The following is a 72,089-nucleotide window of genomic DNA, read 5'->3' on the forward strand; positions in this document are numbered from 1 at the left end:
CCCGGCGTACTGGCTAGGTGGCAGATGGTGAACAGTGTCAGGAGGACACGGGAAGAGGGCTGTCGGAGATCCGAGGTGGACCGGGGCAGGGTTGTAGCCCGCCGGTACCAACACCGAAGAACCGACCCGGAAACCGTGCACAAAGGCGGTACTTGGACCTTGAAGCCAGGACCGGCACCAACGGCCTAGCTAATTAACCAATTGAGGGAAGGATTATAGGTCCTGTCCCAACCTAAGTCCCGAAAAGTAGACAACCACCCACAGAGAGGGATAGGGCATCTGCCAGGGCCTGGTAGATCCCACGGGTCAGCGTCAGATGGGCACGGCTCCCAACCAAAGGACCAGGAGCAGACTCCCGTGTTACACACCGGGAAGTCCATCACAGAAAACACGAAGTGCAGAGGAAAGAGACATTGATCATCAGCCCGGGTGTGGGACCAGAAATACACCCCGGGCAGCGGCAACCAGCCACCATCACCTTGGTTTATCACAGGACTTGTGTGCTTTATTCACCGTGAGTGAATAAGGTGCTCCAGCCCCTGCCGTCACCATCCCCTGCACAGAGACATTAGGCCACGGGGCGTCCATCCCTACCCACGGAGGGGTTAACATCCAGCTGCCAGCCCATCGCCCCCGGGAGTCCCGCAACAGCAGCGGTGGTGCTACACCTCACCACACACCGTGGGTGGCGTCACAGATTGTTTTCAACAACACCCGTACAAATACGTCCCCTTTTATTTGAAGTGTCCGCGTGACCCCTGGGTCCGGTAGAATCCCTCGAGCCACACTGCGGATCCGGATACAAGCAGAACCGGCTGCTGGCGTGGGGGCTGCACACCTCAAAACCTGGTGTCGCGAACAGGATTGTAACCCATCCACCTACGTGGTGACGTACGCCTTGTTCCGGACCGTCAGCGGTGCTCCGCTGCAAAATTTTTGCTGCCATTTTTAGGCGCGAAAAACAACAACCCAGCGTCTTCTTCCCCGAGAAAGGGCACGAAGTTGAAGCCCCGCCCCCTGGGAACAAGGCCACAAGGAGGCCGAAATCGAAACTAGCAAGCCGCATCTAGAGACTACTCCCGAAAAACCAGGGGGGCGGGCGAAAACTGCAGCATATGATCCGAGGAGATAAGAGGCAGGGACACCAGGACTTTGCCATCTTCAGTTCCTGGACACCACCTCGAGAGCATGTCTGACCGGCCTGGCAACCCGAAAATGGAAGAATCTGCTCCCGGGACTGCCGACTGGGTGGAAGCCCAGACAGAATGATTGTGCCGTAGGATCCAGGCCCAGGCCAACTTTCTGCTGAAAAGATGGACGGCCGAGATGAGGGAACTGTCTGCAGCCGTTCGGGCCCGCGAAGTGGAGATGGCCTCAGAGGAGCGGGTAAGCGACCCACGCCCCTATGTCCCACCGGGACCGGCGCACCAGGCTGAGGAGCTCGGTGTGCCACCGTCTGCCACGTCGCCTCCCTCGCTGCCCGCACCTGTAGCTGGCGTCTCGCTCGGTCCGCTGCCACAAGCAACGGCAGCGGTAACCGTTCCATCTGCCTGCGAGGACCCGACAACGGAATCCTCGGGCCATGAGCACGCCACCGCTCCGTCACCCGTACCAGTTCCACGCCAGACCAAAGCCCGGAAAACATCCCCTCCGGCCCCGAGCCCGGCCGCACCAGAGATGACATCACCCCCGGTCCCGGAGAAGGCGGCGTACTTGATGATGTCGGCCCCGGCAATGCGCCCGACCGCAACAGAGGCAACGTCCGACCGGAAGTCGGCACCAGCAAAGACGCCGACCGCTACCTAGTACCTGGTCCCGGCAGAGGCACAGCCGGTATGCACCTGAAGGGCGGCAGAGCAGGCTGTGGATCAGCGGAGACCTCCACTTCACGTGAGGCCGGTCTAAGCCTTTAGCGAGGGCGTCCGGATGATCCAAGCCCCTGAGCAGGAGGAGGCAGAGCACGGAACCAGTGCCCCGTACTGGGAGCGGCAGCAGCAGCAGCTGAAGATCGAGATCGCGGCCTGGGAGAAGCGGAAGGCCGAAGTGTGGAGCCGTACATAACGGAAGAAGGACAACCTCCGGCAGGCAACTTTCCGGGTGCGGGGCCCGACATACCAAGGACAGGTCCGTCATTTCAATCCCCAAAAGGGATGGGGCTTCATTTACGAGCCGGGCCTGGAGGCTGAGATTTTTGTATCCCGGAGGGATGTTGCCCCCCCATTTGCCTACGGGCCACCTGGTTCGAGACCTGGAGCCAGGAGACCTGGTCTCCTACACCCGGCACTGCAGAGAGAGGGGGTGGTTCACCCTCAACGTGAGGAAGTGGGGGAAGATGGATGAAAAGGTGTGCCTCCACCCCTCTCCACCATTTCCAAACAAGGAAGATGATTAAGGTAGCGGTGTCCGGCTACCCCAGTTAAACCACCGTTAAAACAGTTCTTCAGTTTAAAAAAGACCACGGCTTTTGGACTGGAAAAGCCAACCCAAAAACTTTTGGGCTTTATAAATAAATCCCGACGACCCTTCTCGTCCCACCGCAGTCTCTGGAGAGGCTGATTGGAGGAAGAACCTGCGGTAGAGTAGGCTGAGGCCCAGTCACTACTGAAACCGGTGACTACCCTCCAGGCCAGGGGTCCCCGGACTTGGGGCCCGTAACAAAGACTGCCGGGTAAGGAACTTTTTACCCGGCCCGTGTGGGCGTCACTCGGACCCGTTCCTGGACTTGGGCAAAGGGGTGTGCACCAGTGCTTAGCGGTGGCATCAAGGAACAGGTTGTTTTGGGGTGGGGGCGAAGTAAGAAGGTGGTCCGGTCCATCCCGTTCCGTTTGGTTTAGTAACATTCAAGATATGTGCCCTCCCGTAAAGGGAAGAAATTGTAAAAATGTTAGTATACTTGTATTCCTGTTTTCTACTTTTTCTAATTCCGGTTAAAATAAACGGTGGTGGTCGGACAGCCCGCGGACGGTCTTTATTTAACCAAGGGGGAATGTGACGCCCTGGCAAAACCAGGTAGTCACACAGTTTAGGCCCCTGCACAACACCTCTCCCACACAGGGTTAAAGCAGTCGACCTGAAATCCTAGTCACCCCCTCAGGGTAGGACAGACACACCAGTGGGCGGGACCAGGTGGATGGACAACGCCCACCTAGGGGTCTGGAGAACTCGGGGCAGGAGAACAGTTAGTTTAAGCCTAGTTCAAGTGGAGTTAAGTTGAAGTTGAGTTGAAGTCGGGAGTTCAAGCTGACAGGCATCGGGGTTGGAGCCCTGGCGTACTGGCTTGGTGGAAGATGGTGATCAGTGTCAGGAGGAGACGGGAAGACGGCTGCCGGAGATCCAAGGTGGACCGGGGCAGGGTTGTAGCCCGCCGGTACCGACACCGGAGAACCGACTCGGAAACAGTGCACAAAGGGGGTACTTGGACCCGGAAGCCAGGACCGGCACTAACGGCCTAGCTAATTAACCAATTGAGGGCAGGATTATAGGTCCTGTCCCAACCTAAGTCCCGAAAAGTAGACAACCACCCACAGAGAGGGATAGGGCATCCGCCAGGGCCCTGTAGATCCCACGGGTCAGCGTCAGATGGGCACGGCTCCCAACCAAAGGACCGGGATCGGACTCCCGTGTTACACACCGGGAAGTCCATCACAGAAAACACGAAGTGCGGAGGAAAGAGAGATTGATCATCAGCCCGGGTGTGGGACCAGAAATACATCCCGTCCGTGGCAACCGGCCACCATCACTTTGGTTTACCACAGGACTTGTGAGCTTTATTCAACCGTGAGTAACATCCCCGGTCTGACCGGGTGCCCCAGCCCCTGCTGTCAACATCCGCAGCACAGAGACATTGGGCCCCGGGGTGTCCATCCCTACCCACGGAGGGGTTAACATCCAGCTGCCAGCCCATCGCCCCCGGGAGTCCCGCAACAGCAGCGGTGGTGCTATACCTCACCACACACCGTGGGTGGCGTCACAGACAACTTTTTAACAACATCCGTACAAATACGTCCCCTTTTATTTGAAGTGTCCGCGCGACCCCCTGGTCCGGTAGAATCCCTGCGGATCCGGATCCAAGCAGCACCTGCTGCTGGCATGGGGGCGGCACATATACACTTATGCAGGAAAACTCAAGTTCTATATAAGTCTATCTCGCTTAAAGACACACTAGATTTGATTTAGTTCCATTGTAATTAACGTCAACAGTCTAACTTCAGTAATTAGCTATATTTTCTTAGTATCTTACGTCTAGGAAGGAAGTAATGGCCCAACTCTCTCGGACACTGCACTTGAGTGAATGTTTGTTTCATGGACTCTGGTCTTCAGTAATCAATCTTTTGTGTTTGACCATAAAGTCTGGTCATCCTCCAGAGACAGTGCTCGATGTTCTGTCTTCTATGCTTGATGTACATGTGTGATTTGTCTGAAGAAGGTGATCTCTGAAACGTGTAATAAAAATCACAAATTAACTGCTGACTACCTTCTTATGACAGCACGGGAGTCCACTTCTATTATATTGTTTGATGCTAACCTCCTTGTGGTGCCTGCTGCAGCCATAACTTATATGCCTTCAATAGCAGTTGTTACTATTTCACAACTGTATCAGGTGAGCACATCTGATGTTCTTTGCAATGTTCTCTCTCAACGTTAATACTCTATCAGTGCCTTTTGTCTTTTCAGTTTCTTCATTTTGTTCTATGCTTGACCACAAAGTCTCGTCTTCCTCTGGAGAAGGTATTTCTTATTTGGTCTTTGGCTTTCTCTGAAGACAGTAGAACACAAGTATTCTTTGAACTCAGTTCACTCCCGGATACTTAAAGTATATTGAACATGGGCCTGCTCCGCTGTGTACACAACCGTTCCTCTGCTAATTGTGGTGCTCATTTTGTTTCTTTGCTGCCAGCCCAGCCTTTTATATTATTGTAACTGCGCCACAGTTGTCACCTGACTTGGCATTCCCTTCACATTCTTCCCTTGAAGAAACACATTCCTAACACTTCAGTTCTTGTTGATTCTTTCCTACCAGCAGATGGCGGTATTTGTTTACAAGTGCTGTGGGATGTTGAAAACGAGCATTTTCTGCTTGCCAGCCATTTAAACCGGCGCTGGCTCCAGGCTCTCAAGTGGTCTGCCTTCATTAGCGGTATGCCAGCACTCATAATTCTGTATCACCTTGTTGTTTGCACATAACTAAGGGTCTGTGGAATACACAGTGGAGCTGATTTGGACATTACTTCAATCCTCTTATGCTTTCCTCCACACATTTCTTCATTTATCTTTTTCTGTTTTTCTTTCCCCCACTGATATCTTTCAATACAATATCTCTCCACCTTTATCACTCCTCACTACTTTTTTTCTGTCATCCTTTCCTTCAGCCTCCCCCCTTTCCTTCTGTCGCTATCCATACCCAGCTTTGCTCTCACAATATTTACTGAGGCTGTCAGTTCTGGCTCAGCAGGGAACACTTTACATTGCCTAGCTGCCTTTAGGGTAAAGTGTCTTTTCCTTAGAGAACAGAGATGAAACCTATTATCTGTAGTCTGGATGAAGCTTCTGATTATAGAGTTGCCAGCTTCTTACTGCAGGTTTTATAGTGCTGCAACGGCCAAGAAAACACAATCCATTTTTTTTATATCAATTGCTACGTAAAAAAATGCTAATTACTTTGTTGTGAGGTTGTAAGCTTCCAATCTATGGAATTATTTGTTATACAATGTCAACACTAATAATATACAGTCATATGAAAAAGTTTGGGCACCCGTATTAATGTTAACCTTTTTTCTTTATAACAATTTGGGTTTTTCCAACAGCTATTTCAGTTTCAAATATCTAATAACTAACGGACTGAGTAATATTTCTGGATTGAAATGAGGTTTATTGTACTAACAGAAAATGTGCAATCTGCATTTAAACAAAATTTGACCGGTTCAAAAGTAGGGGCACCCTTATCAATTTCTTGATTTGAACACTCCTAACTACTTTTTACTGACTTACTAAACCACTAAATTGGTTTTGTAACCTCATTGAGCTTTGAACTTCATAGGCAGGTGTATCCAATCATGAGAAAAGGTATTTAAGGTGGCCACTTGCAAGTTGTTCTCCTATTTGAATCTCCTATGAAGAGTGGCATCATGGGCTCATCAAAACAACTCTCAAATGATCTGAAAACAAAGATTATTATTCAACATAGTTGTTCAGGGGAAGGATACAAAAAGTTGTCTCAGAGATTTAAACTGTCAGTTTCCACTGTGAGGAACATAGTAAGGAAATGGAAGAACACAGGTACAGTTCTTGTTAAGCCCAGAAGTGGCAGGCCAAGAAAAATATCAGAAAGGCAGAGAAGAAGATTGGTGAGAATAGTCAAGGACAATCCACAGACCACCTCCAAAGACCTGGACCATCATCTTGCTGCAGATGGTGTCACTGTGCATCGGTCAACAATACCGCGCACGTTGCACAAGGAGAAGCTGTATGGGAGAGTGATGCGAAAGAAGCCGTTTCTGCAAGCAAGCCACAGAGTCGCCTGAGGTATGCAAAAGCACATTTGGACAAGCCAGTTACATTTTGGAAGAAGGTCCTGTGGACTGATGAAATAAAGATTGAGTTGTTTTGTCATACAAAAAGGCATTACACATGGAGGCAAAAAACACGGCATTCCAAGAAAAGCACTTGCTACCCACAGTAAAATTTGGGGGAGGTTCCATCATGCTTTGGGGCTGTGTGGCCAATGCCGGCATCGGGAATCTTGTTAAAGTTGAGGGTCGCATGGATTCAACTCAGTATCAGTAGATTCTTGACAATAATGTGCAAGAATCAGTGACGAAGTTGAAGTTACGCAGGGGATGGATATTTCAGCAAGACAATGATCCAAAACACCGCTCCAAATCTACTCAGGCATTCATGCAGAGGAACAATTACAATGTTCTGGAATGGCCATCCCAGTCCCCAGACCTGAATATCATTGAAAATCTGTGGGATGATTTGAAACGGGCTGTCCATGCTCGGCGACCATCAAACTTAACTGAACTGGAATTGTTTTGTAAACAGGAATGGTCAAATATACCTTCATGCAGGATCCAGGAACTCATTAAAAGCTACAGAAAGCGACTAGAAGCTGTTATTTTTGCAAAAGGAGGATCTACAAAATATTGATGTCACTTTTATGTTGAGGTGCCCATACTTTTGCACCGGTCAAATTTTGTTTAAATGTGGATTGCACATTTTCTGTTAATACAATAAACCTCATTTCAATCCAGAAATATTACTGAGTCCATCAGTTATTAGATATATGAAACTGAAATAGCTGTTGCAAAAACCCAAATTGTTATTAAGAAAAAAGGTTAGCATTAATAGGGGTGCCCAAACTTTTTCATATGACTGTATATTGAAAAGAAATGTACCAGTAAAGCCAGCTTTACACCTTACAATTAGGTGTGCGATCGCGTTTGCGATGTGACACGCCCAGGTCGCATATGCGATTTAATGAGATCGCACGTAGGTCATTCATTTGCTGTCACACGTGCGTTAGTAGTCTATGTTAAATTGATCAATTTTGTGTGCGATCCTTTAGATCATGTGTTCTGTGACGTATGCATTGGGTACCCTTTTTTTTTTTTTTTTTTTATTTATTGACTTGCCAAGCGTTTCTAATGTGTAGGGATGCGTTTTTACTATGTCATCTGCCATTCAGCTCTGCTACATGGCCGCTAACAGCAAACACAGACAGCCATGTAGCAGAGCTGAATGGGAGATGACAGCAGACACAGAAAGAGCCGGACGATCAGAATGACCTCGGGTTAACTTCACCCGACTTCATTGTCATGCTGCGGCTCTGTCTGTGTCGCGTCCTGATTAGCGGTCACCCGTGAAGGACTCACCGGTGACCGCTAAATTTCTGAGTAACTGAATTGAGCAGTCCTCTCTCATATACTCACTGATCCCCGATCTCCGGCGCGGCGCTGCACGGCATTCACACTGCTCCAGCGGCTTTTACTATTTTGAAAAAGCCGGCCGCTCATTAAACAATCTCGTATTCCCTGCTTTCCCCGCCCGCCGGTGCCTATGATTGGTTGCAGTGAGACACGCCCCCACGCTGAGTGACAGGTGTCTCACTGCACCCAATCACAGCAGCCGGTGGGCGTGTCTATACTGTGTAGTGAAATAAATAATTAAATAATTTAAAAAAACGGCGTGCGGTCCCCCCCCAAATTTTAAAACCAGCCAGATAAAGCCATACGGCTGAAGGCTGGTATTCTCAGGATGGGAGCTCCACGTTATGTGGGAACCCCCCAGCCTAACAATATAAGCCAGCAGCCACCCAGAATTGCCGCATACATTAGATGCGACAGTTCTGGGACTGTACCCGGCTCTTCCCGATTTGCCCTGGTGTTTTGGCAATCGGGGTAATAAGGAGTTATTGGCAGCCCATAGCTGCCACTAAATCCTAGATTAATCATGTCAGGCGTCTCCCCGGGATACCTTCCATGATTAATCTGTAAGTGACAGTAAATAAACACACACACCCGAAAAAATCCTTTATTAGAAATAAAAAACACAAACATATACCCTTGTTCACCTCTTTAATAAGCCCGAAAAAGCCCTCCATGTCCGGCGTAATCCAGGATGGTCCAGCGTCGCTTCCAGCTCTGCTGCATGGAGGTGACCGGAGCTGCAGAAGACACAGCCGCTCCTGTCAGCTCCACGCAGCAAGTGAAGACAGCCGCGCGATCAGCTGAGCTGTCACTGAGGTTACCCGCGGCCACCGCTGTATCCAGCCACAGCGGGTAACCTCAGTGACAGCTCAGCTGATCGCGCTATTCCCTTCATTAGCTGCATGGAGCTGACAGGAGCGGCGGTGTATTCTGCAGCTCCAGTCACCTTCATGCAGCAGAGATGGAAGCGACGCTGGACCATCCTGGATTACGCCGGACATGGAGGGCTTTTTCGGGCTTATTAAAGTGTTGAACGAGGGTATATGTTTGTGTTTTTTATTTCTACAAGCCTTCAGCCATATGGCTTTATCTGGCTGGTTTTAAAATTGGGGGGGACCGCATGCCGTTTTTTTTAATTATTTAATTATTTATTTCACTGCACAGTATAGACACGCCCACCGGCTGCTGTGATTGCGTGCAGTGAAACACCTGTCATTCAGCATGGGGGCGTGTCTCACTGCAACCAATCATAGACACCAGTGGGCGGGGAAAGCAGGGAATGCGAGATTGTTTAATGAGCGGCCGGCTTTTTCAAAATAGTAAAAGCCGCCGGAGCAGTGTGAATGCCGTGCAGCGCCGCGCCGGTGATCGGGGATAGGTGAGTATGAGAGAGGGGGAAAGAGGGATAGACTGACATGGACAGAGAGAGAGGGACAGAGATAGTAACCAACTGACAGAGATTAGTGAATGACAGAAATTGTGAGGCGCTTCAGAACACAGCTTTTCAGCTGCACTCTGAAGCGGACCTTTTTTAAGCTGCGGTGCAGAGCGCACACCTGCGCACATAGCCTCAGACATCAAAATCGTATGAGGGATGTCACACGTTTCAATTGACTAGGTTCGTACAAAAAAAGTCCAATGTATGAGGAATAAACGACGTGTCTGCGATCACCGTATTTGCGTTCAATCTTGATCGCACGTAGGTGTCACACGCAAATACGTCACGAACGATGCCGGATGTGCGTCACTTACAACTTGACCCCAACGACGGATTGTGAGATATATTGAAGCGTGTAAAGCGGGCTTTAGAAATTAAAGACTTTTAATTAGAAATTAAAGACTTTAAGTTACAAATTAAAGACTTGTCATCTTGTATGTACTCTACTTTGTCCCTATGTTTGTGTGGGCTTCCTCTGAGTACTCCGGTTTCCTTATATACTCCAAAAGAATTACTGAAAGAAAATTCAATGTGGATTCTGAATTTTGACATGGATTTTCAAAGTAATCACACCAGTCTAATCAGGTCTAAGAGATCTGTTTCTGATTTACTCAGTTTGCATTGTGAAGTCTGGTGACATCTGATTTAATGACATTCCTGATCAGTATATGTAGACCAGGGGTGGGGAACCTCCGGCCCACAGGCCGCATGCGGCCCGCCATGACCATTTATGTGGCCCCCGGGCAGATTCCTGGGGGAGGCAGTGCTCGTGCTGTCACTGCGGTCTTGCTGCCGCCGGCCCTTTAAATCCACACATTGCTGTTTGTGCTGCAATGTGTTCTCCCGTCGGCCAGTGCCAATTGTGGGTGGGTCCACAGCAGCCTCACAGCTTCCAGCGTTGTGTGTCCGCCCCCTGCCCTCCGGAGATCAGTGCCTGCCTTCTCCTTCTGATGCTGTGTGTCCGGCTCCTGCACTCCGGTGATGTGAATGCAATGCTGCTGTGAGTCCAGCGCCGACCCTCTGCTGCTATGTGCCTTGCCCAATGCTTTGTGCCTCCCCACCCCAGTTCTATAAACCTTCTCCCCCGGAGTTGCATGAAACTCTCAGCGCAGTGTGCCCCCCAATGTCCTGTGTGCACCCCTCCCCCATTCCTGTGTGCAGCCCCCAATGTCCTGTGTGCACCCCCACACAATCCTATGTGCAGCCCATCACCCAGTCCTGTGTGCACCCCCCCAATCCTGTGTGCACCCCTCCCCCAGTCCTGTGTGAAGCCCCCCCCCAGTCCTGTGTGCAGCCCACCCCCCAGTCCTGTGTGCAGCCCATCCTTCAGTCCTGTGTGCAGCCCATCCCCCAGTCCTGTGTGCAGCCCATCCCCCAGTCCTGTGTGCAGCCCATCCCCCAGTCCTGTGTGCAGCCCATCCCCCAGTCCTGTGAGCATCCTCTCCGTGATGTCTGTGCCTCCCCCCAGTGATGTCTGTGCCCCCAGCCCCTCGTGTGGTGTCTGTGCCCCCAGCCCCTCGTGTGGTGTCTGTGCCCCAGCCCCTCGTGTGGTGTCTGTGCCCCCAGCCCCTCGTGTGGTGTCTGTGCCCCCAGCCCCTCGTGTGGTGTCTGTGCCCCCAGCCCCGCTTGTGGTGTCTGTGCCCCCAGCCCCGCTTGTGGTGTCTGTGCCCCCAGCCCCGCTTGTGGTGTCTGTGCCCCCAGCCCCGCTTGTGGTGTCTGTGCCCCCAGCCCCGCTTGTGGTGTCTGTGCCCCCAGCCCCGCTTGTGGTGTCTGGGCCCCCAGCCCCGCTTGTGGTGTCTGTGCCCCCAGAACCGCTTGTGGTGTCTGTGGCCCCAGAACCGCTTGTGGTGTCTGTGGCCCCAGAACCGCTTGTGGTGTCTGTGGCCCCAGAACCGCTTGTGGTGTCTGTGCCCCCAGAACCGCTTATGGTGTCTGTGCCCCCAAAACCGCTTATGGCGTCTGTGCCCCCAGCCCCATGCCCCCAGTTAATTTATTGCTTCATCCAATATAGCAGGGTCATTTAAACATTGATAATTTTGTGCGGCCCCCGAAGGTTGGTAGAAATTTCCAAATGGCCCCCGACAGAAAAAAGGTTCCCCACCCCTGATGTAGACAATAAGTGATCTGATGTCATTTTAGAATTATGAACCTAGTATAAACCTAGTGCAAGTATTTATGGGCTACATGCCCTTTTCTATAATAGGTAATGATAGGGAGCCAACATTGTTTCAACTATACAATTTCTTTCTCCTCTAATTTACTTAATACTGGCTAAGCTATGCTCTGTTCAAGATTAGAGATGAGCAAACCTCCCGAGCTTGAGTCTGGTTCGTGTTTGCCAACTTCACTAATGTTCGCCGAACAGTTTCAGAAAGGTTCAATGAACATATCCGAACCCATTGAATTGAATGGGAGGTAAAAACAAAGACATAAACAACACCTTTATGGAGGCCCAAAAGCTGCTTAAACAAGTTTACAGTGGAGCCACACTGTTGTGCCACAGCCATTAACTTCCTAAACTATTAACATAAGATATATTTCATGAGTGACAGGAGTAGGCCTGTTGCTCTGAGAACCCATCAATTGACCCACAGTACCCATAGTGTATTAGTACTGCAGTCAGCCATGGGCCATACATGACACATGGTCTGGCCCAGCATTTGATATGAGTGACAGGAGTAAGCCTGTTACTTTGAGAACCCTGCCACCACAGACAAGGTACAACTTGGAGACCCATCATGGAGTCTCCACAGTTTCAAAAATTATAAGCAGACAGCAGGACAGTTGCAAATAAGGAATAACGTTTGGAACACCATTCTAAGTCTGAACTGGGTGCAAAAACCTTAAAAAACATCACTATATGGAGATAAGGCATACCTCCCAACCGTCCCGGATACAGCGGGACAGCCCCGATTTTATAGTCTAGTCCCGTTCTCACGCCCGGGAGCTCCGTAATCCCGCATTGTAGTGAGAGGCAGCTGCCACGCCCCCGCACTCTGCCGACCACGCCCCCTCCGGATGCAGGCCACAATCTCTGGATGCCTTCCATGGCATCTATGCTGTTGGGCACGCCGCTTGCTATTGTCCACACCCCCTCTGAATGCTGGACACATACACTCCTCGGGATGTCTTCCTTGTCCCCTCCTGCTGCTCGCTCTATGCTGGCCACGCCCCCTTTGCCTGCCTCTTCTGCCCAGGATTCTCACATGTGACCGGCTCTCCACAGCGGCTGCTTCGTTTGTTCTGCAACTGAGGTAAAAGCAGCAGCAGAGAGAGAGCAGAGTGAGTGCAGGAGGACAGAGCAGAGTGAGTGCAGGAGGACAGAGCAGAGTGAATGCAGGAGGACAGAGCAGAGTCAGTGCAGGAGGACAGAGCAGAGTCAGTGCAGGAGGACAGAGCAGAGTCAGTGCAGGAGGACAGAGCAGAGTCAGTGCAGGAGGACAGAGCAGAGTCAGTGCAGGAGGACAGAACAGAGTGAGTGCAGGAGGACAGAGCAGAGTGAGTGCAGGAGGACAGAGCAGAGTCAGTGCAGGAGGACAGAGCAGAGTCAGTGCAGGAGGACAGAGCAGAGTCAGTGCAGGAGGACAGAGCAGAGAGTGCAGGAGGACAGAGCAGAGTGAGTGCAGGAGGACAGAGCAGAGTCAGTGCAGGAGGACAGAGCAGAGTCAGTGCAGGAGGACAGTGCAGAGTGAGTGCAGGAGGACAGAGCAGAGTGAGTGCAGGAGGACAGAGCAGAGTGAGTGCAGGAGGACAGAGCAGAGTGAGTGCAGGAGGACAGAGCAGAGTGAGTGCAGGAGGACAGAGCAGAGTCAGTGCAGGAGGACAGAGCAGAGTGAGTGCAGGAGGACAGAGCAGAGTGAGTGCAGGAGGACAGAGCAGAGTCAGTGCAAGAGGACAGAGCAGAGTCAGTGCAAGAGGACAGAGCAGAGTCAGTGCAAGAGGACAGAGCAGAGTCAGTGCAGGAGGAGAGAGCAGAGTCAGTGCAGAGTGAGTGCAGGAGGACAGTGCAGAGGGAGTGCAGGAGGACAGTGCAGAGTGAGTGCAGGAGGACAGTGCAGAGTGAGTGCAGGAGGACAGTGCAAAGTGAGTGCCGGAGGACAGAGCAGAGTCAGTGCAGGAGGACAGAGCAGAGTCAGTGCAGGAGGACAGTGCAGGGTGAGTGCAGGAGGACAGAGCAGAGTGAGTGCAGGAGGACAGAGCAGAGTGAGTGCAGGAGGACAGAGCAGAGTGAGTGCATAGCTCCCAACCGTCCCGGATACAGCGGGACTATCACGCTTTGCATTGTTTGTCCCGTTGCCACGGGCGGGATGGCCATCTCCCGGGCTCCGCCCACCCACTCTCTCCCCGCCTCCCTGCTTTTCCCTCCTACCATCCTAACACGTGACGTGGCATAACAGAGAGGAGCGCGCTGCCCGAAACTAGTCTCTGTCTGCTCTGTGCTGCTGCTAAGGTATGTAGAATTTCCCCAGCGCTGATTCCCCTCCCCTCCCCTCCCGGCCGGAGCCTCTCTGTGCGGTCGGCCGGCTGCCTGTCTGTGCGGCGGCCCAACGCCTGTCTGTGCGGGCGCCCCCCGCCGCCTGTCTGTGCGGCCGTCCGCCTCTCTGTGCGGTCGGCCGGCCGCCTCATTGTGCGGGCGGCCGGCCGCCTCTCTGTGCGGGCGGACGGCCGCCAGTTTCTGCGGTGGATGGCCACCTCTCTGTGCGGGCGGCCCGCCGCCTCTCTGTGCGGGCGGCTGGCCGACTCTCTGTGCGGCGGCCCGCCGCCTGTCTGTGCAGGTGGCCCGCCACCTCACTGTGGCTGCCTGCGTCTCCGTGCTGGAGGCCCGCCGGCTGCCTGCGTCTCCGGGCTGGAGGCCCGCCGGCTGCCTGCGTGTCCGTGCTGGAGGTCCGCCGGCTGCCTGCGTGTCCGTGCTGGAGGCCCGCCGGCTGCCTGCGTGTCCCTGCTGGAGGCCCGCCAGCTGCCTGCGTGTCCGTGCTGGAAGCCCGCCGGCTGCCTGCGTGTCCGTGCTGGAGGCCCGCCGGCTGCCTGCGTGTCCGTGCTGGAGGCCCGCCGGCTGCCTGCGTGTCCGTGCTGGAGGCCCGCCGGCTGCCTGCGTGTCCATGCTGGAGGCCCGCCGGCTGCCTGCGTGTCCATGCTGGAAGCACGCCGGCTGCCTGCGTGTCCATGCTGGAGGCCCGCCGGCTGCCTGCGTGTCCATGCTGAATGGGTGTGGATGGGGAGTGGATATGGGCGTGACTGTGAAATAGGTGTGGTTCGGGGGCGTGGCCTGATGCCTATCTGTTTCCATTGAATGGAAAGAGCAAGCATTGTGTGTATTTCTTTAATTTTGCCCTGTTAAGGCTATAGGATCAAGGGAAGTAGGGAAAGCTGTGCTTCACATGTGCCTTCCATGATCTAGTGGTAAGCTGGTGGCCTTGGATGTGTGAGTTTGCGAGTTCAAATCCCAAGGGATGTTGCTGGATATTTGCTGTGTCATGGTCCATTGGGCTAGTTGACTGGTCTAAGATGTCGTCTATCTGTTTCCACTGAATGGAGAGAGCAGGTGCCGTGTGTATTTCATTAATTTTGCCCTGTTGAGTCTGTTATGGCTATAAGATCAAGGGAAGTAGGAGAACCTTTGTTTCCAATGTCCATTTCATGGTCTGGTGGTAAGTTCATGTCCTTGGATGTGTGAGCTTGGGTGTTTGAATCCCAATGGATGCTCCTGGATATTTGCTGAGTCATGGTCCAATGGGCTATTTGACTGGTCAATGATGATGCATATCTGTTTCCGTTGAATGGAGAGAGCAAGCATCGTGTGTATTTTTTTAATTTTGCCCTGTTGCTTCTGTTATGGCTATAGGATCAAGGGAAGTAGGGAAAGCTGTATTCCCCATGTCCCTTCTATGGTCTAGTGGTAAGCTGGTGGCGTTGGATGTGTGAGCTTGGGAGATTGAATCCCGTTGGACGTTTCTGGATGTTTGCTGTGTTATGACCCAATGGGCTAGTTGACTGGTCTAAGATAACGCCTATCTGTTTCCATTGAATAGAGAGAGCAAGTGTTGTGTGAATTTCATTAATTTTGCCCTATTGCGTATGTTATGGCTATAGGATCAAGGGAAGTAGGGGAAGCTGTATTTCCCATGTCCCTTCTATGGTCTAGTGGTAAGCTGGTGGCCTTGGATGTGTGAGTTTGAATCCCAATTGAGGCTCCTGGATATTTCCTGTATCATAGTCCAATGGTCCTTTTGACTGGTCTATGATGACGTCAATCTGTTTCCATTGAATGGAGAGAGTAGGCGTTTTGAGTATTTCTTTTAAATGTTGCCCTGTTGCGTATGTTATGGCTATAGGATCAAGGGAAGTAGGGGAAGCTGCATTGCTGATGTTTCTTCTATGGTCTAGTGGTAAGCTGGTGGCCTTGGATGTATGAGCTTGGAAGTTTGAATCCCATTGGACACTCCTGGATGTTTGCTGTGTCATGGTCCAATGGGCTAGTTGACTGGTCTATGATGATGCATATCTGTTTCCATCAAATGGAGAGAGCAGGCATCGTGTGTATTTCTTTACTTTGCCCTGTTGAGTCTGTTATGGCTATAAGATCAAGGGAAGTAGGGGTGTGTTTCCCATGTCCCTTTCATGGTCTAGTGGTAAGCTGGTATCCTTGGATATGTGAGTTTGGGAATTCGAATACTAATTGGCACTTCTGGATATTTGCTGTGTCATGGTCAAATGGGCTAGTTTACTGGTCTAAGATGACGCCTATCTGTTTCCATTGAATAGAGAGAGCAGGCGTCATGTGTATTTCTTTAATTTTGCCCTATTGCGTATGTTATGGCTATAGGATCAAGGGAAGTAGGGGAAGCTGTATGGCCCATGTCCCTTCCATGGTCTAGTGGTAAGTTGGTGGCCTTGGATGTGTAAGCTTAGGAGTTCGAATTCCATTGGACGCTCCTGGATATTTGGTATGTCATAGTCCAATGGGCTAGTTGACTTGTCTATAATGACGCCTATCTGTTTCCATTGAATGGAGAAAGTAGGCGTCGTGTGTGTTTCTTTAATTTTGCCCTGTTGAGTCTGTTATGGCTGTAAGATCAAGGAAAGCTGTGTTTCCCATGTCCCTTCCATGGTCTAGTGGTAAGCTGGTGGCCTTAAATGTGTGATTTTGGGAGTTCAAATCCCAATGGACGCTCCAAGATATTTGTTGTGTTACGGTCTAATGGGATAGTTTAATGGTTTAAGATGACACTTATCTGTTTCAATTGAATGGAAAGAGCAGGCATTGTGGGTATTTCTTTAATTTTGCCCTGTTGCATCTGTTATGGCTATAGGATCAAGGGAAGTAGGGGAAGCTGTATTTCCCATGTCCCTTCCATGGTCTGGTGATAAGCTGGTGGCCTTGGATTTGAGAGTTTGAGTCCCAATGGACGTTCCAGGATATTTGCTCTGTCATGGTCTAATGGGCTAGTTCACTGGTCTATGATGACACCTATCTGTTTCCATTGAATGGAGAGAGATGGCGTCATATGTATTTCTTTAATTTTGCACTGTTGAGTCTGTTATGGCTATAAGATCAAGAAAAGTAGGGGAAGCTATGTTTCCTATGTCCTTTTCATGTTCTAGTGGTAAGCTGGTAGTCTTGCATGTGTGAGTTTAGGAGTTCGCATCACAATGGATTCTTCTGGATATTTGCTGCGTCATAGTCTAATGGGCTAGTTGAGTCGTCTGTGATGACACCTATCTGTTTCCATTCTGTAGAGAGAGCAGGCGTCATGTCTATTTCTTTAATTTTGCCCTTTTTCGTCTGTTATGACTATTGGATCAAGGGAAGTACGGAAAGCTGTGTTTCCCATGACCCCTCCATGGTCTAGTGGTGAGCTGGTGGCCTTGCATGTGTGCATTTGGGAGTTCAAATCCCAATGGCCACTCCTAGATGTTTGCTGTGTTAAGGTTCAATGGGCTAGTTGAATTGTCTAAGATGATGCCTATCAATTTCAATTGAATGGAAAGAGCAGGCGTCGTGTGTATTTCTTTAATTTTGGGCTGTTGCGTCTGTTATGGCTGTAGGATCAAGGGAAGTAGGGGAAGCTATAATTCCCATGTCTATTCCATGGTCTAATAGTAAGCTGGTTTCCTAGGATGTGTGAGCTTGAGAGTTTGAATCCCTTTAGATGCTCCTGGATATTTGCTGTGTCATGACCCAATGGGCTTGTTGTCTGGTCTATTATGACACCTATCTGTTTCCATTGAATGGAGAGAGCAGGCATCGTGTGTATTTCTTTAATTTTTCCCTGTTGAGTCTGTTATGGCTATAGGATCAAGGGAAGTAGGGGAAGCTATGTTTCCCATGTCCTTTTCATAGTCTAGTTTTAAGCTGGTATCCTTGGATGTGTGAGTTTGGGAGTTCTAATCTTAATGATCACTTTTGGATATTTGCTGTGTCATGGTCCAATGGGCTAGTTGACTGGTCTATGATGACGCTTATCTGTTTTCATTGAAAGGAGAGAGGAGGCGTCGCGTGTATTTCTTTAATTTTGCCCTAATTCGTCTGTTTTGGCTATAGGATCAAGGGAAGTAGGGAAAGCTGTGTTTCACATGTCCCTCCCGTGGTCTATTGGTAAGCTGGTAGCCTTGCATGTGTGAGTTCAAGAGTTCAAATCCCAATGCATGCTCCTAGTTATTTGCTGTGTTATGGTCCATTGGGCTGGTCGAATGGTTTAAGATGATGCTTATCTGTTTAAATTTAATGGAAAGAGCAAGCGTCGTGTGTATTTCTTTAATTTTGCCCTGTTGCGTCTGTTATGGCTTTAGGATCAAGGGAAGTAGGGGAAGCTGTATTCCCCATGTCCCTTCTATGGTCTAGTGGTAAGCTGGTGGCGTTGGATGTGTGAGCTTGGGAGTTTGAATCCCGTTGGACGTTTCTGGATGTTTGCTGTGTTATGACCCAATGGGCTAGTTGACTGGTCTAAGATAACGCCTATCTGTTTCCATTGAATAGAGAGAGCAAGTGTTGTGTGAATTTCATTAATTTTGCCCTATTGCGTATGTTATGGCTATAGGATCAAGGGAAGTAGGGGAAGCTGTATTTCCCATGTCCCTTCTATGGTCTAGTGGTAAGCTGGTGGCCTTGGATGTGTGAGTTTGAATCCCAATTGAGGCTCCTGGATATTTCCTGTATCATAGTCCAATGGTCCTTTTGACTGGTCTATGATGACGTCAATCTGTTTCCATTGAATGGAGAGAGTAGGCGTTTTGAGTATTTCTTTTAAATGTTGCCCTGTTGCGTATGTTATGGCTATAGGATCAAGGGAAGTAGGGGAAGCTGCATTGCTGATGTTTCTTCTATGGTCTAGTGGTAAGCTGGTGGCCTTGGATGTATGAGCTTGGAAGTTTGAATCCCATTGGACACTCCTGGATGTTTGCTGTGTCATGGTCCAATGGGCTAGTTGACTGGTCTATGATGATGCATATCTGTTTCCATCAAATGGAGAGAGCAGGCATCGTGTGTATTTCTTTACTTTGCCCTGTTGAGTCTGTTATGGCTATAAGATCAAGGGAAGTAGGGGTGTGTTTCCCATGTCCCTTTCATGGTCTAGTGGTAAGCTGGTATCCTTGGATATGTGAGTTTGGGAATTCGAATACTAATTGGCACTTCTGGATATTTGCTGTGTCATGGTCAAATGGGCTAGTTTACTGGTCTAAGATGACGCCTATCTGTTTCCATTGAATAGAGAGAGCAGGCGTCATGTGTATTTCTTTAATTTTGCCCTATTGCGTATGTTATGGCTATAGGATCAAGGGAAGTAGGGGAAGCTGTATGGCCCATGTCCCTTCCATGGTCTAGTGGTAAGTTGGTGGCCTTGGATGTGTAAGCTTAGGAGTTCGAATTCCATTGGACGCTCCTGGATATTTGGTATGTCATAGTCCAATGGGCTAGTTGACTTGTCTATAATGACGCCTATCTGTTTCCATTGAATGGAGAAAGCAGGCGTCGTGTGTGTTTCTTTAATTTTGCCCTGTTGAGTCTGTTATGGCTGTAAGATCAAGGAAAGCTGTGTTTCCCATGTCCCTTCCATGGTCTAGTGGTAAGCTGGTGGCCTTAAATGTGTGATTTTGGGAGTTCAAATCCCAATGGACGCTCCAAGATATTTGTTGTGTTACGGTCTAATGGGATAGTTTAATGGTTTAAGATGACACTTATCTGTTTCAATTGAATGGAAAGAGCAGGCATTGTGGGTATTTCTTTAATTTTGCCCTGTTGCGTCTGTTATGGCTATAGGATCAAGGGAAGTAGGGGAAGCTGTATTTCCCATGTCCCTTCCATGGTCTGGTGATAAGCTGGTGGCCTTGGATTTGAGAGTTTGAGTCCCAATGGACGTTCCAGGATATTTGCTCTGTCATGGTCTAATGGGCTAGTTCACTGGTCTATGATGACACCTATCTGTTTCCATTGAATGGAGAGAGATGGCGTCATATGTATTTCTTTAATTTTGCACTGTTGAGTCTGTTATGGCTATAAGATCAAGAAAAGTAGGGGAAGCTATGTTTCCTATGTCCTTTTCATGTTCTAGTGGTAAGCTGGTAGTCTTGCATGTGTGAGTTTAGGAGTTCGCATCACAATGGATTCTTCTGGATATTTGCTGCATCATAGTCTAATGGGCTAGTTGAGTCGTCTGTGATGACACCTATCTGTTTCCATTGAGTAGAGAGAGCAGGCGTCATGTCTATTTCTTTAATTTTGCCCTTTTTCGTCTGTTATGACTATTGGATCAAGGGAAGTACGGAAAGCTGTGTTTCCCATGACCCCTCCATGGTCTAGTGGTGAGCTGGTGGCCTTGCATGTGTGCATTTGGGAGTTCAAATCCCAATGGCCACTCCTAGATGTTTGCTGTGTTAAGGTTCAATGGGCTAGTTGAATTGTCTAAGATGATGCCTATCAATTTCAATTGAATGGAAAGAGCAGGCGTTGTGTGTATTTCTTTAATTTTGCGCTGTTGCGTCTGTTATGGCTGTAGGATCAAGGGAAGTAGGGGAAGCTATAATTCCCATGTCTATTCCATGGTCTAATAGTAAGCTGGTTTCCTAGGATGTGTGAGCTTGAGAGTTTGAATCCCTTTAGATGCTCCTGGATATTTGCTGTGTCATGGCCCAATGGGCTTGTTGTCTGGTCTATTATGACACCTATCTGTTTCCATTGAATGGAGAGAGCAGGCATCGTGTGTATTTCTTTAATTTTTCCCTGTTGAGTCTGTTATGGCTATAGGATCAAGGGAAGTAGGGGAAGCTATGTTTCCCATGTCCTTTTCATAGTCTAGTTTTAAGCTGGTATCCTTGGATGTGTGAGTTTGGGAGTTCTAATCTTAATGATCACTTTTGGATTTTTGCTGTGTCATGGTCCAATGGGCTAGTTGATTGGTCTATGATGACGCTTATCTGTTTTCATTGAAAGGAGAGAGGAGGCGTCGCGTGTATTTCTTTAATTTTGCCCTAATTCGTCTGTTTTGGCTATAGGATCAAGGGAAGTAGGGAAAGCTGTGTTTCACATGTCCCTCCCATGGTCTATTGGTAAGCTGGTAGCCTTGCATGTGTGAGTTCAAGAGTTCAAATCCCAATGCATGCTCCTAGTTATTTGCTGTGTTATGGTCCATTGGGCTGGTCGAATGGTTTAAGATGATGCTTATCTGTTTAAATTTAATGGAAAGAGCAAGCGTCGTGTGTATTTCTTTAATTTTGCCCTGTTGCGTCTGTTATGGCTTTAGGATTAAGGGAAGTAGGGGAAGCTGTATTCCCCATGTCCTTTCAATATTGTAGTGGTAAGCTAGTGGCCTTGGATATGTGAGCTTCAGAGTTTGAATATTATAGGACGCTCCTGGATAATTGCTGTGACTTAGTCCAATGGGCTAGTTAACTGGTCTATGATGACACTTATCCCTTTCCATTAAATGGAGAGAGCAGGTATCGTGTGTATTTCTTTAATTTTGCCCTGTTGAGTCTGTTATGGCTATAAGATCAAGGGAAGTTGGGGAAACTGTGTTTGCCATGTCCCTTCCATGGTCTAGTGGTAAGCTGGTAGCCTTGGATGTGTGGGTTAGGGAGTTTGGAATCCCAATGGACACTTCCGGTTATTTGCTGTGGCATGGTCCAATAAGCTAGTTGACTGATCTATGATGACACCAATCTGTTTCCATTGAATGTAGAGAACAGGCATCCTGTGTATTTCTTTAATTTGCCCTGTTGTCTGTTATGGCTATAAGATCAAGGGAAGTAGGGGAAGCTGTATTTCCCATGTCCCTTCCATGGTCTAGTGGTAAGCTGGTATCCTTGAATGTGTGAGTTTGGGAGTTCGAATCTCAATTTAGCTCTTATGGATATTTGCTGTGTCATGGTCCAATGGGCTAGTTGACTGTTCTATAATGATGCTTATCTGTTTCCTTTGAAAAGAGAGAGCAGGCGTCGTGTGTATTTCTTTAATTTTGCCCTGTTTTGTCTGTTATGGCTTTCGGATCAAGGGAAGTAGGGAATGCTGTATTTCCCATGTCTCTTCCATGGTCTAGTGGTAAGCTGGGGGCTTTGTATGTGAGAGCTTGGGAGTTCAAATCGCAATGGATGTTCCTGGATATTTGCTGAGTCATAATCCAATGGGCTGGTTGACTGGTCTATTATAATGGTTATCTGTTTTCATTGAAAGGAGAGAGCAGGCGTCGTGTGTATTTCTTTAATTTTGCCCTAATTCGTCTGTTATAGCTACAGGATCAAGGGAAGTAGGGAATGCTGTGCTTCCCATGTCCTTTCCGTGGTCTAGTGGTAAGCTGGTGCCCTTGCATTTGTGATTTTGGGAGTTCAAATCCCAATAGATGCTCCTAGATATTTGCTGCGTTATGGTCCAATGGGCTTGTTGAATGGTCTAAGATGATGCCTATCTGTTTCCATTGAATTGAAAGAGCAGGCATTGTGTGTATTTCTATAATTTTGCCCTGTTGCGTCTGTTATGGCTATAAGATCAAGGGAAGTAGGGGAAGCTGTATTTCCCATGTTCCCTCCATGGTCTGATGGTAAGATGGTGTCCTTAGATGTGTGAGCTTGGGCGTTCGAATCCTAATGGAAACTTCTGGATTATTTCTGTGTCATGGTTCAATGGGCTAGTTGACTGGTCTATGATGATGGTTATCTGTTTCCTTTGAAAGGAGAGAGCAGGCGTCGCGTGTATTTCCTCAATTTTGCCCTGTTTCGTCTGTTATGGCTATAGGATCAATGGAAGTAGAGAAATCTGTTTTTCCCATGTCCCTTCCATGGTCTAGTGGTAAGCTGGTGGCCTTGCATGTGTGAGTTAAGGAGTTCAAATCCCAATGGACGCTCCTAGATATTTGCTGTGTTATGGTTGAATGGCCTAGTTGAATGGTCTAAGATGACGCTTATCTGTTTCCATTGAATGGAAAGCACAGGCATTGTGTCTATTTCTTTAATGTTGCGTCTGTTATTTTTTTAGAGGATCAAGGGATGTAGGGGAAGCTGTATTTCCCATGTCTTTTCCGTGGTCTGGTGGTAAGCTGGTGACCTTGGATGTGTGGAACTTGAGAGTTCAAAACTCAATGGACACTCCTGGATATTTTCTGTGTCATGGTCCAATGGGCTAGTTGTCTGATCTATTATGACGCCTATCTGTTTCCATTGAATGGAAAGAGCATGCGTCGTGTGTATTTCTTTAATTTTGCCCTGTTGCGTCTGTTATGGCTATAGGATCAAGGGAATTAGGGGAAGCTGTATTTCACATGTCCCTTCTATGGTCTAGTGGTAAGCTGGTGGCCTTGTATGTGTGAGTTTAGGAGTTCAAATCCCAATGGACGCTCCTGGATATTTGATGTATCATGGTCCAATGAAGTAGTTGACTGATCTGTTATGACACCTAACTGTTTCCATTGAATGGGAAGATCAGGCGTTGTGTGTATTTCTTTAATGTTACCCTGTTGCGTATGTTATGGCTATAGGATCAATCGAAGAAGGGGAAGCTGTGTTACCCATGTCTATTTCATAGTCTAGTGGTAAGCTGGTGGCCTTGGATTTGTGAGTTTGGAAGTTCGTATCCCTTTGGCTGCTCCTAGATATTTGCTGTGTCATGGTCCAATGGGCTAGTTGACTAGTCTATTATGACACCTATCTGTTTCCATTGAATGGAGAGAGCAGGCATTGTGTGTATTTCTTTAATTTTTCCGTTGAGTCTGTTATGGCTATAAGATCAAGGGAAGTAGGGGAAGCCATGTTTCCCATGTCCCTTACATGGTCTAGTGGTAAGATGGTATCCTTGCATGTGTGAGATTGGGAGTTCAAATCCAAATGGTCACTTCTGGATATTTGTTGTGTCATGGTCCATTGGGCTAGTTGACTAGTCTATTATGGCACCTATCTGTTTCCATTGAATGGAGAGAGCAGGCGTCGTGTGTATTTCTTCAATTTTGCCCTGTTGCGTCTGTTATGACTATAGGTTTAAGGGAAGTAGGGGAAGCTCTATTTCCCATGTCCCTTCTAAGCTGGTATCCTTGGATGTGTGAGTTTGGGAGTTTGAGTCCCAATTAACACTCCTGGTTATTTGCTGTGTCATGGTCCCATGGGCTAGTTGACTGATCTATGATGACACCAATCTGTTTCCATTGAATGGAGAGAACAGGCGTCGTGTTAATTTCTTTCATTTTGCCCTGTTGCATCTGTTGTGGCTATCGGATCAAGGGAAGTAGGGGAAGCTGTTTTTCCCATGTCCCTTCCATGAGCTAGTGGTAAGCTAGTGGCAAGCTAGTGTCCTTGGATGTGTGAGTTTGGAAGTTCAAATCCCAAGAGACACTCCTGGATATTTGCTGTGTCATGGTCCAATGAGCTAGTTGACGGTTTTATGATGACGCTTATCTGTTTTCATTGAAAGGAGAGCGCAGGCGTTGTGTGTGTTTCTTTAATTTTGCCCTGTTTTGTCTGTTATGGCTATAGGATCAAGGGAAGTAGGGAAAGCTGTGTTTCCCATGTCCCTTCCATGGTCTAGTGGTGAGCTGGTGGGCCTTGCATGTGTGAGTTTGGGAGTTCAAATCTCAATAGACTCTTCTGGATATTTCCTATGTCATGGTCCAATGGGCTAGTTGACTCTTCTATGATGACACCAATGTGTTTCCATTGAAAAGAGAGAGCAGGTGTTGTGTGTGTTTCTCTAATTTTGCCCTATTAAGTCTGTTATGGCTATAAGATCAAGAGAAGTAGTGAAAGCTGTGTTTCCCATGTCTCTTCCATGTTCTAGATCTACTTATATCCTCTGACCAAGAATATATGATGCCAAACTTCCTTAAAATACTTTATTAATTTATTTAGCAAAAAATGATAAAAACACATGAACAACCATGAAGGCACAGCAGGGTAGAGAGGTATACAACTGTGACTCCCACAAATTGGGGAGGGTGGGTGCCGAGAAGTAGGTCTTAACACCTTATATAGTACGGTATTACAACAGAATCCTCGGTATGTATACACATATAGTAAATATATGGAGGCTAAATCACTGACACATAACCAACATGTGGAAACTCGGGAGTGGTCTTATATGAGCACACTGATTTAACTAATTACCACAATTATCTATAAAATACCATTATTCCAAAGTGTAAATACATTTATAGCAAAACATCAAAAACAGTCTGCTCACTTAACAGCGATTTTTAATCCCGTATAGCAAAAATGGGTCGAATCATGCTTATAATATAGGAAGCATCCATATTAATTAAACCTCCCGTGGATTATCAACACACCTATGTGCCACAAGGGGAGCCTCTTAGACTAATAGCTGGCCCTCTAGTATTCCCCAAATGGGGCTTGGTCCCTGGGGGCACCCACACCCTCTCGCCTCCAGAACTCTGGGACCGAGTGGTATGTGGCTCCCAGTCCAAGACCTGTGACCCACTGGTTAGATGAGAAATCCACAAGGGAAAGTTGCAACACACATTACAATAGTGTAGTAAGGGTATACAGACCTGACCAGAATGTTAACGGATCCCACCCACCAAGCCTCAACGCGTTTCACCACCTAGGGCTTCGTCAGGAGGCAGATACACACCCTACATGGCTAACATCCTTTATATAGTCACCTAAAAATATCTGCATGCGGTCCGTAATTGCATAATGAGTTCCATGTTTGTCGGCGCGGCATAGTTCTGGCCCGAGGACAGAGCGGAAGTTACCTCACTCTGTTTCCGGCCTGGGGAGGGACACACGCAGGTCCGGCAGTCATGGCAACGCGATGTCACCGCTACCGGGCATGCGCTCGACCCCCACACTACGGCCGTACTGCAGAGCGAGGAGTCCTCCAGCCCAAAACTACCCGCGCTCAGCATGGATAGCTCAGCGGCAATGACAGCACTGGCAGCATGAATCACACACGTCTCTTCCTGAGGATCGAAACCACCCAGTTACCATATGCACCTTTCTATTTTGTTTAATAAATAGCAACAAGTCGATAATACCCACAGATCAAAATACCACTGGCCCGGGCAATATAGTAAAGTAAAACTTGTGTGCTATACCGAACACATAATACATATTAACTAATTGTGGACCATATGGGCTACACATCCCCACAACCCCTACCAATCCCACTTTAAAGGCACAGATGCCATATTTCCCATTTATCTTATACACACTTCCAATAGATTATTATATAAACCCCCTATAACATTAAAGGTAATCTTTCTATACCCAACACCCAGGCCAAGACTAGCAGGACTTTTGAAAAAAAAACCACTACCCGCAAGAGCCAACCACCCCACCCCACCAGAAATCCCCCACACCTATATCAAACCATATACCCATATTTTAACCCTATCATAAATCGAAATTTTACGGGTGGGGAAGGGGGGTGTTTGGGGGGGGAAGAAGGGGGGAGGGAAGGAGGGAGAGGAGGATGAGGAGAGAAGAAGCATGGGAACAGAGAGAAACAAGAATATACTCGTACTCCTGGTCCACAATAACCCCCCACAGCTGTAAAAGAGTAAGCACAAAGTCCAATCAATATAATAGACCGAAGTTATCAGTCCATCTTCATCAGCCGTGGTAAGTACTTCAACCTTCATCCACATGGCATGAGGTCCATCCAATGGTGTTACGGTATCCATCCGGTTCGTTTGCTGGCAGCAAATTATACCACATAGGTAGGTGGCAGGCTGGAAATGGACAGGCCAGTAGTCAAATCTTGCCATTATTTAAGACTCCGGTCACTATTCGTACATACGGTCCAAAAAACTGGGTGACGATAACCTCAAAAGGAGAACAAGGTTACAAATTAGCACTCCAGCAGGGTGTATTGTCCCCTGTACCAGATTATACATATGTGCCAACTGTATAACACATAGACAACAGGTACAACAATTAAAATTAAACATTAAAAGGACATCTCAACCAGTACAGACGAGTTGTTCACAAAAAGGCATTAAAACCAAAATTCTCATTGAGGCCCTCAGGGGCCACAGTACCCAGCCTGTAAATCCATCGGCTTTCCAGACGTGCAAGGGTCCTGCCTATATCCCCCCCTCGTACATCGGTCTTAATCTGATCGATGGCTTTTACAGTCAGGAGTCGAGAATCCGAGTTATGACACCCCTTAAAGTGCCGAGGGATTGTTTTAAGTTTCTCACTACCAGATGTTTCTTTCGAGTTTTTTATGTCCCTGACATGTTCTCCTACTCGGATTTTTAGCTCCCGAGTGGTCATGCCGATGTAAAATAGACCACACGGGCAGGAGGCTTGGTAAATTACGGCTTTAGAAGAACAATTCAGGAACATCCTAATTTCATATTCTCTATTGTCCTTGGCCCCACAGAAGGTTTTTGCCTTACGCATATTACTACAGGCCTTGCACAATCCGCATGGATAGAACCCAATCGTACCTGCATTACGTTGATTAGATGTAGTATTGTAATGGCTTCGCACAAGATGGTCTTTCATATTCCTGGCCAGACGTGCCATAATTAATGGATATTGTGGGATATTGGACCTCAAAGTTGGATCTGTTTTTAAAATACCCCAATGTCTTTTGAGGATCTCCACAATATCATACCAACGGTTATTATACGTTGTAATAAGACGGACCGCATCTTGCTTCTGTTTTTTAGATTGCGCAAAATTGGAATATAGCAAAGACTCTCTTGTGCTCTTTCTTGCTCGATCGTATCCTTTTTTGATTGTTCTTCTGCTGTATCCTCGGTGCAGGAACCTTTGTGTTAGGTCCTCTGCCTGCACCGAGAATGACTCCTCAGAAGAACAGATCCTCTGGGCTCTAAGGAATTGTGCTACAGGGATGCTTTTAATCGTTGCAGGAAGATGCGACAATTGGGCATGTAGAAATGCATTAGTTGCCGTTGGTTTCCTGTATATCTCCGTTGTTAGCCTCCCGTCCTCAGATGTTTGGATTTTAAGATCCAGGAAATCAATTTCCCGGCCAGACCGGTACATAAGGAATATGTTGACAGAATTATTATTAAGTCTGTCAACAAACTCCTTCAACTCTCGGGGGGATCCATCCCACAGGAACCAGACGTCATCTATATATCGCATCCAGTTGTTAACTTTATGGATGCTGACGTCTGGTTCCGTGAGAAATATTTCTCTTTCCCATGCCCCCAAAAAGAGATTGGCATAGGCTGGGGCGCATGCTGCCCTCATGGCAGTTCCCTGCTGCTGGATATACGTGGCCCCCTTAAACGTAAAGACGTTGTGAGTCAGAATGAACTCCAACAATATCAAGAGGAGTTCAACTAACCCGCCCTCCAGATTACTGGTGCTCAGAAAATATTTTACAGCTCTGAGCCCATCATGGTGGCCGATGGACGTATATAAACTTTCCACTTCAGCGGTCACCATGATAGTACCTGGTTCCAGCACAATGTTATCCAATCTTTTAAGTGCTTCAGTGGTGTCCCTAATGTATGATGGGAGAGAGGCAGCCAGTGGCTTCAAATAATAATCCAACATCTGGCATACCCTCTCACATAGCCCTTCCAACCCTGATACTATTGGGCGTCCAGGGGGGCAGCTGTTGTTTTTGTGCAGTTTCGGTATAAAGTACAGGGTTGGCATTTTTGGATGTTTAACTACTAAACTGTCAAATAACTTTTTAGGAATTATGCCTTCCCCGAGAGCATGCTCCAGAATATTCACTAGTTCACTCTGAAACCCTGGCAACGGGTCCATATATAGCCTTCTGTAGCATGCCTTGTTACTTAACTGCCTATTGGCTTCTCTTTCATACATGCTATTAGGCCAGATGACAAGGTTGCCACCCTTGTCAGCTGGCTTAAATTGCACATCGTTCCACCCCTTTATTTCTTCAAGGGCCTGTTTTTCTAACATATTTAAATTTGAATACCTATTGGGTTTACAATTAAGCTGTTCAATGTCACGGGACACCATTTTCACAAAAATATCAACTGCAGGGCACATACTGAGGGGCGGGAATTTTTTAGATTTATTATAGAGGTGTGTAGGAAACGTACTTATTGCGGCACCTTCCGCTTCTTCAGCCAATGCTTCAAGTGCCTCTAGTGCCTCCTCCTCCCTTTCCACCTCTGTTGGCCCCCCTGCAGCAGATTGATGAAACATACGCTTGAATAATAATTTGCGGGCAAATAAATGTACGTCTTTAATGGCCGTAAACGTATCCAGCTGCATAGTAGGGGCAAAAGATAAGACCCTACCAAGCAGCTGGGTCTGAACATCGGACAACACATGATCTGACAGGTTAATTAACTTGTATTGGTCCAGACGTTTGTTCACGGCCTAAGGGGTGTATGTACCAGGTTTCCTCACACCTCCAGATCTCGTATTGATCGTACTGCCAGATGGGAACTCTTCCTCAGATTGTTCAGCTTCACTGGCCGTAGCGACCGAGGACAAAGAGCCTGTTTTATCCCTCTTCCTTTTAATCGGGCCACCCGCAAATTGCCACTTAAATATTCTTTTATTAGCATAATCCGAGACGTCCCTTTGACATTTTCTCGCTTTAACAGTGCTAATTTCTTTTTCCCATTTCTGGGTATCTTTTTCAACTTCTTCCAAGAATTTATTTAGCACTTCCACAGGAAGGTCTTTAAGTAGGGTAGTCTCTAGATCTGCTATTTGACTATCCAAAATTGACAAAGATGTTTTATTTTTGTCCACAATAATTTCCAAAAAGGTCTTGGTGCAGCTTTCTGCTGCTTCTTCCCACCTTCTAACATAATTATCGTCTTCTAGTGGGAAGGATGGATATATTTGTATCCTCAACCCTCTTGGAGTGATATGGTTAGATAGATAATTTTCCAGTTACATATTCGTCCACCATATTTTAATCCTCTTGTGAACACAATCTCTGTATTGGTTACAAGTCTCCTTATTGGTAGAAGATGTCTGATTTAAAATCATAGAGGAATCACATTTGAACAGATCTACCGCCCTGCTGCGCCATGCCTTTTCTTTGGTTGTAAAATCCATAATATACAATTGTGGGATTAACCCTGTAAACATACAGGTAAATATTAACTCATATAACCACATATTCCACATTTTGTACTGACATAATCAGGATTGCATCCTACCAAACAATAGATCCACTTATATCCTCTGACCAAGAATATATGATGCCAAACTTCCTTAAAATACTTTATTAATTTATTTAGCAAAAAATGATAAAAACACATGAACAACCATGAAGGCACAGCAGGGTAGAGAGGTATACAACTGTGACTCCCACGAATTGGGGGAGGGTGGGTGGGGGCCGAGAAGTAGGTGTTAACACCTTATATAGTACGGTATTACAACAGAATCCTTGGTCTGTATACACATATAGTAAATATATGGAGGCTAAATCACTGACACATAACCCACATGTGGAAACTCGGGAGTGGTCTTATATGAGCACACTGATTTAACTAATTACCACAAGTATCTATAAAATACCATTATTCCAAAGTGTAAATACATTTATAGCAAAACATCAAAAACAGTCTGCTCACTTAACAGCGATTTTTAATCCCGTACAGCAAAAATGTGTCGAATCATGCTTATAATATAGGAAGCATCCATATTAATTAAACCCCCCGTGGATTATCAACACACCTATGGGCCACAAGGGGAGCCTCTTAAACTAATAGCTGGCCCTCTAGTATTCCCCAAATGGGGCTTGTTCCCTAGGGGCACCCACACCCTCTCGCTCCAGAACTCTGGGACCGAGTGGTAGTAGTTCTAGCAGTAAGCTGGAAGCCTTGGAGGTGTGAGTTTGGGAATTCAAATCCCAATGGACATTTCTGGATAGTTAATGTGTCATGGTCCAATGGGCTAGTTGACTGATCTATGATAACACCAATCTGTCTACATTGAATAGAGTTTGAATCCCAATAGACGCTTCTGGGTATTTTCTGTGTCATGGTCCAATGGAATAGTATACTTATCTATTATGATGCCTATCTGTTTCCATTGAATGGCAAGAGCAGGCGTTATGTGTATTTCTTTAATTTTTCCCTGTTGCATCTGTTATGGCTATAGGATCAAGAGAAGTAGGGAAAGCTGTTTAGCCCATGTCCCTTCTATAGTCTAGTGGTAAGTTGTTGGTCTTACATGTGTGCGTTTGGGAGTTCAAATCCCAATTGATGTTCCTAGATACTTGCTGTGTTATGGTCCAATAGGCTAGTTCAATGGTCTAAGATGACGCAAATCTGTTTCCATTGAATGGAGAGAACAGGCGTCATGTGTATTTCTTTAATTTTGCCCTGTTGAGTCTGTTATTGCTATAGGATCAAGGAAAGTAGGGGAAGCTGTTTTTTCCATGTCCCTTCCATGATCTAGTGGTAAGATGTTGTCCTTGGATGTGTGAACTTGGGCGTTCGAATTTCAATGGAAACTTCTGGCTTATTGCTGTGTCATGGTCTAATGGGCTAGTTGACTGGTCTATGATGGCAGTCGTTTGTTTCCATTGAAAGGAGAGAGCAGGCGTTGCGAGTATTTCTTAAATTTTGCACTGTTTCATCTGTTATGGCTATAGGATCAAGGGAAGTAGGGAAACATGTGTTTCCCATGTCCGTTCTATGGTCTAGTGGTAAGCTGGTGGCCTTGCATGTGTGAGTTTGGGAATTCAAATCCCAATGGACGCTAATCGATATTTGCTGTGTTATGGTCCAATGGGCTAGTTGAATGGTCTAAGATGACGCTTATCTGTTTCCATTGAATGCAAAGCGCACGCATTGTGTGTATTTCTTTAATGTTGCGTCTTTTATTGCTATAGGATCAAGGGATGTAGGGGAAGCTGTGTTTCCCATGTTCTTTCCATGGTCTAGTGGTAAGCTGGTAACCTTGGATGTGTGAGTTTGGGAGTTCAAATCCATATAGACACTTCTGAATATTTGCTGTGTCATTTTCCAATGGCCAAGTTGACTGGTTTATGATGATGCTTATCTGTTTCCATTAAATGGAGAGAGCAGGCGTCGAATGTATTTCTTTATTTTTGCCCTGTTGCGTCTGTTATGGTTATAGGATCAAGGGAAATAGGGGAAGCTGTATATCCCATGTGCATTCTATGGTCTAGTGGTAAGCTGGTGGCCTTGGATGTGTGAGTTTGGGAGTTTGAATCCCAATTGATGCTTCTGGCTATTTGACTGATCTCTGATAACACCTATCTGTTTCCATTGAATGGAAAGAGCAGGCGTAGTGTGTATTTTCTAAAGCTGGGTTCACACATAGCGACATCGCTGTTACGTCACCATTTTCTGTAACGTAACAGCGACCTTGTAAGTCGCTGTTATGATCGCTGCTTAGCTGTCAAACACAGCGACGCAGCAGCGATCATAACGTCGCTACATGTGCAGAGAGCAGGGAGCCGCGCACACTGCTTAGCGCTGGCTCCTTGCTCTCCTAACTACAGTACACATCGGGTTAATTACCCGATGCGTACTGCAGCTACATGTGCACAGAGCAGGAGCTGGCACTAGCAGCAAGAGCGGCGGAGGCTGGTAATGAAGGTAAATATCGGGTAACCAGGGAAAGGTCTTCCCTTGGTTACCCGATGTTTACAGTGGTTACAGCTTTCCGCAGCTGCCAGACGCCGGCTCCTGCTCCCTGCTCGCTTCATTTCGTCGCTCTCTCGCTGTCACACACAGGGATGTGTGCTTCACAGCGGGAGAGCGACGACGAAAAAATGAAGCAGGACATTCAGCAACGAGCAACGACCTCACAGCAGGGGCCAGCTCGTTGCTGGATGTCACACACAGCGACAGCGACGGGACGTCGCTGCAACGTCACAGAAAATGGTGACGTAGCAGCGACGTCGTTGTCGTCGTCGCTGTGTGTGACACCACCTTTAGTTTGCCCTTTTGAGTCTGTTATGGCTGTAAGATCAAGGGAAGTAGGGGAAACTGTATTTCCCACGTCCCTTCCATGATCTAGTGGTAAGTTGGTGTCCTTGTATGTGTGAGTTTAGGAGTTCAAATCCCAATGGACGCTCATGGATATTTGCTGTGTCATGGTCTAATGAAGTAGTTGACTGATCTATTATGACGCCTAACTGTTTCCATTGAATGGAAAGATCAGGCGTCGTGTGTATTTCTTTAATTTTGCCCTGTTGCGTCTGTTATGGCTATAGGATCAATGGAAGAAGGGGAAGCTGTATTTCCCATGTCCCATTCATAGTCTAGTGGTAAGCTGGTGGCCTTGTATGTGTGAGCTTGGAAGTTAAAATCCCTTTAGATGCTCCTGGGAATTTGCTGTGTCATGGTCCAATGGGCTGGTTGACTGGTCTATGATAATGGTTATCTGTTTTCATTGAAAGGAGAGAGCAGGCATCGTGTGTATTTCTTTAATTTTACCCTAATTCGTCTGTTTTGGCTATAGGATCAAGGGAAGTAGGGAAAGCTGTGTTTCACATGTCTTTTCCATGGTCTATTGGTAAGCTGGTGGCCTTGCATTTTTGAGTTTGGGAGTTTAAATCCCAATGGACGCTCCTAGATATTTGCTGTGTCATGGTCCAATGGGCTAGTTGAATGGTCTAAGATGACACCTATCTATTTCCATTGAATGGAAAGAGCAGGCATTATATGTATTTCTTTAATTTTGCCCTGTTGCATCTGTTATGGCTATAGGATCAAGGGAAATAGGGGAAGCTGTATTCCCCATGTCCTTTCAATATTGTAGTGGTAAGCTAGTGGCCTTGGATGTGTGAGCTTCATAGTTTGAATATTATTGGACGCTCCTGGATAATTGCTGTGACTTAGTCCAATAGGCTAGTTGACTGGTCTGTGATGACACCGATCTCTTTCCATTAAATGGAGAGAGCAGGTGTCGTGTGTATTTCTTTAATTTTGACCTGTTGAGTCTGTTATGGCTATAAGATCAAGGGAAGTTGGGGAAGCTGTGTTTGCTATGTCCCTTCCATGGTCTAGTGGTAAGCTGGTATCCTTGGATGTGTGAGTTTTTCGAGTTCGAATCTCAATTAGCTCTTATGGATATTTGCTGAGTTATAATCCAATGGGCTGGTTGACTGGTCTATCATAATCTGTAATCTGTTATAATTGGTTATCTGTAATCTGTTATAATCGGTTATCTGTTTTCATTGAAAGGAGAGAGCAGGCGTCGTGTGTATTTCTTTAATTTTGCCCTAATTCGTCTGTTATGGCTATAGGATCAAGGGAAGTAGGAAATGCTGTGGTTCCCATGTCCCTTCCATAGTCTAGTGGTAAGCTGGTGTCCTTGGATGTGTGAGTTTGGGAGTTCAAATCCCAATGGACACTCCTAGATATTTGCTGTGTTTTGGTCCAATGGGCTAGTTGAATGGTCTAAGATGAAACCTATCCTGTTTCCATTGAATGGAGAGAGCAGGCATTGTGTGTATTTCTTTAGTTTTGCCCTATTGTGTCTGTTATGGCTATATGATCAAGGCAAGTAGGGGAAGCTGCGTTTCCCATGTCCCTGCCATGGTCTAGTGGTAAGCTGGGGGCCTTGGATGTGTGAGCTTGGGAGTTTGTGTCCCGATGGATGCTCCTGGATATTTGCTGTGTCATGGTCCAATGGGCTAGTTCACTGATCTATTATGATGCCTATCTGTTTCCATTGAATGGAAAGAACAGGTGTCATGTGTATTTCTTTAATTTTGCCCTGTTGCATCTGTTATGGCTATAGGATCAAGGGAAGAAGGGGAAGCTGTATTTACTATGTCCCTTCCATGGTCTAGTGGCAACTGATGGTCTTGGATGTGTGAGTTTGGTAGTTGGTAATCCCATTGATCGCTCTTGGCTATTTTCTGTGTCATGGTCCAATGGGCTAGTTGACTGGTCTATTATGACACCTATTTGTTTCCATTGAATAGAGAGTGCAGGCGTTGTGTGTATTTCTTTAATTTTGCCCTGTTGAGTCTGTTATGGCTATAAGATCAAGGGAAGTAAGGGAAGCTATGTTTTGCATGTCCCTTCCATGGTCTAGTGGTAAGCTGGTAGCCTTGGATGTGTAAGTTTGGGAGTTCAAATCCCAATAGACACTTATGGATGTTTGTCATGGTCCAATGGGCTAGTTGAGTGATCTATGATGACGCCTGTCTGTTTCCATTGAATAGAAAGAGTAGGCGTTGTGTGTTTTTTTTTAATTTTGACCTGTTGCATCTGTTATGGCTATAGGATCAAGGGAAGTAGGGGAAGCTGTATTTCCCATGTCCCTTCCATGGTCTAGTGGTAAGCTGGTGGCCTTGGATGTGTGATTTAAAGGCAGTCAGAGCCATAGCTGCTAGGCAGTTCTGTGAAAACACTGTGTGCAGCTTTAAATATCAGCGTCTGTGTACCTCAGCTCAGGGAATTCCTTGCTGCATTTCATCATTAGGAGGGATAGAAAGTGAGGCTTCCTTTCCTGTCCATTGACCCACAGAACCCGGGCACTGTACCCACTTTTGCCACGCAATTTTATTTGCCCAAAGAGCTGACAATTTTGCTGCCATCCTAAAAGTGTCTAGAATAGTAACTTAGTTTTTTTTTCCTGTCTTGGTACCCACAGAACCTGGACCCTGTACCCACCTGCCCACTTTTGCCACGCAATTTTATTTGCCCAAAGAGCTGACACTTTTGCTGCCATCCTAAAAGTGTCTGGAATACTAAGTTACTTTTCCTTTCCTGTCCACTGACCCACAGAACCCGGGCACTGTACCCACCTGCCCACTTTTGCCACGCAATTTTATTTGCCCAAAGAGCTGACACTTTTGCTGCCATTCTAAAAGTGTCTGAAGTTACTATTTCTAGGCGCACATCACACTTTCCCACGCTGCCAACCTCCATTCACTCCCCCAGCGGGTTGGCATCGCTCCCGCTCTGTTACTTTTTTTCTTTTCTAAATGTTTCCCTCGTAGAGCCGCTTATACTCCTCTGGTATAGCGAGCCCATCTCACTGGTTCCTTACATTTTTGTATCACTCTATATAATTATAATGTTTCTCACGTTGTATCCCTCATTCATTTTTTCTCATTGTGCAGTTCTCATTTTCCTCCCATACCAATTTGGTAATATAAATATTAATCCTAAAAAAAGGAATGATCATCAAAACACGATTTTTTTGTCCATATTCATCATTTTTTCACTTTATTAAGTACACACAATTTTTCATTATACACATTCATATAAATGTATGCATATATCTTTTTGTGTATCCATACGTTTTTACGTTTATTTCCCCTATCGATTTATAGAGATATATATTTTTCCATTTTTGTGCCTTAATCACCACATTTCATTTCATTTTTTTCATTTTTTCCATTTTTTTCACTTTTTTCACTTCTTTCCTTCTTTTCCCCCCTTTTTTCTTCTCTCCTTTATCCCCCTCTCCTCCCACCCCTTTCCTTCTTCTTGTTTCTTCTTTTCCTTTTTTCTTCTTCCTTTTTTCTTTTTTCTTTTCTTTCTTCTCCTTTTTTTTTTTTCTTCCCTTTTTTTTTCCTCTGTCAATACTCTGAACCTTATTCACTCCTCCACGTGCCTATGAGTGACGAGGAGGCTGATGACGCAATCAGTGGATACGTGGCTTTTTTTCCAAGTATATAAAAAAATATATATGTAAAAAATATATCTGTATAAAAAGGGTATAAACACATGTGGATGTGGGGGACTGTGCGAAAGGTATGTATATATGTATATTCATGTATGAATGAACAGAATAGAATAAGATAAAATGCGTGTGCATAAGAGAAAGGTGTGCATTAATTGGGCCAAAAGTACACAACAAGGCATATAAATGACAAATGTATAATAAAAAAATAAATAAATAAAAAAATATATATAAAAATATATATAAAATTACATAATATAAAAACATAAGGAACATAAATGATGATAAAAAATCTATATATATATAATGTTAAAAGTCCGATAAAAAATTTTACAATAAAAACTAGAACGACAAGTCAGTTATCAAATTCAAGCCCATTGGCTTCAAAGTATCCAGTTTATGTATCCAGAAGGATTCTTTTTTGTTGAGAACATCCATTCTGTTAGGACTATTAGGAGGGATTTGCTCAATGGGCGTAATAGTAAAGGCCATGGTCTTGGAGTTCAGACGGTTATGAAGAGCTTGACATGTCCTACCTATGTACTGTTTGCCACATAGGTAGGACATGTCAAGCTCTTCATAACCGTCTGAACTCACACAGGCATAACATTAGGATTGGCTACATGCTCCATGAACTTTCTAAACACTGCACTTTGTCCCACAACAAGACCATGGCCTTTACTATTACGCCCATTGAGAAAATCCCTCCTAATAGTCCTAACAGAATGGATGTTCTCAACAAAAAAGAATCCTTCTGGATACATAAACTGGATACTTTGAAGCCAATGGGCTTGAATTTGATAACTGACTTGTCGTTCTAGTTTTTATTGTAAAAATTTTTATCGGACTTTTAACATTATATATATATATTTTTTATCATCATTTATGTTCCTTATGTTTTTATATTATGTAATTTTATATATATTTTTATATATATTTTTTTCTTTATTTATTTTTTTATTATACATTTGTCATTTATATGCCTTGTTGTGTACTTTTGGCCCAATTAATGCACACCTTTCACTTATGCACACGCATTTTATCTTATTCTATTCTGTTCATTCATACATGAATATACATATATACATCCCTTTCGCACAGTCCCCCACATCCACATGTGTTTATACCCTTTTTATACGGATATATTTTTTACATACCATATTTTTCGCTTTATAAGACGCACCTGATTATAAGACGCACAAAGGTTTTAGAGGAGGAAAATTTAAAAAAAAAATTGAGCCAAATAGTGTGCTAAAACATTTTAATAAAATTAAAAAAAACCATTATTTTAACAATTTAGACTCAACAGGAGGGTCTGTTATGGGGGGATCTGTGCATGATGCACTGCTGTGGGGGACCTGTGGATAACGCACTGCTATGGGGGACCTGTGGATGACACTGCTATGGGGGACCTGTGGATGACACTGCTATGGGGGACCTGTGGATGACACTGCTATGGGGAACCTGTGGATGGCGCACTGTTATGGGGGACCTGAGGATGATGCACTATTATGGGGGACCTGTGGATGATACTGCTGTGGGGGATCTGTGGATAACGCACTGCTATGGGGGACTTGTGGATGACGCACTATTATGGGGGAAATGTGGATGACGCATTGCTATGGGGGACCTGTGGATGATGCACTATTATGGGGACCTGTGGATGATGCACTGTTATGTGGGATCCGTGGATGACACGGCTATGGGGGACCTGCATGATGCACTTTTATGGGGATCTGGGACTACCACCCCCTCATCCTTAGGAATACACCCATGTACTGTATACCATACATGGCTGTATTCTGAAAGATGAGGGGGTGGTAGTCACATTTACACTTTGGCCACTACATTAGTCCCTCCCTGGAGTGATTACACTAAAGGACTACAGCCCCCATCAACCTTCAGAATACACTGATTGATACAGTATATTCTGAAGGCTGATGATGGGGGTTGTGTTCCCCATTGTTCCCCCATGTTCCTGACATTTGTCAGGCTCAGATCACTGATTGGTGGAGGCAGCTCTGCAGAAGTTGTCTCCACCAATCAGCATCCAGCCCTAGCGAGGAGAGGGAGAATCGTTCTTCTCTCTCTCCTCTTTCTTATGATAGTCTCCGTCTGCTGCGGAGATCTAAAATGGAGCCCGCGCATGCGCAGATCGTGATCTTCGAGAGCCGCGATCTCTATCTGCGCCTGCGTAGCCTCCGACGCGATGGACTTCAGGAAAATGGCTACGGAAGGCAGCGCATGCGCAGATGGAGATCTCGCTTCTCTAAGATCTCCATCTGCGCCTGCGTCACCTCCGCAGCCATTTTCCGGAAGTCGCGTTGGAGGCAGCGCAGGCGCAGATAGATTTCGGCTATGGTGACCGCCACCGCAGCCGATTGCCGCGGGATCCATGGAGGCCGCCACTGCAGCCGATTGCCGCGGGATCCATGGCGGCCGCCTCCGCAGCCGATTGCCGGGGGATCCATGGCGGCCGCCACCGCAACCGATTGCCGCGGGATCCATGGCGGCCGCCTCCGCAGCCGATTGCCGGGGGATCCATGGCGGCCGCACCAGCCTCCTGTGACTCACTCCACTGCCGGATTACTGCCCGGTAAGTTACATTCACTTTGTAAGACGCACCCCTTTTTTACCCACAATTTTGGGGGGAAAAAAGTGCGTCTTATAAAGCGAGAATACGGTATATATTTTTTTATATACTTATATATTCTCACTTATATCCTTATGAATTCATAAGGTTACCCTTTGTCTGGAACCCCTTTCACTACTTTTCATACTAGTCTGCCAGCAATATATAATTTCCCTTTCTTTTTGGTTAACCATTACATGTACATATGCGCATATTTACAATTTTCATTATACATTTTTTTATGATTTCCACCACATTGATTAAATTTTAATTCCTTTTCCCTTCTTTTCTTTATAGTAATAAAATTTTTTTTTATATGTTTTATATATCTCACATTTCTCCAGGTCTTTTTGATGCTCCCTCAAACATTTTTGTTCTATACTTTTTGCAGGGATCCCACTAATTTAGCGAACGCATATTTTCCCTCCTGACTCAGAGTCCTGTTCCCATTTATACAATTTCCCTGGTCTCTTCTCCCTTTGGTCCCACATGTATTTTTCTCTCATTTCACATCAATTTTTTTTCTGATGTGAAAACTTCCTCCAAACTATTCTTTATACCTACTCCTGTTTCCTCTCATCATACCACTATCTCAGTCCCTAGCCGCTGATCGCGGTTATCATCTACACGGCTTCTACCCTCTTTTTTTCCTTCTCGCGCAAGCGCAATGCTTTTTTTCCCACGGTATCAACCTTTAGTCACCTTTTCGCGCAGGCGCCCACCGCTTTTTCTTCTCCACACGCTCTCACCTTATTTCACCTTTTGCGCAGGCGCACATCACACTTTCCCACGCTGTCAACCTCCATTCACTCCCCCAGCGGGTTGGCATCGCTCCCGCTCTGTTACTTTTTTTCTTTTCTAAATGTTTCCATTGTAGAGCCGCTTATACTCCTCTGGTATAGCGAGCCCATCTCACTGGTTCCTTACATTTTTGTATCACTCTATATAATTATAATGTTTCTCACGTTGTATCCCTCATTCATTTTTTCTCATTGTGCAGTTCTCATTTTCCTCCCATACCAATTTGGTAATATAAATATTAATCCTAAAAAAAGGAATGATCATCAAAACACGATTTTTTTGTCCATATCCATCATTTTTTCACTTTATTAAGTACACGCAATTTTTCATTATACACATTCATATAAATGTATGCATATATCTTTTTGTGTATCCATACGTTTTTACGTTTATTTCCCCTATCGATTTATAGAGATATATATTTTTCCATTTTTGTGCCTTAATCACCACATTTCATTTCATTTTTTTCATTTTTTCCATTTTTTTCACTTTTTTCACTTCTTTCCTTCTTTTCCCCCCTTTTTTCTTCTCTCCTTTATCCCTCTCTCCTCCCACCCCTTTCCTTCTTCTTGTTTCTTCTTTTCCTTTTTTCTTCTTCCTTTTTTCTTTCCTTTTTTCTTTTTTCTTTTCTTTCTTCTCCTTTTTTTTTCTTCCCTTTTTTTTTCCTCTGTCAATACTCTGAAATTTATTCACTCCTCCACGTGCCTATGAGTCACGAGGAGGCTGATGACGCAATCAGTGGATACGTGGCTTTTTTCCAAGTATATAAAAAAATATATATGTAAAAAATATATCTGTATAAAAAGGGTATAAACACATGTGGTGTCATCCACATCCATCACCCAGAGGACTGCCTGCATGCCTCTCGATAGGAGTCTCATCATGATACGCCAATGTGATTTCTAGAGGAAAGAGTAGAGAAGAAAAAAAAAGCATATTAGTGATTTCATAGGGGTGCTGAATAATCATTGTATCTATTTTGCTTCAAGCAGCGGGAAAACAAAGCCATTAGCAACTTGAACACTACATAAGCAACTAATAAACAGAGTAACACTTGGAACACTGATTGCAGTATCCCCATGAACTATCCTCCTATTCCCTTAAACCAGTTTGCAGGGTTGAACACTGAAAAGGTATTGCTCCACCAAGCATCTGAGCTTCTGGGTACCTCCTCATCATGTTTTTTCCTCAGCTTTTGTATCTCACTTAAACTGGCTTGGGCTTTTAAGGTTCCTTTTGGATCTATGTAGTGACAACATCTGGGGCCTATTATTTGGCACCTCCCCCCTTGGGCCGCAATGAGGTAATCCAGTACCAAAGTATGTTGGTTGGTTACAATGATTAATTGTCTCTGTATGGCAATGGTACTATTTACTGCTTGGAGAACCTCAAGAATTTGATCATCAAGATAGTCGGTGCTGTCCACCAACTTATCATACATCTGCATTATCATGGGATAGAGTAAAAGAGAACTGAAAAATTTGTTGACATGGCTCATTTGAACCACATGGGGTCGGCCACTAGGCCTGTCTTTGTTGTCTGCCGCTCTTTTTACCAGTAGGTGGAGAGGCATTTTCCCTGCCAGTATATCAGTAGTATTGATAATGAAGGTGGCAGGGGTCAAACGGGCCAAGGTGCAGGTGCCATTTACTCCTACTGGTAGCCATTTGTAGGCATTGTAACCACAAACCCAGTAGGTCTGTGGCGGGAGATCCCACATGGCAGAATGTTGTAATATGAGTCTATGTACTATATCTATAAAGGCCGATATGTTTCTGAGCATACACCATCCGGAAAGTTGGCCTAGGGGACTACAATACCCTGCGGACGGTTCACCACAAGTTTCTCGGCCAGGCACATATGGTTCAGAATCATTGCACCATAAATTTCCGGGTTGGGAGTAACAAGTATCATTTGTGCCTTCTGGAAACAATGAATTGTATACCCACCCATGGTCATGCAGATGTCTCTGTAACAGCAAGGGTTTAAATGCATCTGTACTGTCAGAGGTTCGCCCAAAACTTATTTTGATTCCTTCTGTTGGAATCTTACCCATAGTAGGTGTTTTTGTGTAATTACAGGGTACCCAGCTGCTTCCTTCAAAGGCTAAATATTGCTGGGTTCCGGGAAGGCCAGTAGTAAGGTTGCCTTGCCACCAGGGGAAATCTACCCATCCTACTATTGGTATGGGCACACTAGTGTTTCACAGTTTTTGATACTTGGTGTCATTGACTGATAGTCTATTGTAACAGCCTCCCCATTGGAACACTTTGTTTATTGAGACTGGTATGGCTAAGTAAGGCATGGAGGAGGCTGTTACAGGTGCATGTGTACATATCCAGCAGTCTGTGATCTCAAGTTTTTCAGCTAACACTTCATGATGGGTCTCAAATGAATTCTGCCGTGGTGTAGAAGGCCCCAAAAAGGGAGTACACAGAAATACTTATCAGCAGTATTAGGCCTTCTTGCAGTGGCTGGCATGGACCCATGTCAATCTCCCCTCAAGTTTGACGGACGTTGGAGTGGTCAGCTGGACAGTCAAAGGCCCTTCGAATCGTGGCTCAAGGGTCTTTCTCACGTGCTTCTTTAGGTAGACCCGGTCACCAGGCTTTAGGGAGTGGGTTCCTGGAACGGCATCAGGATCAGGTAGAGAAGAGTAGACCCTTTGCTGGGTTTCAGTTAGTCTCTTCTGCAGAGAAACAACATAAGACGTTAGGCTATCACATTGCAGGTGTAACTCCTGCGGGAAGTAGCATCCTAATCTGGGTGCACTACCAAAGAGTATTTCAAAGGGTGAGAGCCTGTGCTTTCCCTGCGGGGTGGTCCTTACAGAGTAAAGAGCTATGGGGAGACATTCTGTCCATGGTCTACCAGTCTCCTACACTGCCTTGGCTAGTTTGAGCTTTAGAGTTCCATTTAACCTTTCCACTTTTCCTGATGACTGTGGGTGGTAAGGCGTGTGTAAGGCTGACTGAATGCCTAACAGGGCACAAGTGTTCTGGAAAACTTGTCCAGTGAAATGAGTACCTTGGTCTGACTCTATGACTTCAGGGAGTCCAAACCGGGGCACCAGCTCACTGGCCAATTTTTTTGCTGTAATTCGGGCCGTGGCTGAGTTTACAAACTCGTAGATGCCATGTTTTGGCAACTGTATATAGTCTATTTGTACTCTTTGAAATGGGGCAAACGTCTTTGGCATGTGTCTTTGCGGGGTTTTAGTTAGCTGGCCTGGATTATGCTGTTGACAGATGTGACAAGCTTTTATTCTCTGGGAGGCATATTGTCTGAAGCTGGGGGCTACCCAATAAGGTTGCATCTGGTTCATGATTGAGTTTGTGCTACCGTGTGTAGGGTAGTGGAGTACTTGGAAAATGTCGGGGAACCAACTGCGTGGCAGGACGGAAAGTCCATTTAGGCGCCAAATCCCCTCCACCTTTTCTGCCCCTTTGGACCACCATCCGGCCTTTTCTTCCTCAGAGGCGTTTTCTTGAGTCTCAAAGAGTTTCAGCATTTCTTCCTCCGTCGTTGACACTGTTTCCGTCTCCTTCAAAGGGAGTAAGGCTGCTTGTTGTGCTGTTTGGTCGGCCAAGCGATTTCCCCTTGCCTCGGGTGTTTGAGCCTTGGTGTGGGCAGCAACCTTTATGATTGCTAGCTGCTTTGGTATCAAAGCTACTTCCATTAGTTTCTTCACTGAGGCTCCATGCCTGATGGGATTTCCTGTCGCTGTGAGGAATCCTCTAGTCTGCCAGATAGTACCAAAATCGTGCACAATGCCGTGTGCATAGGCTGAGTCCGTGTAGATGTTCGCTGTTCGTTCTTCCAGAAACTCAATTGCCCAGATGAGGGCAAGAAGTTATGTTTCTTGAGCAGATTTGCATGGAGGTAGCGGTTGTTTGGCTAAGACTGCATATAGAGTTACTACCGCAAATCCGGTGTGGATCTTGCCTGTGCCATCGGCATATCTGCTTCCATCCACAAAAAGTTCAAAGTCTGGATTTGTAAGCGGTGTTGCCTGAATATTGTGCAGGGGCTTTGCCTCATGTTCGATGAGTTCCTGACAATCATGGTCAAATGGTGCGCTGGTATGTTTGTCACTCTCTTCTTCTGTCCTCTCTTCTGTCCCCCCTTCTAAACTTGTGAAGATCAGCAGATCAGCAAGGTTTAGACTTGTAACTCGAGCAAATTAGATGTTTGGGGGTAGCAACAGCGTGCACTGAAGTCTGACTTGTCTTGCCATGGAGAGGTGTTTCAGCTCTACTTGATTGAGAACAGCATAGATGTCATGGCTTGTAAGGATGGTAGTTGGGAAATCGAGTGAGATTTCAGATGCTTTCTGCAGTATGTTTGAAACTGCTGTAACAGCACAGACACAGGTTGGTGCTGCTTTGGTGACGTTGTCAAGTTGAGAGGAGTAGTACCCGATTATGTGATGTTTGTCCGTCTTCTGGGTGAGTACTCCTACGGCAAATTCTTGAAGCTCTGCTACGAACAGATAGAAGGTGAGATCATAGTTTGGTAGTGCCAGAGCAGGTGCATCAATCACTAGTTCCTTAAGCTTTTGAAAGCTTTGTCGAGCTTCTTCTGTAAGAGAAAAAGGAACATTCTTCGTGCAATCATACAGCGGTTGCATGAGTAGTGACGCATTGGGAATCCATTGTCTGCAGAATGAGATCAATCCTAAAAATCCTCTAAGTTGCTTGAGATTCCTAGGAATGCTTGCTTGTCTGATCACTTCTTGTCGGTCCGGGCTGAGATGTTTTTGTCCCGCAGAAAGGCAATGACCCAGGAAAGTGACCCTCGTTTTGCAGAATTGTAATTTATCTCTGCTTGCTTTGCATCCAGATTCTGCTAGAAAGATAAGAAGGCTTATTGAAGCCGTTTTACATTCTTATTCACTAGGGCAGCACAGTAGTAAATCATCCACGTACTGGAGGAGAACACAGTGGTCTGGGGGCTGCCAGCCTTGAAGGACACTACTCATAGCCTGAGTATATAGTGTAGGGGAATGCTGCATTCCTTGAGGCAGTCTTGTCCATGTATATTGGTTTTGCTTGTGAGTGAATGCAAAGAAATCTTGGCATGCTGGGTCCAGTGGTACTGAGAAAAAAGCATTAGCAAGGTCTATGACTGTGTAATGGGTGGATGTAGCCGGCACCTGTGTGAGCAGTGTATGTGGATTTGGTACAACAAGGGTGAGGGGCTCCAGTATTGAGTTCACTGCCCTCAAATCGTGTACCATCCAGTACGTGACTGGGTCACCCTTTTTCACTTGTCTCTTCTTAACAGGAAACAGCGGAGTGTTGTACGGAGACTTAGTAGTTCTGAGGGCTCCCGACTTCAGCAGTTCTTTTATTTGGTAATCCAGGGCAGCTTCCTGTTGAGCATTGAGAGGATATTGTCTCAGCTGTGGTGGTGTAATTCCAGGCTTGACTGAAACTTTTACGGGGGGCACGGGTAGTGTGCCGAGGTCAGTTTTTGATGTGGACCAGAGTTTTGCAGGAACTTGTAGAAGAATTGGATCCGTGTTTACTTCACAAGTAACATCAGATTCTGGTTGATCTTCGATCAACTGGAGGGTGCACAGGACTTCTTCTGGGATATCTTCTGGAATTTGCAGGATAGCAGATCCATCTTCATTGTAGACTATCTGAGCTTGTAGTCTTGTTAGTACATCTGCTCCCACTAGGGCATCTCCACCCTGGGGGGACACTAAGAATTTGGACACGAACATGTGTGGTCTCAGTTTCACCTTCAGTGGATTGGTTATTGGGATTATCTGGGCTTGTCCATCAAAACCGGATACTATAGTAGCTTCGGATGAGATGGATCCTTCAGGCACCAGGTTCCTGGGGAGCACGGAGCGTGAGGCTCCTGAGTCCACCAAAGCTCTTATTTCCTTGTTGCCAATGTGAAGGGGGACGTGTATAAATGGACCTCTGGCATCCCTATCCCGTGCTGCCGCAAGTCAGGCAGTCTTCTCCTCCTGATTCTCGGGTTGGTTTTGAGTGTCCCTCTTTTTCTTTCTACAGTCTCTGATCACATGTCCTCTGATTCCACAATAGTAGCAGGTCGGTGACTTCTTTCTTGTACCTTCTGGCTGACCGTCCACTGCTGCTATGACAACTTTCTTGTTGCTCCTTTTATCCTTTGCGTCGGTTTCTGAGCCACTTGCTTTGTTGACTAGAAGATCTATGTCTTCCATGTTTCTCCATTCTGGGCAGCATGCTTTCAATCTTTCTGCCAGAGGTGCATGTATTCCATCCATGAAGGATCTTACCATCAGGCGACGTTTTGCGGCTGCTTGTATGTCCAGCCCTTCATCTGCGAATGACTGCATCAATCTGTAGTAAAAATGAGCTGACATTCTCCCCAGGACCTTGATGCACTGGTCCTATTGTGCCCTTAGTTCTTGCTCCTGGGCGCAGAAAAGATTGAGTCTTATCATGAAGTCTTGGCCCGATTCCACATTATGGGTATCGTCTGGAACATGTCCTGTCAGATGGGCAGTGAGTTTGTCATACAGTTCGGGAGACATTTTAACCCTGCACAAACCCTCCATGTCCAACCAAGTGCTTCTGTAGGAGACCTGTATTTGGTTCAGGTAATGTGAAAAACTGACTGGGTTTCTAGTCGGGTCTGGAGCATTTTGCAGGAAAGCCATCTGCTCAGCTGGAGTCCAGGGTATGTAGTCTTCATACGTACGAGGAACTGCATCTCTGGGAGCATTTGGGTTTTGTGGATCAACAGGTGGTCTTATCAGGACTCTTCTTTCCACTACGGGATAAAGAGGCACTGGTGCTGTGGCTTGTAGCTTGTGCTGTGGGGCTCCACAGGCTAGGCATATTTCACTCCAGTCCGGATTTTGTTGGCCACTGTTTGTGAAGGTCCATCCCGGGGGTCCTGCTATTTTTGTAGTTGTTGCAGGAGTAGCTGACAGGTACGGAGGAAGTTGCTGATCCTTATTAGTAGTGATGAGCGAGCATGCTTGTAACTACTCGGTACTCGCACGAGTATCGCTGTACTCGGGCTGCTCGGCGGGGACCGAGTAATCTCGCGATACTCGTGCTGTACTCGTGGTCTTCATTTCTGCATGTTGGCACTCTTTTGAGAGCCAGCCCTCATGCAGGGATTGGCTGGCAGACCACTGCAATGCCACAGCCCTGTTAGTTGTGGAATTGCAGTGATTGGCCGGCCTGCACAGCGTGACCGAGCCTTTATATTGGCCGGCGCGCTGTGCTCTGCTCACAGCTATCCAGACAGTGAGTGCAGGGAGAGTGTCGCTGATTCAGGGAAAGCTTTGCGGCCCTTTATAGCTTTTTCAGTTGCAGGGCTGCAAACAGTGTGACCAAAAGTCCTTCTCAGGACTATTCTAGTTGTATACAGGCAGGCAGGGTATAGCCAGGTCGGAGTACAGTAGCAGAGTCCTTCTCAGGACTATTGTTGCTATATACAGGCAGGGTATAGCCAGGTCTGAATACAGGCTAGTGACCAAAAGAGTCCTTGTCAGGACTATTGTACCAGTATACAGGCAGGCAGGCAGGCAGGCAGGGTAGTGGTGACCGTATACCAGCCTTCATCATATCTGGGGCTGGTGTACACAGTGTAAAACAGTCCAGATAGTGTCTGACTTGTCTGTAATTGTCGCTCCCCAAAAAAACCTGTTAGGTTCTTATTGCGTCCGTGCTTGGTTTTTAAAACCGCACGTGTGTGCCTGTTGGTGGCAGCGTACAGGTGCACTTGTGTGCAATTTCCAGAAACTTTGATATAACGCACAAGTAGTGAATATACACGTCAGCAGTGCACAGCATTGCAAAATGCGCAAGGGCATTGGCAAGGAACAAGGAAGTGGACGTGATGGTGGTGCAGGCAGAGGCCGAGGTCGTGGGCAAGCTCTAATTTTGCCACAACAAAGGGCCACATCTAGTCGCTCGCACGTCCTGTCCCAAATTCTTGGGGACCGCAGCAGTACACCGCTCTTGAACCAAGACCAGTGTCAACAGGTTGTTAGTTGGATAGCAGATAATGCTTCCAGTCAGATTGGCACCACCACAAACACTCTGTCTTCCACACGGTCAAGTGTCAGTAGCCGTGATACTGCACCGCACATTTCTGAACCTGATCCTCCTTCCTACCACCAGGCTGAGTACACGTCCTCCTCGGACATTAATGATCCCACACTTGGACACTCGGAAGAGCTGTTCACGTTTCCATTCACACATTCTGGCCTCTCGCCAGCTCATATTGAAGTGGGTCATGAGGAGATCGTCTGTACAGATGGCCAAATATTTGAGCAGCCACGTTCTCACGAAGTTGGCAACGTGTCTCAACAAGTGGTGGACGATGATGAGACACAATTGTCAGGAAGTCAGGAGGAGGAGCAGGGTGCGGAAGAGGAAGACGACGTGGTGGATGATCCAGTAACTGACCCAACCTGGCAGGAGGATATGCAGAGCGAGGACAGCAGTGCACAGGGGGAGGGAGGCGTAGCATCACAACAGGCAGTAAGAAGCAGGGTGGTGGCCCCAGGCAGAAGTCAGGCAACCGTTCCCCGGAACAACACGACGACACAAGGTGCCTGTACAAATGTTAGGTCTTCCCGAGTCTGGCAGTTTTTTAAGTTGGATCCAGATGATTCAAAAAAGGCCATTTGCAACACCTGCCGTGCCAGCATCAGCAGGGGTACCAAAACTAGCAGCCTGACCACCACCAGCATGATCAGGCACATGTCAGCCAAGCACCCGACTTTGTGGGAAGTACAACAGAGTCGAGGAGCAGTGCTTGCTGATGTCACTGCTACGTCTTCGCTGGTTGTGCATGCGAGCCAATCCCCTTTCCATGCTGCCTGCGAACAAGCCTCCTCCACTCCTGCACCTGCAGTTGCCTACGCAGAAAGAACACCATCATCAAGCACGTCCTTGTCCCAGCGCAGCGTTCAGTTATCCATTCAGCAAACCTTTGAACGCAGGTGCAAATACACTGCCAACACCCCACATGCCACAGTTCTAAATGCTAACATTTCGCGACTGCTTGCGCTGGAAATGTTGCCTTTTAGGCTGGTGGAGACAGAAGCATTCCGTGACCTGATGGCGGCAGCTGTCCCACGTTACTCGGTCCCCAGCCGCCACTATTTCTCCCGGTGTGCCGTCCCCGCGTTGCATAACCACGTGTCACAAAACATCACACGTGCCCTGAACAACGCTGTTTCACCCAAGGTCCACCTAACCACAGACACGTGGACAAGTGCTTGTGGGCAAGGCCGCTACATCTCGTTGACGGCACACTGGGTTAATATTGTGGAAGCTGGGACCCAGTCTGAGCGAGGGACGGAACACGTCCTTCCCACAGCAAGGTTTGCAGGCCCTACCTCAGTCAGTGTTTCACCCACACTCTACAGCTCCGGAATGTCATGCTCTTCAGCCTCCTCCTCCTCCTGCGCATCCTCATCCACTGTACCCTCCACACCAGTCACAAGCTGGAAGCACTACAGCACTGCCTCGGTGAAGCGGCAACAGGCTGTGCTGAAGCTAATCTGCATAGGTGACAAACCCCACAATGCAGAAGAGCTGTGGACAGCTCTGAAACAGCAGGCAGATCACTGGCTCACACCTCTGAACCTAAAGCCAGGAAAGGTCGTGTGTGACAATGGCCGGAACCTGGTGGCGGCTTTGAGGCGAGGCCAGCTGACACATGTTCCATGCGTGGCCCATGTGCTCAACCTCGTGGTTCAGCGGTTTCTAAAGTCATACCCAGAGCTGTCTGATCTGCTGGTAAAAGTTCGCCGCCTGTCTGCACATTTTCGAAAGTCACCTAGTGCTTCAGCCGGCCTTGCCGGCTTTCAGCGCCGTTTGCATCTTCCGGCTCACAGACTGGTGTGTGATGTCCCCACACGTTGGAATTCAACTCTGCACATGTTGGTCAGGATATGTGAGCAGAAGAGGGCAGTTGTTGAGTACCTGCATCACCTAAGCCGTCGGGAAATGGGTCAAACTCCACACATAACACCTGAGGAGTGGAGATGGATGTCAGACCTATGTACCATCCTCCAAAACTTTGAGGACTCCACCAAGATGGTGAGTGGTGATGACGCCATTATTAGCGTCACCATACCGCTACTCTGCCTTCTAAAACGGTCTCTGCTGAAAAACAAACATGATGCATTGCAGGCGGAGCGCGATGAGTTGCAGCAAGAAACAGTAGTGGGTGTGGGTGATAACACACAGCCCAGCTTCGTCTCATCACAACGTGCAGTGGAGGACTATGACGAGGAGGAGGATGAAGACATGGAGCAACTCTCCGGCCAAATTGAGGATATGACATGCACACCAGTCATATCCTCGGTTCAGCGTGGCTGGCCAGAGGACAGGGTAGATGAGGAGGAGGAGGAGGAGGAGGAGGAGGACAGCATGTTCAGTCATCTTGTTGGTCAGGCTACTGAAGTCCTGGCTGTTAAGAGTCTGGCGCACATGGCTGACTTTATGGTAAGCTGCCTGTCTCGTGACCCTCGCGTTAAGAACATCTTGGCCGACAATCATTACTGGTTGGTAACACTGTTAGACCCACGCTACAAGGAGAACTTTTTGTCTCTTATTCCCGTGGAGGAGAGGTCAACCAAAATGCAGCAGTTCCGGAAGGCCATAGTCACGGAAGTAGGCAAAGCATTCCCCTCACAAAACGCTAGCGGCATAGGTCAGGAATCAGTGGACAACCGAGGCATACAGCCGAGAGAGGCACAAGTCCAATCCGCCAGAGGTAGGGGAACAGTCTTTAAGATGTGGGACAGTTTTCTCAGCCCCTCACGTACCACAGCCCCTGAGGTGCGGGGTAGTGCCACAAGAAATCCTAAGTTTGCCCAGATGCTGAAGGAGTACCTTGCAGATCGAACAACTGTACTCCGACATTCCTCTGTGCCTTACAATTATTGGGTATCCAAGCTGGACACGTGGCATGAATTGGCTCTCTACGCCTTGGAAGTCCTGGCCTGCCCTGCTGCTAGCGTTTTGTCAGAGCGTGTTTTTAGTGCCGCAGGTGGAATCATTACAGATAAACGCACCCGCCTGTCAACTGAAAATGCTGACAGGCTGACTCTGATCAAGATGAACAAGGGTTGGATTGGGCCAGACTTCACCACACCACCAGCAAATGAGAGCGGAATTTAAAGTTTGCCATGTACCTCCACTCACCCATGGGTACACACTTCTGGCCTTTGGATAATCGCTGGACTGCTCCTCCTTCTCCTCATGCGCCACCATGATGATGACCGTTACAAATTGCAATACTTAGGCCTTTGTTTCAGGTATACCCCCAGTGGTAAATTTTTTCGCCCATTCTTTGCAGAATGGACATTACAACGACAGGAGACCCGCTCCTTTGCAATGGGAACAATGTTTTGAGGCCCTCATGCACGTCTCTACCCAGGGACAACGTGGAGCCTCCCAATTTTTGGCTGCCCTGCCTAAGGGCTATACTATAATACACCCACTTCCTGACAATGGACACTTAATGTTTTGAGGCCCTCATGCACGTCTCTACCCAGGGACAACGTGGAGCCTCCCAATTTTTGGCTGCCCTGCCTAAGGGCTATACTATAATACACCCACTTCCTGACAATGGACACTTAATGTTTTGAGGCCCTCATGCACCTCTCTACCCAGGGACAATGTGGAGCCTCCCAATTTTTGGCTGCCCTGCCTAAGGGCTATACTATAATACACCCACTTCCTGACAATGGACACTTAATGTTTTGAGGCCCTCATGCACGTCTCTACCCAGGGACAACGTGGAGCCTCCCAATTTTTGGCTGCCCTGCCTAAGGGCTATACTATAATACACCCACTTCCTGACAATGGACACTTAATGTTTTGAGGCCCTCATGCACGTCTCTACCCAGGGACAACGTGGAGCCTCCCAATTTTTGGCTGCCCTGCCTAAGGGCTATACTACAATAGACCCACTTCCTGACAATGGGCACTTCAGGTTTACAGGCCCTCATGCACGTCTCTACCCAGGGACAACGTGGAGCCTCCCAATTTTTGGCTGCCCTGCCTAAGGGCTATACTACAATAGACCCCACTTCCTTACAATGGGCACTTCAGGTTTACAGGCCCTCATGCACGTCTGTATGCAGGGGCATTGGTGAACCTCACAATTTTGGACTGCCCTGGCAAAGGAAAATACTACAAAGACTCACTTCCTCAAAATGGGCACATTAGACTCAAGAGGCCTTCATGTACGTCTCTTCTCAGGGACATCGGAGTGCCACACAATGTTTTCACGTAAAATCTTTCATGTATTAATCTCAAAAAGTAACATACACCAGCTCTATCTCACTATTGGGTATGTGCCCTTAACATTTCTGCCATGAAAAATCATTTTGGGGTCATTTTGGAAGGTTTTCTGGTGAGTCCGTAAAAATGGCGTGAAACGCGGACAAAATTGTTCACAGCTGTGACTTTTGAGTGATAAATGCTTCAAGGGGTCTTCCCCATGCTGTTGCCATGTCATTTGAGCACTCTTCTGAGACTTTTGTGACATTTTTAGGGTTTCTCCATGCTGCCGGGGGGTCATTTCACAAAAATACTCGGGTCTCCCATAGGATAACATTGGGCTCGTTGCTCGGCCCGAGTACACGAGTATCTTGGGAGGCTCGGCCCGAGCTTCGAGCACCCGAGCTTTTTAGTACTCGCTCATCACTACTTATTAGCCTTCTTCCCAGCTTCTTCCCATGTGTCTAATTCTTCATGGTATATCCAACCTTGATCGTGGGCTGTTTTTGCCATGTCAGAAAGAGTTCTGACCAGTTTAGTCCATGATTTATCTGCTATCACTCCTGCTCTAGTAGCTCTTATTGTGTCCCATTTGTTGGGGTCCAATTGATCCTTCCCCTTCAATCCAAATGTCTTAAAAACTTCCTTGGACTACCTGGCTGTTCTTTTACCATGATAACACGTAATGAGATGTTGCAGGGTGCATCCAGCTCTTCTGTCCTTTGATATTCCTTGCCCCATTCTTCGTCTATCATCTTCAGCTTTTAGACCCTTGAACGTCCCTTGGACTAAACCTACCTATCCTGGAAGTACTCAGAGACTAACTCCTTATTTGTATTCCTACCTAAGGTGAGGTCTAGAACCACCTATCCTGGAAGTACCCAGAGACTGACTCTTGATCTGTATTCCTGCTGAAAGGTGGTGTCCTAACTGTTCAGAGGGGACTGAGTATGTTGAATGATGCTGGGTTACCCTTCTTGTACCAAAGGTACACTCTAAATCCGATAGCAATGGCAAACAGGTCTATTCTCACTAACACTAGGGCAGTGAATATCACATCCATTGGACAGAGCAGGCACATATTCCTTTTCAACACTCACTGATGTATGGGATCTATGACAACCAACAAGGACAACTGCACAGAAGCAAAACGCAGGAGAGCAGACACACGGAGACAAGGCACAGAGGGGTAGAGAAACAAACAAGGCACAGAAAAAATCTGCTGGCAAAAGCTCTCTCAGAGTTCAGTAGAAACCCGCCAATAACCCAGTATCTTACTCACAGTGTCCCTCTTGCATGATGAGGAGAGATGAGATCAGATTTGGGGGAAAAAAGAGAAGAATAAGGTTCAACTCTTCCCTGGCCAGGTGTTTCTGGTCCCCATGTCTGGTCCACCCCTCCTCTGGATGGCAAGACAGTTCACTGCGTCCTGGGATTAGACACACGGGTCCCTGCTTTTCGGGCGCCAGATAATGTTAGGTTGACCTAACGGTCACAGCTGTTACCAGCGATGTCCGAATGCGTTACCCCCCCTCTGCTATTTCAGCCTCAATGAAAACAGGCATACGCTGTTATACACATAAGACCTGGAGATGTGCGGCTCCCAAAAAGATCTGTATTGATTTTGTTTACATTACAAAGTTATACAAAGTTGATTAGGGCGTAACTATGCAACATACATATTCATTAATCTACATTCATTAAAGGCGTGGATTACATGTTCCCAGCAAGAGAAATTAACATAATGACTTTTATTCCCATAACAGTCTATAACATTTCTTCTTCCCATAATAAGATGTTTTTCAGTTGTTTCTAAAGACCATGTCACACTAAGCAACATCACTAGCAACATCGCTGATGAGTCACACTTTTTGTGACGTAACAGCGATCTTTCTAGCGACGTTGCTGTGTGTGACATCCAGAAACAACCTGGCCCCTGCTGTGAGGTTGCTGGTTGTTGATGAATGGCCTGGACCATTTTTTGGTTGTTGGTGTCCCGCTGGGCAACATGTCTGACACCATATCAACAACCAGCAACTAGTTGGCGACTCAGAATTCAGCGACGCAGGCGTGGTTTAGCCTTTTCTTTACAACGCCCTCTTCAACTCCGATTGGTGGTCACAACTAGGCAACAAGGTCTCACTTCCGTCCTTTGCTCACAAGCACATACTGCTTTTTGGATCATAGTAGACACCTCCAGGCTTGCGTGCTGGTTTGCGGATCTTATTTAAGCTATCCAGGCTTCTGACTTCCACGTCGATTCATCTTCCACCTTGTACTAGAGACCTCCAGGCTTGCATGCTGGTTTGCGGATCTTATTAACGGCCTCTTCAACTCCGATTGGTGGTCACAACTGCGGCTTTGCTTGATAAAGAAGGCAACGAGGTCGCACTTACGTTCTCTGTTCACGAGCACATACTGCTTTTTGGATCGCACTAGAGACCTCCGTGCTTTCATTTTCCACCTTCTCATAGTTATATTACATTTCCTTGGTAGGTATAATTTGCGTTCTTGTTTGATATCACTGTATTCTGCATTGTGTTCATGCTTTTACACTTGCAAGCCTATACTGCTTGGTGTCAGTTTCCATTTTGTCTTTCTGCTGCATTTTATGTGTGTGTGCAATTATAATAAATTAGTTATTTTTTGGATTGATACTTATCTCATTTATCATTTTATTTTGCAGTTTGCACATCATGAACGACACCGAGCGTGCTGTTTTGGTTTCTGCATTGCTGATTGAGGCAGCTTGGCAAGAAGATGAGGGACAGATGCGTTCCAAACGAAGGCGTCGCGTGTGGACCAGAGAGTGGCTGCTGAAGAGGTCCCAATTCTCCCACATGCGACTAGTAAGAGAGCTGCAGGAGAAGAATCCTCATGATTTTCGAAACTATCTGCGCATGTCAGAGGAATCTTTCAAATTGATACTGGAAAGTGTCAGGCCATATAGTCAACGGCAGAATACACGAATGCATGCTGCTGTCCCGGCCAAGGAAAGATTGGCCGTCACGCTGCGTTTCCTCGCCACTGGACGCTCACTTACATTTTTCTGCAGCCATTTCAAGGCCGCTGCTCAATATAATAATTCCGGAGACATGTAATGCGATTGTCCGCAGTCTCAGGAGCTACATGCAGTTTCCAAAACAAAAGAGGAATGGATAAAGATTGCCTCAGATTTTGACCGTCTTTGGCAGTTCCCTAACTGTGGTTGGGCTTTGGACGGGAAACATGTGTGGATCACCCAACCACGGAACAGCGGATCCTATTTCTTCAATTACAAGGGCTATTTTAGCGTCATTATGATGGCCCTTGTTGACGCCAATTACGAATTTATAACTGTTGAAGTTGGCATGAATGGAAGGGTTTCCGATGGTGGTGTTTTAGAGCACACACGTTTTGGAGAGCGATTGGACAACTGTGAACTGAATTTGCCACCCAACTCTGAGACTAGAGACAACCTTAATTTTGTGTTTGTCAGCGATGAGGCATTCCAGCTTCATGCAAATCTTGTAAAACCATTCCCCCAAAAAGTCTGACGGTCGAAAGACGAATCTTTAATTACCGTTTGTCAAGGGCACGTTGGGTTGTGGAAAACGCTTTTGGGATTATGGCCAACCACTTCAGAGTTTTCCACACACCTATAAACATGAAGCTGGAATCAATAGACTATGTTGTTTTGGCCTCTTGCGTCTTGCACAACTTCCTTCGCTATCGCGATGCAATTGGGTACTGTCCGCCTGACTTTGAGGACTCTGTGGACCTAATAAATGGGAACGTGGAGCTCAGTGAATGGCGTGCAAATGATCCCGCAATTGCAGGCCTTTAATCAGTAGTACATGGCAGAAACAAGGATGATGCGAAGGCCCGCCGAGAAAACTACTGCCAATATTTTAATGGCCCTGGTGCTGTTACTTGGCAGCATCAGAATGTATAGTGGTATACTGATGTAATATAAACAATCCTTTCATTTTGTGTAATCATGTGTAATAAACGTTACGTTTTACTTTTTAAAATACTTGTTGATTTTTTTAAATAAATATCTATATATCTATATACATATATATACACATATATCTCAATATATATAGATATTTATATGTATCTATCTATGTATATATATCTGCTGTTTGGTAGTTGTAATTTCAAAAAGCAAGTAAACATCTATCATCACTCACAATCATTATATTACATGTATACATCTGTATACATGCACCAACCCATCTGCATCCCGCCTTTGGCCTGGTAGTAACCAGCGGTGGCCGGACCCATGCTCGTACGTACTGGGAAGTGAGTTGTCGGTGAGGCCACCCGTGGGTTGCGGTGACTGATGGTGAGACAGTTAGGGGAGGTGTAGTCCCTGGTGTATGGGATAAATGGCTGTGGAAGGTGACATGCAGAGTTGGACCGGCGGTAAATGGTGTACTCACAGTTCTCAAGAATTACACACAGTCCCGTGTAGCAAACAGGGGTCCCTTCCTCTTGCACTCAGTGTTTGTGTATTCACTGGGACAACTACGCTTGGAACGTGCAAGTCCACTCCCATTACTGTGTATGTTGGGAGCTGCGGCCCGCGAAATCTGACCCTCCGGATCTCTGTGGGTTTTGACGGATAACACTTAAGGTGTACCGCGACCGGATCGCCGTCGCCTGTGAGCCTGCTTGCCAGAACCTACCATATGTTATTTGCAAAAAAACACCAGAAAACCATCCTTGTTTTGTGTTGCTTTTTTGCTGTGTTTGTACTGCTGCAGTTTTGCACGCGCACACACAAACATACTTTAACCGGTACGTACATACATACATACACACAGCCACATACATCCATAGTCAACATCCACCGATGCTGCCGATTCATGTCCGGCTCCTGGTGGGAATCTTGTCTTCTTCCCGTAGAATTGTCCTGTGTGCAGAAGCGCAGGTGAAGTGACGTCACCACGTAAAGTGACCGCGCGTGCGTCACAGGTCCTTCAACTCCCTGTATCTATCCGGCGGTAATGCCCACTGGATGTTTGCACGTTGATCGGAGGCTTCCTCAGGACACGGACATGGATTGGCAGCATCAGGGTTTTGGTGGACATGGTGAGTATGGATCTACATGCAAAACTTCAAACAGATCTATTCCTCCAAGCAAAATGCAGTCCTGCTGGAACTCTTCATGGAAACTGCAAAAATGAGGCATGAAAAACTTTTTATTGTCAGTGTTTTCGTGGCTACGGCCAAAAACACAGATGGGCAATAATCACACTAATAACCAAAAAAACATTATTTTAAACAAAGAAAAAATATATTATTGGCTGCCGCCCTGATGTTGGGACGCTACATACTTGGCGAGCAGCACTCCGTGCTGCTTAACTTCTGTGGCCAGTGTGTGCTGTGCCGCTGCCAGTGTGCGCTGTGCTGCTGCCACTGTGCGCTGTGTCGCCAGAATCCTCCTTTTGTGAGGCCTGAAGGTCTTCTACTGTTGGTATTTCTATGGAGGGAATGGTACAACTTAAAAAGGCTAATTATATTTAGACATATAATTTAGAGGTACATGTTTGTTGTTAAAACTTACGGTTTGGGTGTTCCTCCTTGTCCGGTAATGACGGGCTGAGGTTCCACCCGAATCCTCTGCCATCACCATCAGCGGCTAGGGTGAGACAAAACACTTCATAGTACATGATAGCTGGAGAGGCTGCTTTATACATAGAGGCCTGGAGAGCCTGCTTTATACATGGAGGACTGCAGAGGCTGGCTGCATTATTATACATGGAGGACTATGGAGGTATATTCTAATATATGATTGGTTATGTGGGACCCTTTATACTATTTGGAAGGCTATGTGGGGGCCATTATTGTATTTTGTGAACTAAATACAAGGGGGGACAAAGATACAATCAGGGGATGGGAATGTTTTGTGCTGAGGGAAAAAGGCTTTTTCCCTCAGCACCCAGCTTTCCCATGCTCTGCTATACATTTTCTCTCAGCACTCAGCTTTCCCATGCTCTGATATGGGAAAGCTGGGTGCTGAGGGAAAGATGTATAGCAAAGCATGGAGAAGCTGAGTGACGAGGACAAGATGGATATCAGAACATAGGAAAGCTGGGTGCTGATAGAGGGATTTCAGATCATGGGAAATCTGGGTGCTGTGGGTAAGATAGCTCTATCCTGTCAAAGTTATATGCCCCTAGTTTTATCTTCAAAATTTACCGTAAGGCAAGCCTGCTCCCATGACATGGAGTGAGGAGGGAGAGACTGCAGGTGGCTCCTGCTGGTGCTCCGCCTCTGGTGGTGTCTCCTGCTGTGGCTCTGGGTCTGGTGGAGGCTCCAGCTGTGGCTCCGGGTCTGGTGGAGGCTCCCGCTGCGGCTCCGGGTCTGGAGGTGGGTCCTGCTGGGGCTGCGGGTCTGGATAAAATTATACCTTATAGTATTTTCACGTGGGGTTAACTCACAAGAAGTACTCTTGTGGTACTACTCATGTGCTGTGTCTCACGTGGGCGGAATTACTCATGTGGTACCACTCATGTAAAAGAGCCGCCATATACTGTGCAAACCAATGTTAACACTAGTCCTGAGCGGACCCGGACTGTAAACGTCCGGATCCGCACGGTTTCTGCGCTATCCCCGGGCCGGACCACATTGACTTATATGGGCACCGGATACCGGAGCGGATCAGACTCTTTTTTTTAAATCTGTCAGTGATCCGCCGGCTCTGGATTATTGGCCAATCGATCAACTTTAGTTAACACCACTCACCAGGTTGGGGCTGGCTCTGAGAACGGATGCTGGCAATGCGGTTGCTTGACCTGTACCGCAGATCTGCCAGCTTCTTCCTTATTTGTGTTGTTGAACGCTGCACCCCAAATTTTCTGAAAAGTCCCAGACTAATCCTCCTCAGCACTGCCTTCTTGTGGAGGACTTATAGGTGCTAGAGATGGGGAGACAGAAGGCGCAAATAGGGTCTTACCCGATATAACTTTGATTGATGAAAGTTAAAATACACTCACCTGAAATGGTTGTGCCAGTCACAACTCCTGAAATCGCATGTGAGTGTTAGCTTGGTTTAAAAGCAGCGGCCCCGTGGATGGCAAATATATATATATATATATATATATATATATATATATATATATATAGAAAAGGGAAAACGGGTTTTAGCCGCGCTAAAAAACCACTGGTGCAGGATTAATATAGAAGTTTCTTTTTTATTTCAGCATTTCCAACGCGTTTCAGAGACAAGGACCGTCTCCTTCCTCAGGGAAAAAAGAAATCATGCAACTGCCTACAGTCTAGTGTTTTAAAGGAGGATAAAGACTGCCACGTTGACAGCCATGACGTCATCCACCCACTCTATTGCAGGGCAATGACTCATAGACACGTGGAGAAAATACAAAGGAAAAAGATCACATTTAAATACATCAAATATTGTAAAAACACGAATAACAGCATGAAATACAAATAAAAATTGTTAAAAGTGATTAAAAAAATCTTTTTGTGGTTCATTTTCGACATCTAAAATTTTAGGGTTGCAGACATAATCTGGATAAAAAAGTAAAAAGAGATTGGAAAGGTGCGAACCTGTGAGCAATTACTAGTATGCAAAGAGATTAACCACCATACCATTACTCCAAATACGTCTAGTGAACTTGGTAGAAATGGGGATGGGATATTACATAGTGACTCAGGAAGATCAGTTTTTAAGAGCAAATGTCCTCAAAAAAACATGAATATTTAATAAATATCTATATATATATGAAATGTAAATCTGCGTGGGCGCATTGACGTGATTGGTGCTAGTGAAAAATATTAAAATCTATTATGAGTATTAAACTTTTCTGCTAAAAAAATAAAATTTCGGAAATGAAAAGCAAAGTGAACACTTTAAATGAATCAAAAAGGGGCTAGTGTAAAGGAGTCAAACATGAAATAGAAAGGAATCGCATATGTGAAAGAAAGAAGCAAGTGCCAGTGGTAACGGGGTGAAATGAGTTCAGACCGTGGGAAAAAGAAAGACTGCGCAAGCGCACAGAGAAAGTAAAACCCTGCTGGGGTAACGAAAGGTCAGACCGCAGGGAAATGTGTTCAGTGAAACAGAGTAGTGGGTAAATATACATATAAAGGTGCGCTGTGCGGAGATGAAGGGTGTTCGGAGCTAGTGATTATACTAATAAAAATATATCAGGATGATTATTGGATATCTAAAACAAGAGGAGAAAAAACTTATTGTGGATTTACTCTGAAAGGGGCTATTAAACCAAGAATTATTACTATATAAAGGCGGGGTGCACTGTGCGGAGATGAGGAGTGCACGGAACTAGTGATTATACCAACAACATATCTAAAGGGGAAGAAAAAAATGGGGGGGCAAATTATTTGTAAATTTAAAACCACTCTAAAAGAGGTTATTAAACAAAGATGTATTCAATATAAAAACTTAAATAGCAATAAATATGATATGATATATATAATAAGAAAAAAATATATCAATTAATACTTATTATTATTGTTATTATCATTATTATTCTTGGGAAGGGAAAAATGTTTATTAATAATCAATACCATTAAATTAGGATGGAAACACGCTGGATAAAGGTGAAACTAATAAATCATGTAAAAATAATATAAAATCCTAACATATAAAATATTTAAAAACCGTGCCAATGACACTTAAGAAGGTTTTCTACCATTTAACATAAGAAGGGATATTTCTCTCTATTTGTATAAAAACCTACACCATAAAAATCCTACCCATAAAAAATGGGTCGCAAGAATAAAAACACCTTAGGATAACATACGTTGCAAGGACTGTGAAGGGCTTAAGATGAAACATAAAACACTGATTTTTAAATTAGGCTAAAAGAACATTGAAGCCGGACATAAGCATAATAAGACAATAAATAAGCATAGAATTAGGTTAATAAAATAAATCAGAGACTTCATTAAGGCCAAAGGGTTTAAGGGTATTCAATTTATATATCCAGAAAGTCTCTTTCCTGCTGAGGGTTTCAGCCCTATTGTGTGCAATAGGGTCAATCTGTTCAATCGGTGTAATTTTAAAATCTGGATTTTTATTATGCTGTAGAACACAGTGTTTAGAGAGGCCATGTAGAAGGAAGCCCGTTTTTATATTATAGCGATGCAAATTCAATCTGTTATGTAGTGCTTGGCTTGTTCTGCCTACATACTGCTTGCCGCATATACAATCAACCAGATATATGACAAAGTTTGATTGGCATGTCAAACGATTTTTTATCTTGAAATGTTCATTCCCATTGGATGTGCAGAATGTAGTTCTACCATGATAAATAATTTTACAGCACAAACAGTTTCTGGAACCGCACCTGAATACACCCACTGAGGCTGGAAGAAAGTTTTTTGGGGTGGGCATTGTCCTCAATTTATTCGGGGCTAATATGTTTTTGATAGTGGGTGCCCGCCTAAATGTTACACCCGGGGTGGGAGGGAGGATAGGGCTCAAAAAAAAAACTTCTTTATTAATCCTGCACCAGTGGTTTTTTAGCGCGGCTAAAACCCGTTTTCCCTTTTCTATATATATATATTCTTGTGGAGGACAGGATGGTCATGGTATCCAGCACAGTGATAATCTCTGCTATCCACATTTCTAATAAGATATTTCACTTCTGCCTCTCTCCAGGCTGATGACCGACTTCTGGCCGCCATATTTTACTAGGCTACAACAACAACACTGGACCCGCCCGCCACAAATCAGCGCCGTCCAATAGAATTATAACGTCGATGCAAGGGACTTGCGTGACGCAATTGCATCCGCGAATGGCGTAACCGGGGACGCAGCTGCGTTCGCTATATGATACATGAAATCTGCGATTCTGGGCAGTATTACAATGGTTTAATCGTATTTTATATTTTATATCGTATCGTATTTTACCATGTTACATAGTATGTCTGTGAATAGATATATGCCTCGGATTGTTGGCCATTGCTGCATTGTCATTCTCTATGGTGGCCACTGGTGCATTGTCATTCTCTGATTGGTGGACACTGATGTGCTGTGATTGGACAACTGATACACGCTGTGATTGGACGACCCTGTCTCTATATAAAGGGAGCGAAGTAGTGATTCCAAATACATTCATCTGTGGATTTACCTCTGCGTCCCCATTATTAGTCACAAGTCCGTTCTTTGTGGATCTACACCATTTACTTTGAAAGGTAAGTGTTGTTTGTCTCAAATTGAGATCGTAGTTGCGTTCCTGAAATAATTATAATATTAAATTTTAACTATTTAATAGTATGATATATTATATATTTGTAGCTAACAATTATATGGAATCATAAATATATTCTACATTGTGCTAATGCTTTTTAGGCTTGCAAGCAAATGGAGGCCTAGGTTTCTATTTGTGTACATAAGCTTTGCCAAGGGCAACCATTGTTATGTGCCACGCCCATCCAATAGTAGGCCATTTCTAATGTGGTTTATGAGTTTTCACATACACTTTGCCAAGGGCAACCATTGTTTAGTGGCACGCCCTTCCAATGCTAAGGCTTTTCTAATGTGGTATATGAGTTTTCAAAACTGTTACTGTATTGTTTTGGTAACACTGTTCACTTTTCTGTTTTCAGATGTCTTCCAATAACCAAGATTTTATTAGGGAGTTGCTAGAGATGTATCGCTCCCTGCCCTGTCTATGGAAAGTAAAGTCAGCTGATTACAGCAACAGATAAGAAAAGGGACGCCTATGTAAAAATGGTCGACCTGTTCAAGAAATATAATGAAACAGAAATCGTGGATGAGACAGTGGTGAAGAAGAAAATTCAGGCCCTCCGCACCGTCTTTAAAAGAGAATTGAATAAGGTCGAGAAGTCATTGAAGTCAGGTGCCGGAACAGAGGAACTATATGTTCCAAAGCTCTGGTATTATGACTAGAGTTGAGCGCGGTTCGAGGTTCTCCAGTTCGCGGCTCGAGTGATTTTGGGGGCTGTTCTAGATCGAACTAGAACTCGAGCTTTTTTGCAAAAGCTCGATAGTTCTAGATATGTTCGAGAACGGTTCTAGCAGCAAAAAACCCAGCTAATTCCTAGCTGGCTTTCCGCTGTAATAGTGTAAGTCACTCTGTGACTCACACTATTATGAAATTTCAGTGTATAGTGTGCGGGAACAGCGCATTCAGATCACTGCTGTATGGATAATGGCGATCGCCATTTTTTTTTTTTTTCCTTGTCTTCCTTCCCTAAGCGCGCGCGTGTAGTGGGGAGGGCCAGCATGTCAGCCAATCCCAGACACACACAGCTAAGTGGACTTTTAGCCAGAGAAGCAACGGCATGTGTGATAGGATGTCCATGTCACATGTCCCTGCATTATAAAAACGAGTATCTGCCCGTCCGGATGCCATTATCTCTTCTGCGTCCTTGGTGTCAAACATCACTGGCGCAGCTCCGTCCTGAGTCCTATCGCCGATACTGCTGTATGCGCTCCATACACAGCGCTGGACAGCTTAGGGAGAGCACTTTCTATCAGTCCTTTTAAGGGCTCGTAAAGGCAGGGTCAGAGCCATAGGTGACAAGTCCTGAAAACAGAGTTTAACAGCTACACAAGATGACAGCGTCTGTGTAGCTAAGGTCAGGGATTTCCTCGCTGCATTTCCCCATTAGGAGGGATAGAAAGGCAGGCTACCTTTCCTGTACCCAGAGACCCACAACCCTGCCACTGTACCCTCCTGCCCTTTGCACACTCCAACTCATTGTTACTAAGCCATTATACTAGCAAACACTGAGTGAACTTAGTGGCATCCTAAACGTGGCTATTGGACTTCTGTATAGTCCCACTAGTGCAAAAATATTTGCAGCACGTCTGCCTGCATTGCACACTCCAACTCATTGTTACTAAGCCATTATACTAGCAAACACTCAGTGAACCTAGTGGCATCCTAAACGTGGCTATTGGACTTCTGTATAGTCCCACTAGTGCAAAGATATTTGCAGCACGTCTGCCTGCATTGCACACTCCAACTCATTGTTACTAAGCCATTATACTAGCAAACACTCAGTGAACCTAGTGGCATCCTAAACGTGGCTATTGGACTTCTGTATAGTCCCACTAGTGCAAAGATATTTGCAGCACGTCTGCCTGCATTGCACACTCCAACTCATTGTTACTAAGCCATTATACTAGCAAACACTCAGTGAACCTAGTGGCATCCTAAACGTGGCTATTGGACTTCTGTATAGTCCCACTAGTGCAAAGATATTTGCAGCACGTCTGCCTGCATTGCACACTCAAACTCATTGTTACTTACTAAGACATTATAATACCAAAAATTGAGTAAGCTTAGTGGCATACAAGAAGTGGCTGTTGGACTCCATTAGTGGCCCACTGGTGCCAAGCTATTTCTAGCACCTGTGCAGGACACCCTCCTGCTCTGTTTTTAATAAGCTATAATGATAGCAAAAAATACTGCCATTTAGTGGCATCAAAAAACTGGATGTTGTATTTCATTATTGTCCCACTGGTGCCAAGCTATTTCTAGCACCTGTGCAGGACACCCTCATGCACATTTTGCTACGCTAATGTTATAGCAAACTCAGGGAATTCATTGCTGCATTTGATAATTTTCGGAGGGATAGAAAGTGAGGCTTTCTTTAGCTTTTCCTTCTGTTCATAGACAGCATCTCCAAGTCCACACCCGAAGAGCAATTTCTCCTCCACGTGTAAGTGTGGAGAGGCAGCTAGTGCGCATGCGTGTGCCGATTTACCCCAGCCGCAGCCTAACTACAGTGTTTCGCCTAGTGAGTATGCTCAGCCTGACTGTGCCATTCCTGACGCTAAGTCTTCATTTCGGGATACAGCGCATGCTCCCACACTTAGTGTGAAAAGCCTCTTTGCACAGGTACTTGCATTCCGTGCCGGGTCTAAGTCCTGTTTTGTGCCGAGACACCATGCTAAAGCTGATAGTCTTTTTTCAGAGACTCTACTTCATGCAACTGACCATGCTCAGGCACTTACTGCATCAGAAACTAGGTCCGGTAATGAACTCTTTGGCCCTGCCCCTGATGTGGGGGGGCCCATATAGACCACAGGGCATCAGGTGTCCTGACGATGTGGCCAGGCCACTCCCAAATGGCTTGCAGAGGCCCGCCCCTATGACTTGTCACCTCATTATTGATGGTCAGACGATGACTGGTGAGGTGTTTGTGTCGTGGCAGCCATGAGGTCATTATTGAAGTTGCGGTTCCAAATAGGACGCTAGTTATGCCACTCATGACGTGTCACTCTGCTTTTGTCTCCAGGAGGTGCATTGTGGTCCACCCTGGTTTGGGGCGGACCCAGGTTATAAAACGGGCTGGAGCCAACAAGGAGGTGCGCAGTCTTCTATTATGCTCCGGAAGAGCACACCTCCATGTGTTGAACCCATTGCGGCTTTAGGCCAGAGGTAGGCAGGGATTGGGCGTCGATGCAGGCTGCCACCACAGTTGGTAACGCAGAATGGTTAAGACCAGCTCCTGTCCTACAAGTCCTGCTTGTGCAGCCCAGTGGCATTAACAGGCCTGCTGCTGCGCCTGCTGTCCACAGGTGTGGCCCCAATGCACACGGTCAGCGTACTGAATGGCCCCTGTGATGTTAACAGGGAGTTCCTGGGCTGGGTGGGCGTGTGGACCCTGTGACGCTAACAGGGCTCCCAGTCTCAAGATCCGAGTGGCGTCTAACTCGGTTCAGGCAACTATTAGTTTCATAGCCACACAGATCTGTATCCTCCACCTAACCTTCCATTTGCCAACCTCTCCTTTTCCATCTGGGAGCACGGTGGACATTGACTGCTGATGGGGATATATACCTTTCTCTTTCTTTTCTTATTAATTTTCGTTATATACCGGTAACATAAGACACAAAATTATTGAACAAGGGCACATCTCGCATCAAGATCTACGCCACTCCATAAGGCACAAAGAAAAACAAGAACTGGAGCATTCACAGGGCTGATTATAAAACATCAGATTCTTTATTGAATATAAATATTAAATATAAGTTTCAATTGTTGCAAATATATAATGGTGCTAATAAAAGGCAAAGGTGAAAGACCACATAATGATGGGGAGCAGAGGTAAAGACCACCCTAATAGAAAGAAGTAATCTGAATGGGGACCAAGTAAAGTGAAGGGATAATCATAAGTGGCTAGCAGGTATGGCGCCTCTGTCCTGGCGTAGTGTATAGAAAAATGTACAAGCCAAATCAGCATCACACAATTAGAACAGGGCAGAGGCACCAAAAAAAGGCCAGTCACATGATACAGAGTAAATACAAGTCCCAAAACTTACACATAATGATGAAGGTCCCACACCAGTAAAAAATGCCCTCCTACGCGCATTTCGCAACACGGATTGTTTATGGCTTCATCAGGGAAGGTGTACAATAATGCCGTTCAAGGACCTTAAATAGGGGGTCACATGACCTTATTGGACCTGCAAGGACCTAGGAAATGCGTTCCAGCCAATCGGATCCCTGCTCGGACGCATGCGCACCGCACGACAAGCATCACACGCCCCACAGCCGCCCAATGAGAAGGGAAGCCCGGAGCCCAGAAGAATCTGGACACCCAGGCCACCCCCATCCATCAGAAGGACGGCCAGGGGGCGGGCGAGGCCAGCGAGCGGCGCGCACGGGTCACAGGGATCAGAGGGCGGAACACAGCTCCTAGCCCGAGCCCGTCTCTCAGCCGATCGGGTTTCTATGGCGGCGCGTAAACACTGCGCGGCGAGAATCCACAGCCGGTCCCCGGCAGTCCAACGAGGAGGGACACGGCGGGCCCCCGGGCCCAGGGGCCCCCAGCATCCCCCCACACACACTCAGGGACGCCGGGCAAACAGTGTGGATGAGTCGCCACGCGATGAAGGCGCGCACAACAACCAGAGGGCGGGACGGGCAAATGGCTAGGAAAAGTTAGATAAGCCAAATAATATTGGCAATAAATAAATACCCATGCCATCCCATAACGTTACTAAGATGGCATAGATAGCAACATAATTGGCAAACAGGATATACAAAGCAATCAAAATGGAAAAAATGGAAAAAATCTTCTTAAAGTGACAGTGCATCCATATCTCAGGAGAACCATAAATAAATAATTTTCTGATTCAGGTGTTAGGTCCAAGTCCAAAAGGCAAACCACAGTAGATTTTAATATCGAAAGGTCCTATGAAGGTAAAAAAATAATTTTAGAACACTGGAAATATGGTATGGGGAAAATAGAAACCAGTTAAAAACAATAAAAGAAAATTAACCTAAATTAAAAAGAAAGAATGGTGCAGTACATTAATTCCCAAAGGATTCCTTATAAAAAGGGGCAAAATTTAAGGCCTCATTTAGGCCCTTCGGTGTTACAGTGTCCAAAATGGTAATCCATTTTAGTTCACGTTGGGCCAGAAGTTTTTTAACATTCCCCCCCTTTTCCCACAGTGAATCACATCTATTCCCCTGACCATAAATGATCTGGGGTTACATCCATGGACCATTTTAAAGTGGCGCGGGATGGTTTTTAATTCTGCCACGTTGGTCGCTGTGACTGCCGCCCGAATATCCCTCACGTGCTCCCTTACTCTTACTCTCAATTCCCTTGACGTCATGCCAATATAGATTTTGTTACAGTCACATGTTGCGTGATAAATGACGTTAGTAGTAGTACAGGAAATATATTCTTTAATTGAGAAGTTTCTCATTCCATCACTAGCATGGAAGAAGGAGCAGCGAGAGATATTCGGGCAGGAGACGCAGCGGCCACAAGGAAAACAGCCTTTAGTGGGTCCAGAAGAGCCAAATGGATTACTGGTCATGGGTGGTATATAGTGACTTCTGACCAAATAATCCTTGAGGTTTCTGCACCGTCTAGCGGTCATCAGTGGTTCAGGGGGTAGATGTGATTTCAAGGTAGGATCCGATTGAAGGATCGGCCAAAATTTTGTTAAGATTTCCCTCATCTCCTGCCATTTGACATTAAATGTGGAAATTAATCTTATATTTTCCACAGACTTGGTTTCACCTCTCCTCCCGTGTAACAGATCATTCCTAGACACCGATCTTGCTCTCTGATAAGCTTGTTTCAGAGTACGGTTACTATAACCTCTGTTTTTAAACCTCATCCTCAAATCATCTGCCTGGTGTTTAAAAACGCTGTCCCGAGAGCAGAGTCATCTCACCCTGAGGTATTGACCAACTGGGATGGCGCGTACAGTGGAGTTGGTATGGGCAGAGGTGGCATGGAGTAAAGCGTTTACAGACGTCGGCTTTCTATATACATCCGTCTGCAAAGCACCAAACTCATCTGTAGTAATTTTAATATCCAAAAACTCAACTCCACTGTCGCCATAGTTATATGTCAATTTGATGTTATAATTGTTTGTGTTGAGCTGGTCCATGAAAAGCCTGAGTTGAGAGATGGTACCCTGCCAGATGATCAGTAGATCATCAATGTATCTCACCCACATAGACACCATGGGGCCGGCCCATGCACCTCCGTCGGCAAACAAACCCCTCTCCCAAAAACCGAGAAAGAGGTTTGCGTACGAAGGTGCACAGGCCGCGCCCATAGCGGTCCCCCGCCTCTGCAGATAGAATCTATCCTTAAAGACGAAGAAATTGTGGGTGAGTACATAGTCAAGAAGTTCAAGGACCAGCTCACAAATTCGTCCATCCCAATTGCTCATGCTCAGAAAGAAACGAGCTGCTCTCAGGCCATCGTCATGGGTGATGCATGTATATAAATATATATATTTATTAGCACCATTATATATTTGCAACAATTGAAACTTATATTTAATATTTATATTCAATAAAGAATCTGATGTTTTATAATCAGCCCTGTGAATACCGGTAACATAGTATATACCACCTTATCCAAATCTGCCAGTCCCACCGTAACAGATGGTGTTTCTTCATCAAATGTTACTTTTGCTTAACCACCAAACCCACGGACAAAAACTTTTTTCCCCTTTCCAACACACCTGTTCCCCTTTCCACCAGCATTTGTCCTTTTTCAACTCATTTGGTATATGACCAAAAGTGCAACTCTGCAGGGACACCGTACTCAATGCCATCTCAGCCCAGCAGCCAGCCTTCGGTCCCTCAGATGTGGACAAGTAAAAGCCCATTTCCTCCTATCCATGACAAAGCGTTGAGATTCACTCTGTGCAGCACTGGTGTTTACTGATAAAAGCAGATCTAAGAATCCGTACCACCTTCTGCAGATAATCCTGTATACGTGCGTCCCTTTCTATGGCAGGAATTATTTAGCCAAATTTGGTCTTGTACTGAGGATCTAACAGTGAGGCAACCCAGTAGTTAGCATTACTTTGAATTCGTACAATCCGAGGGTCATGTTGTAGGTAGTGCAGCAAGAAGGCGCTCATGTGTCTTGTGCATCCAGGAGGACCAAGTCCTTGGTTTGTTGGTGGCAGAGAGGTGAGAATCGTGCCTCCTTCCTCTGCCCTCTCCCCCCAACCTCGCACAACCAAAATGTGAGCAAGCTCTCACTCATCTGCTGAGTCTTCCATGCCCATCGCAAGTTCGTCCTCCATTTCTTCATGGGCTCCTGCACCTTCCTCAACAATTTTTGCTGATACTATGCGCCCTTGTTAATCCCTATCCCCCACCATGACTGCCGCCTAGGTGCCGCTCAACGTATGGACCTTGTACATCTTATTATCCCTTCTGCATATGACTCCTCCTGTACTTCCTCCCCTTCCTCTTGGACCAACACCTGACTCCGAATAATGCTTATAGTGTGCTCCATCTTGTAGATGACCAGAATTGTCACGCTGAGAATGGCATCGCCAGTGCTAAACATCTTCGTCGACATTTGTAAACTGTGTAGAAGGGTGCATAGGTCCTTGATCTGACACCACTCCAGCAGCGTGATCTGCACCACCTCTGGATCAAGTTAGCCCAGGGTATACGTCATACCGTATTTCAGCAGGGCTCTGCGGTGCTGCCTCAAACGCTGCAAAATGTGCAGATTCCAATTCCTGCGTGTCGGAACATCGCATTTCCGGCGTTTAACCACCAGACCCTAAGACTTCAGGAGCGATGAAAGTTGTTGAGCTGCTGGGTGCGAAGGATGAAAGTGAGCACATAGCAGCGGGCCCGCTGCACAAGGCCATGTAGGCCGGGATGGTATTTTAAAAATTGCTGGAGAATCATATTCAACACGTGAGCCATACAAGGGACGTGTGTCACATTGCCCTGACGAAGGGCCGCAGACAGGTTTGCATCATTGCCGCACACGGCTGTTAAGTCACCAACGTAGTCCACTCAATCAATTTGTACTCCGGGCACCAGGTGACAACATGTTCCTTTCGTGCATAGTGCTGATGATGGGAAAAGAGTCGATGCCTGCGGCGCAGGTGGATGCAGGTTATGGTCACCCACTGGGTTGCGTTACCTTGACAGATACAGAACCAGAGGCTGAATGTAGGTGGTGGGTATCTCACAGATGAAGTACCATCATTCAGCTACAACCAATGGGAAGACACCACACGCTTTTTTAGGCCCCTCCTGTCTGCAGACCACTGCCAGACAAAGCTATGAACCTCTTGTTACTGTTACCCCCAGTTCAGTTTTATGAGTTTGTGTGCTTTTTACCTGACTACTTTTCCTGCTTGCTGTTTATGTACCTCGTTGGCCGATCCGCATTTCACCTCTGCTTGTTTTCTGATTAAGTCCTGGCCATCCCATTCTGTTCCTCTTCCTCAATTAATGTTTTTGAAGCTGCATGACTACTATTCTCTGGAACTGCAGCCTTCCACAGGTATTGATCAACTTGGGCCCTGTGTAATTCCAAATCACTGTATAGGGGTTAAAGGGTTTCAGGGTTCTGGGTGTCCAGCTTGGTGAGTGGCTTGCCTCTAGCCTATCCTTTACAGCCCATCTGAGTGTGTCGATCCAGGCAGGCGTTACACCGTGCCCTCTGCAGAAGGCCATGTAGGCCGGGATAGTGTTTTAAAAATTGCTGGACAACCAGGTTCAACACGTGAGCCATACAAGGCACGTGTGCCACATTGCCCTGAAGAAGGGTCACAGACTGGTTTGCATCATTGTCGCACCCGACCTTCCCTGGCTGCTGGTTGAGTGGAGACAACCATTGATGAAACTCGGTCTCACTCTCCAGAGCTAACCGTCCACAATTCCTCAGCGGTGTCTCACATTTCCCCTACATTTCAAAGTAAACATTTGACCGCCTGATGCCCTTTAGCTCTGCTGCCAGCATAGTAAGGAGGTGTGTGGGATTCCTTGGGCGCAGTTACAAGGAAGGGTGGCCTGACCACACAGGGTTTGGGCCGAGGTGGAGGACCCACACGAGGTTGAGGAGGCAGAAGCAGTTGAGGAACTTGTACATACAGAGGAAGGATTGACACACAAGTCGTGGGGACGGCAAGACTTGTACAGCAAACCCTTCTCCATTTCTCACCATAGTTACCCAGTGCCCAGTCAGCGACATGTAACGCCACTATCCATGCTTACTGGTCCAAGTATCTGTGGTGAAATGTACACTGTCACACACAGACTTTCTCAAGGAAGCGGTGATGATGTGTGCAATATGCTGGTGTCGCACGGGCACAACTTTCTTGGAGAAGGAGTGGCGACTGGGCATCGGCTCTTGGGGCACTGTGGTGGGCATAAGGTCTCGAAAATCCTCTTTAAAAATGGTTAGAAAGACAGCATTTCTGTACCCAACCGTTTGCAGATGCTGAAAGAAAACCTCTAAGTCATGTCATGCCCTTCGAAAATCATGTAAAACACAGCGAGGGGACTCCAACCACAGTCTCCCTCGTTGCCACTAATTGGGCCACACACACCCCACTTGACTGGCATCGGTTGACCCCCCTTTTGAAAAAGAAAAAGATGCTTTGCATGAAGCACTCTCAAAAATACGCGTGCTTTTCCCGTCCCCTGGCTGACCCAGGGGAAGAAAAGTCCTCTGAGAGCCATGACTTGTTCATCTTGGTTCTTTTAGAAACACAGCGAGGAGACTCCAACCACAGT

The 72,089-nt window shown here is 46.2% G+C and overlaps 1 pseudogene; it reads right to left on the reverse strand.

The window, feature by feature from the left end:
• Nucleotides 1–29,139: 29,139 nt before the first annotated feature.
• LOC142312703 (uncharacterized) lies at nucleotides 29,140–54,555 on the reverse strand (annotated as a pseudogene).
• Nucleotides 54,556–72,089: the final 17,534 nt, after the last annotated feature.

Source organism: Anomaloglossus baeobatrachus, chromosome 5 (assembly GCF_048569485.1).
Source record: "Anomaloglossus baeobatrachus isolate aAnoBae1 chromosome 5, aAnoBae1.hap1, whole genome shotgun sequence".
NCBI lineage: Eukaryota > Metazoa > Chordata > Amphibia > Anura > Aromobatidae > Anomaloglossus > Anomaloglossus baeobatrachus.